At 34.0% G+C, this 72,089-nt stretch overlaps 2 protein-coding genes and 2 pseudogenes across 4 annotated transcripts; all 4 read left to right on the plus strand.

Moving 5' to 3' along the window:
* The first annotated feature begins 4,900 nt into the window (after positions 1-4,900).
* LOC150033707 (serine/threonine-protein phosphatase 7 long form homolog) lies at positions 4,901-8,770 on the plus strand (annotated as a pseudogene).
* Positions 8,484-10,953, plus strand: LOC120085072 (F-box/kelch-repeat protein SKIP30 pseudogene; annotated as a pseudogene). 2 transcript variants are annotated; one of them, XR_016532527.1, is made up of 2 exons: positions 8,484-8,661; positions 9,759-10,953. The product of XR_016532527.1 is annotated as an F-box/kelch-repeat protein SKIP30 pseudogene, transcript variant X1 (transcript). The 2 variants fall into 2 exon arrangements; XR_016532528.1 differs by having other exon boundaries at positions 8,501-8,661; positions 9,755-10,953.
* A 41,014-nt stretch (positions 10,954-51,967) lies between these two features.
* On the plus strand, positions 51,968-56,678 carry TRM82 (Transducin/WD40 repeat-like superfamily protein). Its single transcript, XM_039043654.2, has 10 exons — positions 51,968-52,217; positions 52,398-52,562; positions 52,824-53,007; positions 54,706-54,762; positions 54,845-54,915; positions 55,026-55,104; positions 55,184-55,243; positions 55,588-55,688; positions 55,776-55,836; positions 56,185-56,678. Exons 1-10 carry the CDS (start codon positions 52,084-52,086, stop codon positions 56,572-56,574), a joined length of 1,302 nt encoding a protein of 433 aa, XP_038899582.1. The 5' UTR covers positions 51,968-52,083; the 3' UTR covers positions 56,575-56,678.
* A 9,632-nt stretch (positions 56,679-66,310) lies between these two features.
* Positions 66,311-68,889, plus strand: LOC120084763 (FCS-Like Zinc finger 8-like). The gene is made up of 3 exons (XM_039040584.2): positions 66,311-66,906; positions 67,009-67,734; positions 68,591-68,889. The coding sequence occupies exons 2-3, from the start codon at positions 67,046-67,048 to the stop codon at positions 68,670-68,672; spliced, it is 771 nt and encodes a 256-aa protein (XP_038896512.1). The 5' UTR covers positions 66,311-66,906; positions 67,009-67,045; the 3' UTR covers positions 68,673-68,889.
* Positions 68,890-72,089: the final 3,200 nt, after the last annotated feature.

Here is a 72,089-nt window from a genome sequence, read left to right on the forward strand (position 1 = left end):
AATCATAATGAAAAAATATTTTTTGTTTTGAATTAGTAATGAGTTCGGGTTGGTTTGGTTAGTTGGTTTGGGTTATTTAAGGTGAACCCATGAACTAACCCAACCCGTACAGTTTTCATTTATTTGAACCCAACTAACCCAAACGAGTAATAATCCAACTGAAACCATATGGATTGTGATGGATTAATCGAGTTTTTCGAGTCATTAGGTTTTTTTGAGCACCCCTATTCTAAATATTGAACAAAATAATTAGTGGTAAGCAATATCGATAATCTGGAGATTGGGGTGGATTAATCAAGTTTTTCGGGTCATCAGGTTTTTTTAACATTCATATTCTGAATATTAAATAAAATAATTATTGGTAAGCAATATCGATATTCTGGGATTCAAGATCATGTCTGGTCTGATCAGTATATTAAACATTCAATATTTAAAAATTAAAAAAAAAAATTATTCATCTACTAAACAAAAAATTGCAAGTATAAATTTCATTATACATACATTTAATTTTATATCTATTAGAACTTTTTTTTAATAGTATATGTTAAGAAATATGAAATTGAAAATGAGAGGTCTATCAAACATTTTAAAAGTTCAATAATTTATAAGATATAAAATTGAAAGCCGGTGAATTATATTTGTAATTTATTTTTTACTCATTTATATATATATATATATATATATATATATATATATATATTTGCAAAGCTTCCATTTTCAACAAAAATGTGCTCGAAAATAGTACTCTAGTGTTATGGTAATATGAAAAAATTTTCATATTACCTTCGTTCATTGCTTACCATTAAAGTAACATTTAAGATTTATGCGTGGTTCACAAAATAAATAAAAAAATAATTTAATAAATCGTGTTTAACGAGAGCTTGGAGAATTTTATGATGGAGTTGGTTTTGCATGGTAACAATTTTATTTTTAAGGGTTATTTTCAAATATAATAAAATAAGTCAAATTATTTATAAATATAGTAAAATGTCACTGTCTATAATTCTCTATCGCTTATAGACATTGACATTTTGCTACCTTTAAAAATAAGTTTAACAGTTTTGTCATTTAGAATGTTTAAAAAAAATAATGTTATTTTAATATATATTAACAAAAATAGGGTAGAGTTGTAAATATTGACAAAAATAGGTTTTTTAATCGTGTACCCGGTACACAATTACGCCTGAATCGTGTACCCGGTAGGGGTGTTCAAATAACCCGGTAACTCAAACAACCCGGACTACCCAACCCAAAATATTGGAATTAAATAAAACTAAAATCAATATATGTATAAATAATTGTGTTATAAGTAATAAAAATATATATTTTAAAGTTAATAATAAATTCGGATTGGTTCGGGTTATATTAGGTGAACCCATGAACCAACCCAACCCAACCCAAACCGCACGGATTGGGTTGGGTTGATCAGTTTTTTGGGAATGCTTTAGAAGTGAAAATTGTCCTCATAAACCAACACATAGGATTGCTCCAAGCTAAGCACGCTTAACTTTAGAGTTCTTATAATTGAGCCACCGAAAAGGAAGGTGTACCTTGTTGGTATAGGTAGTAACTTTCAATTCTTTTAAGCCTTTCTTAGCCATACTTTCATGTCCTTATGATCCCTCTCATTCGGATGTGATATCGGTTCATTCATGTATCCCTCCTGAACTCGGGTTGTTACATATTTGGGTTATTTGGGTTGCCAACCCAACCAACCCGAATTTTCGGGTTGATCCTAAAAATACCCTCAACCCAACCCAACCCAACTCATGTACACCTCTAGTACCCAGTACACGATTAGCCCTAAATCGTGTACTCGGTACACGAGTGTCTGTTGATCTGGCATGCGCAGACTGCTAATATGGAAGTCATGCAGCATTGACTGGTACACGATTACCTCAAGTCGTATATTGGGTACACGACTTCCTTCTCCATTAAACCACCGCGACTCTTCTTCTTCCTCCGAAAACTTCGATCTTCCTCCATCCAAACATCGTCCGAAAACCTCCGTTTTGCCTTATTTTCTCTTGTTGCTGCCACCATGAGTCGATCTATCAAAGGATTTTCTTCATCCGAAGCATTTTCTTTGACCAAGGTAAAGTTTTTTCTTTAATTTTTCTCAATATATGTATTTGTTTATAGTTTATCTGAAGCATTTTTTTATAAAAATGAGGATCAAGTTCGAAAATGTATAATTTATGGATCTACCAAATTAAATGTATAATCTTCATATATATATATATATCATTTTGTTTTCATTTGGGCTGAACTTAATGTGTAGTTTATGGATCCATGATTTATTTTTGGATATATGTTGAACTTAGAAATTAGATTTTATTGAGCTATTTTTCTGATGATTATGTTGGCCTATTTGTTGGGTAATTTTTTTTATGAGTAATTTGTTGGATGATCATGTATTTGTTGGGTTGAATCTAGAAATATATGTATATATTTATAAAAATGAAGATTGCTTCATATATATATTATTTTGTTTACATTTTGGCTGAATTAAATGTATGATTCATGATATATTATTTTGTTTTTATTTGGGCCGATTTAAATGTATAGTTTATGGATCTTAGATTTGGGCTGATTTAAATGTATAGTTTATGGATCTTAGATTTAGGTTGATTTAAATGTATAATATTTAGATCTTATATGTTAAACTTAGAAATTGGATTTTGTTGGGTTATATATTAACATTTTTTTTTCCGACTATAACAGTTGAAAAAATCATAATAAATATGTCGATGCGTCCTGAAGATTTAGTTATTCTTAAACCTGAAAATGATGGAGACAGTGACATTGATGTTGAAGTTGATGAATTATTTGGAAACGATAGTAGTGGGGACATGTCAATAGATGTTCACCCAAATAGATGGAGAAATTACAAATTCAACATGTGAACTAGGGTCTAGTTTGGAGGAAAGGAGTATAGGTGTAGATAATTATAGTTTAATATAGAAAGGAATGTTGTTTAATACTAAAGAAGATTTACAGCTTGCTGTAAAAAAATATTGTGTGACAGAACACTACGAGATTATTGTAGCGGAATCAAATCAAGATATTTGGTATACATCTTAGAGGGATGGTTGCGATTGGAGGTTATGGGCATGTTGGTGTAAAACTCATGGGATGTTCGAAATCACCAAACTTCAAGGGAACACTCATGTTTGTTTTCAGAATTGACACAGGATCATTCACAGCTTGATTCAAATTTTATGAGTATCGAAATCCAAAATTTGCTTAGAGTTGATCCTGAGTACCTGTGACCCTACTTCAAGAAGCAATTAAAAACAATATGGCTATAATGTTAATTATAGACGGGTGTGGCAAGCCAAGAGAAAAGCGTTGATTGTTGTGTTTGGTGATTGGGAGAAATCATATTCAGAGCTTCCTTATTGGTTGAGTGCTCTTGTTCATTACAATCCATGAACACGAACAGATTGGTATTTCCTTAGTTTTCCAGGTACGACTATTTTTTGTCGGCCATTAATCCAGATCGATGAAACTCATCTCTACGGAAAGTATAAGGGGAAATTATTGATCGTCTTATCTATTGATGCAAACGGGCATATATTTTCCCTTGCTTTTGCTATTGTTGAATGTGAAAATTCGTCCAGTTGGTCATGGTTTTTGTGGGCATTGCATGAATATGTTACCCAAAGAGATGGTATTTGCATGATTTCTGATAGACATAAGGGCATTCTTGCTGCAATTAATAATGAGAAAATTGGTTGGAGTGAACCTAGAGCGTACCATCGATATTGTCTTTGCCATGTTACCAGTAATTTCAATACGAAATATAAATCAAAGCAATTAAAAGATTTGGTGTTTAAGATAGGAAATCAATACCTAAGGCGCAAGCTCATTCGGTGCATGAAAAAATTGAAACAATTGAACCTTGGATGCCTTGAATATTTTTCAGATAATGACTTGAAAAATGGACCCAATTACATGACGGTGGGTACCGCTATGGGTGGATGACAAGCAATGTAGCTGAATGCATTAATGGTGTTTTCAAAGGTGCTAGAATGTTACCAATTACTTCTTTGGTTAGGTTAACATTTTATCGCACAATATTGTATTTTGAACATCGAATACAAGAAATCAGTAAAGCACTCGATCATGGGGACATGTATACAAAATATGCCTTGAGAAAACTTAAAAGGTGGGAAAAACGAGTATATGCGCATACGGTGACATCTATTGACAGGGAAAATCAAACTTTTGAAGTACAAACTGGCATAAGTATATTTCTCCCTATAAAGGACAACACACACAATTTTGAGCTTGAAAGAAGGAACATGTTCTTGTAATAAGTGGCAGTCATTCAAGATTCCATTCTCTCATGTAATTGCAGTTTGTAATTACATGCGTTTGACATACATACCACTTATTGATGAATGCTACAAAGTATCCAATTTCAAGCGATGTTATGAAGGTCGCTTCCATCCAATAGAATACCTAGATTATTGGCCAAAATTATCATTTACAGAAGTTCATCCAAATGTCGACTTACTAAGAGAACAGGGTCGGCCAAAAAGTACGTGCATTCATAATGAAATGAATTGGAGAGAGGGAAGTCAAAAAGTTCGATGTACAATTTGCAAGAGAGAATGACATAACAGACGTACTTGTCCACAATGTACATTGGTGCTTCATCTTTGGGTCATTAGGTGTATCTTTTATGTACTTATATTTTTTATGTAATTGTATATTTGATGTACTTGTATTTTTTATGTAATTGTAACTTTTATATACTTATATTTTGTATGTAATAGTTTCATTTTATGTAATTATACTTTTTATGTAATGAATTTATTTTTCATGTAATTGATCTTTTTAAGTACTTTTTATGTAAATTTTATTATGTAATGTAATTTGAACTTCTTAGGTAATGGAGCCTGGTCCTTGTAATCCTATACAACTATATCAATAAAATACGCATCGTTCACAATCAGTATGGGATAGTTCTTCTACAGTAGTTTTGAGTTGTCGGAGAAGGGAGGCATTTGCACAACATACTATCCCATTTGATCACTGCTTTATTCCCTACGTTGAACAAGCAGGTTTTCTTGAGATTGCACAAATCGTATTTATCCAGCTTGATTGGCACCTCATTACTGTTTTAGTTGAGCGTCGGAGACCAGAAACCTACACATTTCACCTGCCTTGTGGGGAATGTACAATCACGCTGCAGGATGTTGCCATATAGTTTGGGTTACAAATGGACAGGCAACAATTGACAGGTTCACTACAATATGATTGGAAGAATGTTTGTGAAGAGCTACTAGGCGTTTTACCATATGATCTGAAAGGCTCAAGATTGAGTATCCCCTGGTTGGCGTCCCAGTTTCCAGAATTACCTCTCGATGCTGACGACATCAGCATACGTAGGTATGCATGAGCATACATTATGCAACTTATTGGAGGATTTTTGTTCGTTGACAAGTCAAATACTCTAGTGCATCTCATGTTCCTCTCGCTACTGTCTGATTTCGAGCATGCTGGTACGTATTCGTGGGGTGGTGCATGTCTTGCATGGTTGTATAGAGAACTTTGTCGGGCTACCAATACACAAACGTTAGAAATAGCAGGGCCACTGATATTACTACAGGTATGGGCTTATGATAGATTTCCAATTATAGCACCACAAGTCCAGTTACAGGCCCCAGATCATCGTCCACTTAGTGCTAGGTATTATTTCATTTATATATTTATTTTGTTACCATTTTATGTAAGAATATAAATCAATTGTATTTTTTATAATTTTAAATGAAGTGGTGTATTAACTGCCTCCGAATAATCAGTAAATATATTGCTCGTGTACCGAAAAATATTTGACAAACTGATGCACAATCAGGTAACAAATGTATATATAAATGAATATTTAAAACATTTTGGATGTATACTTATCTTCTTTTTTTTTTGTCAGATTAATTGGACGCCATGCACACAACAGATTTGGTCATCACTACCTGATTACTGTCATGATGGTGAAGACATCTGGTTGACCGTTAGCCCTCTTATATGCTTCCATATAGTAGAGTGGCATCATCCAAATCATGTGTTGAGACCGTTCGGTCTGTGACAAACGATACCTTTTTTGTCCTATACACTCCCAACACTATACCAGATTGATTTGAGAGGTAAGCACAACCAAGACTGGCGTCGAATCCATGCGAAATATATATCCTACTGGCATGGACGACATGATTGTTGTGCACAAAGATAATTAACAAATGGGCCAACTGTATCAGATGACTACTTTTCTTGGTACGATTCAATCACGAGGCGATTTATCACACCTGATAGCGCTTACTATTACTGCATGGTAAAAGATTTAAAATCAGACATTTTCCATATATATAATATGAATATTGTTTAATATTTATTTTTTTCATTGTACAGAATGATTTTATTGAAAATGTACAACAATATTCAGTGCAGCACAACTTACCAGAGTTGGGTTCAATGGGTCAGCAAACATTGGTCAACATATAAGGTATTATTCAGCAAACAAGACAACTTAATGTTGCTGACACCGATCGAAAACGTATTCTTCGTAGACAACAACGACAGTGGGGTGAACCTAATTTAGAGGAATATGAAGACAACCCCCATGAGGGGTAAGGGCCGGGGGGTCGTCTTTAAATTTCATGTAAACTTTTATTTTCAAATTAAAGAACTAATTGTAAATCTTTTTTAATATCATGACATCTTTTTTTTTTTAATATGAGTGCAGAATACGTATGTTTTCATTGTAGATTAAATATATAATTAAGTTTAATAATAAAGAAATTTGTGGACCCGGTCCTAAAGTCTTAATATTGTTGTACATCTTCAATTAAAAAAAAAATTAGTCAAACTATTTTTTTTTTAAAAAAAAGAAAAACACATCGTGGACCGGGTCCACAATTCTCCATGCGACTGGTCGACCAAGTCAGCCGACGTGGTGCTGACTGGATTAAATGTTAATTGTGTACCCCGTACACGATTTTGCCACATGGTAATCGTATACCCCGTACACGATTTCACTACCCTACTTTTGTCAATACTTTCCACTCCCACATAGTTTTAAAAATACTTTCCCATATACCCAATTTTTGTCAATAGTTTGAAACAACACTATATTTTTAACTTCTTCTGGTCATTTAAAACAATTATCTTATTTTAAATTTATTTATGAAATAATTTAATTAAATATAATTAATTAGGTTTCACTATTTTTTCATCACTATTAAAATTCATTTTAAAATGTCATCATAATTATTTTAAATTAATTAATAAACATTAACGTAAAAAATTAAATCGAGTATTTAATGAAAAATCGATATTAAAAATATAAACTTTGGACTTATAAATCAAATTAAAACAAAACTTAAATCTCAAAAAAAAAAATATCACATTTTGAAATATGTAAAGTACATCAAAATCAAAATAAAATTTAAAAATAAAAAATATTTTTTTTCTCCATTTAAAAGCAAAAGACGAAAATATTGGGATAACTAACTCCTGCTAGTGGGTGGATACTGGTCAACGTGGCTTTCGGCTTCCATTTTAGCAGTTTCTTTTGGCAGGTTTTTTTTACAGGTAAGATTACAAATTTAATGTCTTAAATTGTAATTTGGGTTTAATTAGTCTATAAACTTATAAAATTATGTAATTAGTCCTGAAGTATGATTAAGGACATATTTGGATTAATTAGAAAAAATAATGTTGGTTAGAAAAGTCATTTTTATTTAAATTTTTTTGATAAAAATGGTTTTAAATGTATTTCAAAAACTATTTTTAAATTGTTGTCAAACATGTAATTTTTTTTTCTAAAATAACCTATTTTCAAAATTAAATATTTGAAAAGTTAAACCAAACCCGAGAATGAATAACAAAATTAAATTTAGTATTATTTAATACATTTATATTAATTATTATTTAATCACTTAAAGTATAAATAAATGATTTTTTATTAAACATTTAACTAAATTATCTAGTTTAATTGCTAAAAATAATGAATTAAATATTAAATTAATTAGAATATTAATAAATTTTATATTAAATAGTTAAAATATCATAAAATATTAATGATAAATGCATTTGTCGAAATTTATTATGTTTAAATAAGGAAAATTAGAAAAATTAGAAAAATAAGGAAACTATTTACAAATAGCAAAATTTAGTCATTTTAGACTTCTATCAATTTTTATCAAGGATATATATTGATAAACTTCTATCGGTCTCCATCAATTATAAACTTTTATAAGTATTTATTATTATTATTATTATTATTATTATTATTATTATTATTTTGTTAGTTTTGTAAATAGCTTGATAGTTTTTTTCTGTCGGTGAAAATCTTCTTTTAAATAACATATTTATATTTAATAGTTAATTAATTAATAATGTCATCAAATGAGTTTTAAAATGGTATGAATAATAATATTTTAAATTAAAAAAAACAAAAATGAAAATAAATATCTGTCAAAAATCTCACAAATTTGCCCTAAAAGAATGAAGTATTTATTACATGGTAATTTGTAAAATTTTCCTTAGCCTGATTGTGCAGGCCGATCATCGTCTTTCTGTGGATCACTGGACTTCAGAGAATTGTTTCTTCCTCAACAATCTGAATCATTTCCTCTTCCATGGTTTAGATTTCAGGTGAATTTAAAATCACTCTGTTTCTATATTTCTCCTTCATTTCTTTTCCGAATTGCAGCCCAATATTGATCTAATTTACAGCCCTCCCAACAAAACCATTCCTGTTTAAACTTATTTTTACCTTTAATCTTGTTACTCATTTTCTGCTTTGAATTTTGAATGCCCATGACTTTCCCCCATCAACTTGTACGTTTTTCTAGGTTTGCTTTTGTTTTATGACCTGAATGGATTGTGGGGTTTTAATTATATCATTTATTTACTTCTTTTTTTCTGTTGGTGTTTGTGTATTGAAATTCTGCATGTCCTGGATTGACATTGTTTTCTTATTTCGCTTGTCAAATTGTTAAACACATTGAGAAGTAGAAACCATTTTCTGTTTTAGTGTTAAAAGGAGTAAAAAGATTTGTGAGGAGGTTTTGGTAGAAATTCTGTCTACATTTTTTTTTCCCATTGCATTGGTTGGTTTCTCATAATAGACTTTTTCAAGACACCTGGAAAGTCCTTGCATGCAACACTCTATTCATTGAAAGTACTTATATTTTTCAAGACTTTTTGTAACTATTTTATATATTCTATTGTTGGGCTCTTGTTTTTGTGTGCTGCTTTTTTCTTTTTTTCATATTCCTGTGTATTCTTTCATTTTTTTCTCACATTTTTTTCTCAATAAAAGTTATGAAAAAAGAATGAAAAAATGAACTTATTAAATGGACAAAGGTTATCTATCAACACATGAATCTTTTCTCATATGCAAAATTAATGGCTTGTATGAATTTACTTTCTGAGTGCTTATAAACATTTTTTTCGCTAAAAACTACGTTTGTAACCACTTAGAAAATCAATCCAAACAAGCCCTAAGTTTTCATATTTGAAAGCTTTATAACTAGAGAGATGACCAATCACGTTACAGGGCTCCCAACAGTTCACTTATTTTCATTCTAAACATTCAGCAATGAAGATTCCCCTGGTTCTTTATGATATCTTATATAATCTTAGTTCCTCCATAGTTTATATATTCTTTTTGAGACCAGAAGAGGGTGCTGATTTACTTTTATTCATTTCATATTCTTGTATTTTTGTTGATGTTTTGGGCTAGCTAGTTATTGTGTGGAGAGTGGAGACTGATCGGTACGTACAGAAGATACTCTGGAATTGAAGAACATGTCTAGCCTGATTGAAGGTCTTCCTCACGACGTTGCCCTTAGATGCCTCGCTTTTGTTCCATTTTACCTCCACCCCACGTTGGAGCTCGTTTGCCGGTCTTGGAGAGATGTCATTTGTAGTGGCGAAATTTACAGAGTTCGATGGGAGTGTGGTACAGTTGAGGATTTGCTATTTGTATGCTGTCATGATGAAGAAAATAAATGGCAGTTTTATGACCCAATTGAAGACTTTTGGGTCACACTTCCTGAACTTCCAGGGGGAAGAAAGCATTATTTTGGTGTTGTCTCCACTTATCAAAAGCTGTTTATTCTTGGTGGTCTCTTGATAAATACTATTGATCCATCAATTGATGAAGATTTCTCATGCACCGAGGTATGGTCCTTCAACCCTATGACTCGAAAATGGAAGCAACAAGCACCAATGCACGAGTCACGTGCATTGTTTGCTTGTGGCGTTTTGGATGGAAAGATCATTGTGGCAGGTGGGATGAATAGAAAATTTGAATCAACTTCTAAGGCAGAAATGTATGACCCTGTGAAGGATGTTTGGATTGAATTACCTGATCTGCCTCAATCCTGTGATTCAGGCATTTGTATGGGAGTAGTAGTTGGAAGAAAATTGCATTTCATATACAAGGGATTGCCCATAGTTCAAACATTTGACAGTGTGGAGTGGAGGTGGACAGTTGAGGATTACAATTGGTTTTCCCACATCTGGTTGATGACTGCTGATCGAGATGTAATCTACATTATGAGCCAAGGATATATCTTCATGCAGGTTGGACAAAACAGCAAAGTTGTTATTTCAGCAGATCAGTTTAATCTCAATGATGGGATGGGGATGATTTGTTTTAGGGGCGAACTGTATGTGATTGGAGGAACACTTTACACCGACCGCGATTACGAATATCTTTCTGACGTGCATGTTCTTACACTGTGCAGCAACCTGAGGACATGTTGGGTTAATACTGCTCCAATGAGTCGAGGATATGGAACTGTTCTTGGTTGTGCAGCGTTGAGGGTTTAAGATTTGTATGTTTTTTTTGTTCTTTTCTTTTCTGTTCTATTGATTTTATGACTGAGTTGGATTCTGTGTTTTCTTGTCACTGGAATTATTATGAAAGGTTGCATAGATGGAGAATGACTTGAGGGGATGCTTGTTTGGGAGGATTTCTTTTGAAAAGTATTGCACTGAGAGAATTTTATATCTACTTTTTGAAGCAAATTCAAAATTTCAAATTAGGATTATTGTGTTATGCCATGGAGGGGTTTTTTCTTTCCTTTGAAAAGCTTTGAGTGTTTTCAAAAGGAGTAATCTTGGTCTAGACTCGAGAGGAGTGATTGAAGGATCTGTTTGAAAAACAGTCATTTTCATTTAAACATTTTTTTAGAATTTGTTTATATAAAAGCAATTTAAATAAAAACACTCATGTATTTCACTTTCTTTAAACTATTTTTATTTTGAAATTTGTTTGGTTTGCTTTGTTGTCTATTATAAATGTCAAATATTAAATACTATAAACTAATAGTCTCAAATTTGTATTTGAAAACACTTTTCTTGGTTGAGTTTTTTTTATTTTTTTATTTATTTTTGAGCATATGGTCGATCTTATTGGTCATTAGAGTTAGGTCACTAGAGCTGACAACCATTGTCAGAGTTGGTTGTTCAAGGGATTGTTGGAGTTGGCGGCCGGTGGTCTTCACCAGAGGTGGTTTTTGTTCAAGGTGGCCAACATTTATTATAAAAGTTGGGAACAAATTAACTATTAAATATTCAAAAATTATTTTTTTTAAAAAAAAGTTTGATTTCAAGTAGTTTTCTTAAACCAACTAATTTCATAAATTTAGTTTTCCAAACTTTATTTCGAGTGGTTGTCAAATGTACCAACTCTTTTCAAAGATAAAATCTTAGAAAAGTTACGGAAATTTATTCGAATTCTTTATTGAATAAATGTCCTAGTGGTATATTTTGAATAACAAAAGATCTTTTCAAAACCAAAGGAGGAATTAATAATCTTTCTAATCGAGTAATGAAAAAGACAAATAAAATTAAAGGAGGAACTATAAAAGCATAACTGCATAGTACTTGTACTATGGATTTCAAAGTCAAAGGTTAGATTTCCATACCTCACATTTTAATTACAATACCTTAAAAAAAAGATAAAAAAAAAAATTAAATATTTAATTACCATCTGGAACTTTTTGGAACTTTATGATTTCGAGGGTGATTTCAAATGAATTTCTTTTTTGTTAATGTAAAAAATAGAATTAGAATGATTTTGAAATTTAAAGTTATTTCAAATTATGTTCTAAACTTTTCGGACTAAAATGGTTGGATTTCGTAGAATTTCAAAATAAATTGTTAATTTACTAATTTTTAAGTAACACATCGTTAGTTAAAAATTTATATTAGTAAACTATTAACTTTTTTTTCTTTTTTGGTTCCCATCCAAATATAAAATTTTAAATACATTCATTCAAATCTTTTTTCAAATAAAATAAATCATTTCACGAATTTCAAATGGCAAGATTTAAAATCATTTCTTAAATATTATTGAATCTAATCGGAGGATAAATCTCCAAACCTTGTTTCATTTTATTTAAACTCTCTTAATCGAAATAGTTGGATAATGCCTAGAGATGTCCAAACAACTCATGGGGTTAGGGGTCCGTGGGGACTTGCCCTGAACGGGGTGGAGAATCCCCGAATACATGGAGAAGGGGGAAGGAGTGGGGATTTTTCTTCCTCATTTGCAATTCGGGGCCGGGGACGGGGAAGTTCACCAACCCTGCCTTGTGTCCCATTATTTAAGTTTAAGACTTTATTTCTTTAATTTTTTATATGTCATAATATTTAAGATATGATGTTCTTCGTTAAATTTTAATTTTTACCAATTATGAGAATTTAACATTTTAATTATATATTTTTAAATTGCATATGTATTATTGTTTTTATTAATAGATATGCTTGTTCACACAAGGTTTCCAGATAAACATGTTTCGTGGAGTTGAACTTGAGTTGGTGTTGATGTTGAGATGTGATGTGGTTCGATCTCTAATACTTGATCCTCTAATTCTCTCGGTTGGGTGAATGCAAGGGTCTTCTGTCTTCTAAGAGTGCAGCTTCAGGAGTCTTTGAGTTGATGAATTATCTCTAGACTCTGAATGTAGAAAATGCTGACCCCTCAAAATGAGAAGAGCCCACCTATATTGGTTGATTCATGGGTCTGGCCTTTGAGCACAATTAGTTGGACTTGGACTTGGTTGGTCCACGGGTCTGGTCTTTGGGTCCAATTAATCAGATTTAAGCCTGATTTGACATTTGGATCAAATTCAACCTATTTTTTTGGCTTGGTTGGACTTTGACGCAAATAATAATATCAAATTAAGTCAAATTAATCTTATCTGATTCAAATAAAACCACATGACGTCATCGAAATTTGTCTTCAACGTCAATTCAAAAAAATGTCAACCCCTAATTGAGCCCAAATTTAATGATTTGGAATTTCGTCATTAATTTAGTAAATGACGTGGCAACTTTAATTGGTTCAAAATTTCTTATTCAACAAATGCTCCTTTCGAGATTTATGCACATATATGGGTGGATAAATATCGAAAAATATAAAGTTGGAATTAAAATCCAAATATATTTGTTCTTGAATTTGACTGCAATTGATGTGTCAATCAAACTATGAATTTAGTACATAAGTTTAACTTGAATTTGAGATAAAATTTGAAAAATGCCCAAATTTTAATTTGAGATTTTATCCTTAATAATTTGGCTTGAGGATAAAAGTATTGTGATTTGGTGATTTAGATTTGGGATAAAATTTGGAATATATCCAAATTTTAATTTGAGATTTTATCCTTATAATTTGGCTTGAGGATAAATGTCTTGTGATTTGGTGATTTGGGATAAAAATTGGAATATGCCCAAATTTTAATTTGAGATTTTATTTACAATTTAATCTTAATGTTGAACAATTTGATTTTGAATAAAATTTGGAATATTGCCAAATTTTAATTTGTGATTTTATCTATAATTTAAATTTAATTTTGAATAAAATTTGGAATATGTCTAAATTTTAGTTGAAGATAAATTTAGGGACAAAATTTAATAAAATCAAATTATTTGTTTAATTTGTTTTTTTTTTAAAATTTTCATTTGAAATTAGGATAGAATCAAATTAGAAAATCTAATATTTTGAATCAAATTTGGAATTCCTAATTTGTTATGGAACCTAAGAAGCTCTATAAATAGGATCCCAAACCCCTCCATTATCCTCATCCCTTATCTTCTTCTCTAATATTTCCTTTCTCTCCTTTTTCTCTTCTTCTTTCAAAGTTTTCTTCCTTTTGTTTTGTTTTTTGTCTTTCTTTTTCCTTCCCCTTTTTTTAGCAAAGTTTTTTTAGCTTTCTTTTTCTTTTCTGTTTGTTTTTTTTTCTATTTCTTCTTTTTTTTAAAAAAAAGAAGATTTTTTTGTTTTCTTTTTCTTTTTTATTATTTTTTTTACTAACTCGCCCCCTTACTATTTTTTTTTGTAAGAGTTACAGCGCAACCAAAAGAGTACAACAAAACAATTTTTTTAATCTCACTAACCCGTCTTTGGTGCACATAAGGACGAACTTGGCATGGTCTATCTACTATATCCCTGTTCGTGCTCGTGCTCGTGCTTTCTAATCGTCATGGGGGGCTTGCAAAGGTTTACAACCCCCTCATTTGATCACCGTCTACCTTGTAGCTCCGTTTGTGCATCCTGAGCGTCATGGGAGGGACCCCGCCAAGACTTACAACTCTTTCATGCGATCGCCCTAGGGAGGATCCTGGAAAGTTCTGTCTTGTAGCGTCGTTCGTGCATCCTGATCGTCATGGGAGAAGCCCCGCAAAGGCTTACAGCTCTCCCATTCGATCACCCTAGGATGGATCCCAAAAAGGTCTACCTTGTAGCACCGTTTGTACATCTTGATCGTCGTGGGAGGGGCCCCGTAAAGGCTTACAACTCTCCCATTCGATCACCCTAGGGAAGATCCTGAAAATATATGTCTTGTAGCATCGTTTGTACATCCTAATCCTCATGGGAGGGACCCTGCAAAGGCTTACAACTCTCCCATTCGATCACCCTAGGGAGGATCTTGGGAAGGTTAGTCTTATAGCGTCGTTCATGTATCCTGATCGTCATGGGAGGGGCCCTGCAAAGGCTTACAACTCTCTTATTCGATCACCCTAAGGTGGATCCTGGAAAGGTCTACCTTGTAGCACCATTCGTACATCCTGATCGTCGTGGGAGGGGCCCTGCAAAGACTTATAACTCTCCCATTCGATCACCCTAAGGAGGATCCTGGAAAGGTCTGCCTTGTCTCGCTTGCTCTTGCATCCTGATTGTCATGGGAGGGGCCTGCAAAGGCTTATAACTTTCCCATTCGATCACCTTAGGGAGGATCCTGGAAAAGTCTACCTTGTAGCACCATTTGTACATCCTGATCGTCATGGGAGGGGCCCTGCAAAGGCTTACAACTCTCCCATTCGATCACCCTAGGGAGGTTCCCAGAAAGGTCTATCTTGTAGCGTCGTTTGTGCTTCCTGATCGTCATGGGAGAGGTCTCGCCAAGCTTACAACTCTCTCATTCGATCACCCTAAGGTGGATCCCGAAAAGGTCTACCTTGTAGTACCATTCGTACATCCTGATCGTCGTGGGAGGGGCCCCGCAAAGGCTTATAACTCTCCCATTCGATCACCCTAGAGAGGATCCCGGAAAGGTCTGTCTTGTCTCGCCTGCTCTTGCATCCTGATCATCATGGGAGGGGCCCCGCAAAGGCTTATAACTCTCACATTCAATCACCCTAGGGAGGATCCCGGAAAGGTCTGCCTTGTTATGTTACTCCTTGATCAAAATTTAAAGATAAGGGAAATATGCCATCGAGTATTGAAGATGAGGCGGATATGCCATCAAACTTTGAAGATAGGAAGAATATGCCATCAAGCTTTTGAGAAGAGTTAGGTTGGCCGAAGTCGATCTGCATATAAGGTGGAGCCGGATGGACCAGAGTTGTCCTCGTATATGAGGTAGAGCTAGGCAAACCAAACTTGATCTCGCATATGAGGTGGAACCACACCCACATTTTTGGAGAGAAAGCGAAGCTACACCAATATTTTGGAGAAAGGGTGAAGTTGTACCAACATTTTTGAGAGGAAACGAAACCGCATGACGACTTTGGAGATGGAGTGAAGTCGTGTCATCAGTTTGGAGATGAAGTGAAATCGTGCCATCAGTTTGGAGATGAAACGAAGCCATGCCACGACTTTGGAGAGGAATCGAAGTCGCGCCAACATTTTGGAGAGGAAACAAAACTACACCACGACTTTGGAGATGAAGCGAAGCCATGCCACAACTTTGGAGATGAAGCGAACCATACCATGCTTTGGAGATAAAGAAAAACTGCATCAACATTATAGAGATGAAGCGAAGCCACACCACGACTTTGAAGATGAAGTGAAGCCACGTCATTAATTTGGAGATGAAGTGAACCACGCCAAATTTCACCAGATGAAGCATCGATGAAGCCTCTAAACTTAAAGATGGAGGAGCATCGATGAAGCCTTTGAACTTGAAGATTGAAGAGCATCGACGAAGCCTTTGAACTTGAAGATGGAAGAGCATCTAAGTTTGATTTTAAAGAGGAAGTGAAGCGTATTCCATGTGTGTGCCTTTTATTTACTGTGCTAGCTCCTTACGAGGGATGAACAACTTCAATCCATTGTGTTGCCCCCAATAGGGATGAACATCTTCAATCTGGAGTGTCATTCTTTAACGGGGATGATCAACATCAATCTTGTAGTATCATAATTAGGTGGTTGTGGTACCTTTTCTAATGGACTAAACTTAAATTTCTTTATGTTTCCTTCGTACCTTTAAACAAAGGGATCAAATCATGACATAGTTCAAGTTTTTTTTTTAAACTGGACTGAACTTGAAGTTTCTTTCAAGCTGCCTACATACCCTTCATAATGATAGGGATCAAGTCATAATGTAGTTCGAAAATAATGTTTTCTTTTTTATGTGCGACTGAACTTAAATTTCTTTAAGTTGCCTACGTACCCTTTATAATGACAGGAATCAAGTAGTAACATAGTTCGTACAAAGGTATTATATATATATATATATATATATATATACACATTTGTTAAGCGTAAAATTTCTTGAGAAACTTGCCGTTGATTGGGCCAATTCTTAGCCCATCTTGATCAACTATCTTGTATGCTCTGTTTGTGTAGACTTCTTTGATGATGTTGGGCCCATCCCATTTAGGTGTAAACTTATTCCCTGTAAGTCTTGTCGTGATCATTGGTCTCCTTACGACAAGCACTAGATCACCAACTTGAAAGAACCGAGGCTTTACATGTTTATCGAAGGCTTTAGACATTCGCGCCTGGTAACATTCCAACGCTTGTTGAGCTTCTAATCATTTTTCATCCAGTGCTTCCAAATCTTGGAGCCGCAGTTTGACGTTGTCCTCTGTAGTCAGCCCTTCTTGCCTTACCATTCTTAGCGATGAAATTTCTCTTTCCAAAGGACAACTTCTACCCCATAAACGAGAGAGTACGAGGTGACTCCTGTAGGGGTATGGTGGGTGGTGCGATAAGCCCACAACGCTTCACCGATCTTCTTCTACCAATCTCTTTTCGACTTGGAAACAATTTTCTTCAGTAGGTTGCACAATGTCTTGTTAAATGCCTCTGCCAACCCGTTTGCAGCGGCGTTATACATGGATGACTTATACTGCTTGAATTTGAATTTTTCACACAATCTGTCTATTAAACTGTTAGAGAATTGTCTCTTGTTATCCATCACAATCTGATGGGAAATACCGTACCGATAAATGATATGAGTGCGGATAAAATCCACCACGTTTTCTTTCTTAGCTTCCCTTAGAGTGACAGCCTCAGCCCATCTTGAAAAGTAGTCAGTGGCTGCGAGAATATAAAAGTGCCCTGCTGACAACTTAGGTGTTATAGGGTCGACCAGATCAAGCCCCCATGCTTCGAAAGGTCACGAGGCTATGGTCGGATGCAGAGGCTCGGACAGTTGATGAATGAAATTCACGTGATATTGACAGGCTTCGCACTTCTTTGCATAATGCATCGAGCCCTAGATCATCCCCGGCCAATAGTACCCATTCTTTTCAGCTGGAATTGTAGCTTTGATCCAGCTTGATGCGCGCCGCATACGCTTGAGTGTAGTTCCTCCAAAGCCTTTGTTGACTCTTCTTTACTGAGGCATCGAAGGAAAAGTCCTTCAAAGGATCGACGGTATAGAACCCTTTTGTAGTAAATGAAATGAGCGGCCCTCCTTCGAACCTCGGTTTTACGGCAGGGGTCATCCAGGAGCCTTCTATGCTTAAGGTAATCTATAATGAGTTGCCGTCAGTCTTCCTCATCGGTTAAGTAGATTGATATCGTGTTCGTTTCTCCACATGCAGTCCCGACTGGAGGTACAACCCATCTCTGCCAGAGCGATATATTAAGGGGCACATTATCCAAGACCGTTAAGGCAGTGGCTACATTTGCCAAGGCATTCGCTTTCTTGTTCTCCGTCCTCGGGACATGCTCCAACGTCACGCTTTCAAACTTTTCCATCAACTGGCAAGGTAAGTGAAGTAGGGTTTCAAGTCGTCATGCTTCACCTCGTACTGGCATAAAAGTTGATTGATTATCAACTTTGAATCACTGAAGATCTCTATACAAGCTACTCCAATCTCTAAGGCCATTTGGAGACAAATTATCAAGGCTTGGTATTCAGTGTCGTTGTTTGAGCATAACTCGGTAAGTGCGAAGTTATAAGGTAGCATGTGCTTTTCTGGTGAAATAAGGACAACACTTGCCCCCGCACCACTTTTCCGTGTCGCACCGTCAAAGAACATGACCCACAGTTTTGAGGTTTCTATGAAGAGAACTTCATCATCAGGTAAGTCTTCACTTAATTCCCAATCCGATGGAATTGGGTGATCTGCCAGGAAGTCGGCCAATGTCTGCCCTTTAACTGCCCTTTGCAGTACATAAACAATGTCGTACTATTGAAGCATGATTACCCACTTGGCTAAATGTCCCGAGATGATCGGCCTGAACAGGACATACTTGATGGGACCGACTTTCGCAATTAAGTGGACTGTGAAGGCTTACATGTAGTGCCTCAACTTATCTATGGCGAAGAATAGCGCAAGGCACGTCTTCTCGATAGGGGAATAATTGATCTCTACTCCGTTTAGGGTACTACTTAGGTAATAGAGAGCACGTTCTTTTCCCTTTTCTCCTTCTTGTGCCAACAATGCCCCCAGTGATCTTTCTTGTGTTGTGATGTATAGTATCAACGATTCCTCGCTATTGAGGCTCCTAAGACAGGAGGCTGATCAGGTACCTCTTTATGCTATCAAAAGTATTCTGGCAGGCCTCATCCCATTCGAACTTCTCTCCCTTTCTCATCAGTCTTTGAAAGGGTTGACACTGCCCTGCTAGGTTAGAAAGAAACCTCCGGATGTAGGCCAGACGTCCTTTCAAACTTCTCAATTCATGTAGATTCCTTGGTCTTGGCATCTTCTGGATGGCATCGATCTTGGATTGGTCTATCTCTATCCCTCGATGTCTCACAACGAAGCCCAGAAACTTTCCTGAAGTTACGCCGAATGCGCATTTGAGGGGATTCATCTTTAACTGGTACTTTCGCAGGCGATCGAACATGGCTCTTAGATCTTTCAAATGGTCCTGTTGTCGTCTGGTCTTGACCAAAAGGTCATCCACATAGAACTCCACGTGTTTGTGTAACATATCATCAAACACCTTCTGCATGGCACGTTGATAAGTAGCGCCAACATTCTTCAACCCGATGGGCATTACCTTGTAGTAATATATCCCTTTTAGGGTTCGAAATGCCATCATTTCCTCGTCTGCTAGGGCCATTCGTATCTGGTTATACCTGTAAGATCCGTCCATGAAGGATAAGGTTTCATGTCCCATTGTCGCATCGGCCATGATCTCTGTGATGGGCAATGGAAATCGTCTTTCGAGCATGCGCTGTTTAGGTCGCGAAAGTCTACGCGAACACGAAGCTATCCATTCTTTTTTCTAACTGAGATAATGTTGGCTATCCATGTTGGATATTTAACTTTGCGAATGAACTCGGCTTCAATCAGCTTATTGACCTCAACCTCAATATGGGGAATAAGTTCTGACTGAAAGTGTCGTTGAGCCTGCTTAACGGGTCGACACCCCTGTTTGATCGCGAGATAGTGGACTGCTACTTTTGGATCTAGTCCCGACATCTCTTTGTATGACCAGTCAAAAACAACCCTGTATTTGGTGAGCAAACTCATGTATTCGTCCTCTTCCCCTTTCAAGAGGGACGCACTGATGAAAGTCGGATGCGGTTCTTCTACTGTGCCCAGATTCACCTCTTTTAGCTCGTCCACCGTGGATTGACCACTGTCCTCTAGACCTTGCGGAGTGTCCTCCACTTCCTCTTCGGTCATACCTTCTTTGGATTCTTCTGTGATGGTGATGTGGTGGCACAAAGTTTTGCCTTATTCTTGCTCTAAATTTCCATTATGAGGATTGATAAAACGACGTCGCGCCTCTTTACTTTGAGGGAGCCCTCACTTGTATTTAGAGTAACGAAGGTCTTTCTCTTCATGCGTGAGGGGACGGTACTACAAATTTCTCCATCACTTCTTGCCTCTTTTGATGGCTTCTGGTTCGATGACCCTTCAACGCTTTTAAGGTCGATTCGTCGTCAAATGGACGCTTGAGGCATCGATTCCCTCTTTCTTATAGTCATTTCAAGGGTGTCAGCGCAGGCTTTTCCCTTCCTTTTTGTTTTACTAGGGACATATTGGTTGAGGGGATCTTCAACCCTTTCGTGCTTCAGGCGATCAAAAATGGGAGCGCGGGGTTTTCCTTCGCTCTCATTTGGAACTGCACCCAGTCTCTCAAAGGTTGGCGGTTGCACCACCACTGACGATTGACAGATGATTTCCTCATTTCCTTCATTTGACAGAGTCAACCTTTGAAAGACTGAGCGTCGAGTAGCTCTGGGAATAGTATGTGGGCTTCCCCCTTCTGCTTCTGTCATGCTTAACCTCTCAAAGGCCAAGGCGCGTGTGGCAGACGGTCTAATACGGTTAAAGGCTGAGGCTCTTTTATCTTTTCCCTCATATTCTCCTGTATCATCAACTTCTTCTACAGTGATATGATTGTTGTTGGTCACTTTCCCCTTCGCCTTTCTAATTATACAGACTGGCTCTGACGGCTCATATCCGAGTCCTGCCCTCGACTGGGTATAGCGTGTCCCTCTTGCAAAAGCTTCTTTTGGGTTAGCGAGAGTCGGGGTTGCTCATAAATCTTCAAAATCTTGAACTCAGTGTGAGTTGTGAAGTCATAGCCCACCTTCGCCAACAGCTTGTAAGCCTTGGGATCGAATCCATCTTCAGTTTGCCTCTCGGGTAGCTTTAACCCCGTCACTTCCGCCTTCGGCTTGTGGACTTCCTGCTTCGTTATCGGCGTGAGGGGTGTGACGAAACTCTCCTTTAGGATTTCTATGTCCCTGCCCTGCAAAACTTTTGAGCATTCCGTAAAAGGTGACTCACCCTTTTTTCGTCTCGACAAAAGGACATAGCACAGAATCAAAGGTTTTGAGGCTTTTTCGCCCTTCACCACGAGTGTTTCTCCAACGCCGAGGGATGTCCTACTCTTTTTTGGGCTAGAGGCTTGTACCTTGTTACCCACCCTTTCTCTGTGTCTATTGGCGACCTCGACCGGGATCCACCTACTTTCTTTGCCAGCAAGTTCTCTGTCGGCATAGTCTCACCAGAATTCTCGCTCTTTAGGTAAAACTTTGCATCTGCGAAGTGAGACTCGACCTCGAAAAACGGATTAGAATCTGCTTCAACCTTCTTCATCCCATCTTGGTAAAACTTGAAACACTGATGTAGTGTCGATGTAATCACACCATTCCCATGAATCCAAGGGCATCCCAATAATAGCTTGTAGGTGGTCTTTGAGTTTATCACATGAAACAGCGCATCAGCCTTCAGATCGCCAATGAGGAGCTCCAAGCGTATCATGCCTATCACCCTTTGACTACCTTGATTGAAACCCTGAATTACTAATTTGTTGTTTGATAGCTCTTCCATGAGTATGCCCAACTGTTTCATAGTCGTCTAAGGCATTATATTGACGGTGGATCCGTTGTCGATGAGGATTCGACCCACTCTCTGTTTTCGAATGTATCAGAGACGTACAAAGGCCTATTATGCAATTTGGATCCCAGTAGTAGATCTTCGTCTGAGAAGCCTATGGATGTGAAACACGAGGCATAAGCACGTGTTGCGGAGGTCGATGCATCAGATGCGTTGGATTCTAACAGTGCCTCAATGAGAGTCATCTTAGCTTCTCGCGGGAGCGAGAGTAGGTCATCTATGTTGAATGGTGACGAATCCTTTGGTTGTCCTGTCGATTTTAATGGGCATGGAATGGTATCTTCTTTTTCCATGGTACTGACAACATGACATGTAGTAGCCTCTGGCATCTCCTCTGAACCCCGATTGCAGAAGTTCTTCAGGAGGAAATCTGCTAATGTCACTTGTCGTTTGGGATGAGGAACATCCTCGTCTCTCTTGTCAATAGCCTTGGGCCTCCAGGCCTTCTTTCTACCCTTCCTTTTTTGTGTCTTGCTCCCTCTCCTGTAGCTTCTATGAGAGTGTAACTCTTTTTGGGTAGAGTTTAGTCTTTCCTTCTTACAGCGCGCCACAAAGATCCAGCTTTCGTTATTGTCATCGTCAGCGCGTTCTCCTCTGTTTTGAGGATCTGTGGCTTGGACCTCTTACTGAAACCGCACTACCACAGGTTCAAAGGTCCTAAACTAGACCGAGCTCTCCCTTTCTTTATAATATATAATTGGTGCGGACATGCTTGGAGTTACCATCACCGCAACATGATTCGTTTGGACCACCTCGTCTAGATCCAGCTCTATTTTCCTCTCACGAGCCAATTTGAGGATCAATTCCTTCAGTACAAAACATTTTTCGACTGGGTGGCTAACGACCCTGTGATACTTGCAGTAGTTGGAATCGTCCACTTTGTTGGCTTGTTCCGGTCGTTTACATTCTGGTAGCTGGATAAGGTGGTTCTCTAGTAGTTGCTCAACCATATCTACAACGTCAGAGTCAGAGAACGGGTAGACTTTTTCTTGTCGCTTCTTCAGGATTAGGCGACATCTTTCACCTCCTTTGTCTTTCTTTTCTATCTTCTTCTCTTTCCCTTTCGAGGAGAACTTCAACGGGATCGTATTAACGACCATTGATTCTTTTGTAGCACCTTTCAAAATTTTCTCAGCGCCCTTCACCTTCTTCTTGTCTTTCTTCGGTCTGTGGCTCAAGAAGTCCCTTGTTCCCCTGTTGGCGATACTTAGCTCCATGTCGTGGGCGCGAGTCGCCAATTCTTCAAAGGTACGGGGCTTTATTCCCTGTTGGATATAGAGGAGTTCCCAGTACATACCCTGCGTGCACATTTCTACAACGAATAATTCAGTGAGTTGATCTTTGCAGTCCACACTCAGAGCTCTCCATCAGTTGATATAGTCGATGACCGGCTCCCCTTTCTATTGTTTGGCGTTCATCAGCTCCATCATGCTGACGGTGCGTCTAGTGATGTAGAAGCGATTCAAGAATTCTCTTTCAAGCTGCTCTGAATTGTCAATCACCTCAGACTCTAAGTTCGTGTACCAGTCAAAAGCGTTTCCTTTTAGGGTTCTGACGAACTGCTTGACTAGCAGATCTACCCTTGTTTCCGCATTCTCGCATGTTTCCACGAAGTGGGCGATGTGTTGCTTTGGGTTGCCCTTTCTGTTGAATTGCTGGAACTTTGGGGGTTGATACCCTACAGGCATTCTCAGATTGTTGATCCTCTAGTGTACGGCTTGGAATACATGAAGGAAGTTTGAGCCGACCCTATATATTGAGCTCTTATGGAGGTCATGATCATGTCTTACAGTTGGTCGACCGTCAGAGAGGCCACTGAGGCTTACTGTTGCAGTTAGTTTTCTTGCAGCATGGTCTTCCTCTTGTCAGTTGCTTTGACCGTGGGTGCTTGGCTTGATTCACCAGCCTCTCGAGACTGCATTAGTTCTCTCAGGGTAGCGATGTCATGGTCTCGCTCCTCGACAGCTTTCATAAGAAAGTTAATCTTCCTTTCCATTTCTGTCATGGCCGCTTCCACCGTCACGTTTGCCATCATGACAGAAATCACATCTTGCTGGAGGCGGAAGTAGAGTTGTCAAACATGGGGTTTTTCTTAATGAAAACCTCGCCTTGTGGGGATTCCATCATTTGCCTCAAGATGTTGTGGGCGATGAGGGAGCTCTGCTCTTGCTCTTACATGACTTCTCTTGAGCGGTTGCGGATGACAGTCCCATGTACGAGCCGTTTGTGGAGGAAGCTTTGGATGTTATCTTCTTAGGTGTCATTGCCTTGTTTGGATGCTGGGAGAGATATGAGAGGTAGAGGTATCCCACTGGGCGTGCCAATTTATTCACACGAGGTTTCCGAAGAAACGTGTTTCGTGGAGTTGAACTTGAGTTGGTGTTGATGTTGAGATGCGATGTGGTTCGATCTCTAATACTTGATCCTTTGATTCTCTCTTGGTTGGGTGAATGCGCTTGACTTGAAGAAGGAAAGCACCAAATTTGTGTCTTCAAGGGTCTTTTGTCTTCTAGGAGTGCAACTTCAGGAGTCTTGGGAGTCTTCTGCTTATTGATGAATTCTCTCTAGACTCTCTGAATGTAGAAAATGCTGACCCCTCATTAGATTTTCTCTATTTATAGAGTTCACAGGTGGGCTTGGGCTTGGTTGATCCATGAGTCTGGCCTTTGGGTCCAATTAGTTGGACTTGGGCTTGGTTAGTCCATGGGTATGGCCTTTGGGTCCAATTAATCGGATTTAGGCCTGATTTGACATTTGGGCAAATTCAACCTATTTTTGGGCTTAGTTGGACTTTGATCCAAATAATAATATCAAATTGGGCCAAATTGTCATAATAAAACCACGTGGCGTCATCGGAATTTATCTTCAACTTCAATTTAGGACAAATGTCAACTCCTAATTGTGCCTAAATTTAATGATTTGGAATTTCGTCATTAATTCAGTGAATGATGTGACAACTTGTGATTGGTTCAAAATTTCTCATTCAACAATGTTTAAGGAATTGTTAAAAATATATATATTTAATTGAAATAAAAAAATTGTTAGAAAAAATAACGGCGAAACTTTTTCTCTGTGGGGATAAAACTCCACAGAGAAATTCGCGAGGACGAGGAATAGAATAGGGACGTCCCCGCCCTGTGGACATCTCTAATAATGTCAATGCTTAAGTTTAGATAACTTGAGCTCGTTTGGGATTGCGTTTGCAATCCTACAAAGTGATTGTTGAAAAGTCTTAACCACCTATCTTTTGTTGAGTAAGTCAAATAATTAATTAATCTAACAAAATAACTTTTAAATTTTAACTAGTGTGTAAAAGCTCATAGATAACAACTTTTAGATTACTTTGCTAATATTTTGAATAAATATAATATCCTTTCGTATTGATATATTTTTTTCATATCTATTTTAAAATTCTGGTTGATTCAAATTTTTATAATAATTATTTTTTAAAAAATTTATCGAATAATCCAGATTAAACAAAATTAGTTAAAATTTAAATAATATAAAATTATTAAAAAAAATATTATAATAAACTTGTAACGTCCTAAAGTTTTTTTAATTAAAAAGGAAAAAAAGAGGAAAAAAAAAAAGCAAATCGTTGGTTATTTTGGGAAGAAGGAATTAGGGTTTTAAGGGAGCTATGCGTGAAAAAGAAAAAAAGGAGAAAGAATTTTTTTTTCTTTTTCTTCTTCTTCCTCCTCCAGCGGCCCCTCCTTTTTTATTTTCTACAGTCGCCGATCTCCACCGCCAGTCTCTGCGCGAGTTCGCCTTCCGCCTTCCGTCGCCGATCGTGCTTCTTCTCTGCACCGCCGCTCGACCCGACGCAGACGAAGCCTTTCAAGCCGGAGTTCGCGAGGGCCTTGTCTTCACTGTCAACCGAGTCCGAAGCTGCCGAGTGTGAAGTCGCGAGCCTCTCCGTCGTTCCAATCGCGCAGAGCTTCCGTTCCACCTCTGTTCATCCACCGCACGTCAGTGTTCCGTCGTTAGCCGAAGCCCAATGCGCGTCAGATCGCTCACCTCGTTCGATTGCACACCAGAGCAGTTGGGTTATCGCCGATTCGTGGGTTGTTCCGCCTAATTCTTCTATTCGGGGTAAGTGTTGGTTCCTGCAGCCCATTGTCTTTTGAGATTTTTGGGCCTAATTTGTGATTGGTTACAGGAACGGCAGGGAAGTTCTCAGAGTAAGATTTAACAATTATTTTAAAAGTTACAGCAATATTAAAGTTAACTAACTTTAATGTTATTATAAAAATTTGGTTTATAATTTAAATGAGTGTAAACGAAGGTAAATCTTAAATTACCGATTCATCAATCCTTAAAAGTACAATCTTATATCATCTAACTGTTAAAAAAAACTTAAAATTGTTGAAAAACAAGTATAAAAACTTTTAAAATGAAAAATTAATGGCGGATTTGTTTATAGGTTTTTTTTTTTTTTTGAAAAATCCACCCTCATATATGATGGTACTTTCAATTTTAAATATTGAACTTTCTATATTATATAAATGTTAAAATTGAGTCAAATTAAACCTTCGAACTTATGAATAATAACATTTGTATAAATATAAGAGTTTAATTTTTATTATTTTGGATCTAATTTCTACAATTATTATAAGTTCGAGGGTCCAATTTTGATACTTATAAAAGTTTAGGACCTAATTTTTACAAATAAAAATTTGAGAGTGCAATTACCAATTAGGAAAATTCTTATAAATAGAAAAATTCAAAAAATATTCACAAAAAAAAAAAATGCTAATTTTTGAACTTTTTGCTAAATATTTTTAAATATATATTTTTTTTATATTTAAAAAGACCCCTTGCAGTTAGTATCCTATTTCGGGATTGTTTTTTTTACAATTTATCCTTATCTTTTGCTCTGTAAAAAATAAATTAATAAAGGAGAAATCGAATTCATCACCCATTTTTTTGATCTTATAAGAAACTACCCAAACCACCCACTCGCATGGGTTAGTTTTGAAATTACCATTTTTTCTTTATTTTTTTTATAAAAGAACTACTTCAATGGATTATGAATATTGTAATAATAAATAAATGTCCATTGCTTAATGTCTCAAAAGTCATGTGTCATTCTTCATGTTGTAGATGTATCTTGTAATTATTCATGCTTGGTGTCTATGTAAGTCTACATCCTATATGTCACTTTGCCTATAAATAATGACATTTGGTGGATCTTAAAAATCATACATACATTGGTGAGAATTCTACTTCAAAATTCCACTAATTTTCATATTATCCAATTTTATAATTTTAGTTATTTTATGTTTTTAGTTATATTATTTTATTTAATATTTAATATTTAATATTTAATATTTAATATTACTATATAAATATATTATTATATTATATTTTCTCTATATCCGTGTTCCCATTGTGAATTGTGATCCTCAAATTCACAACACGTTATCAGCACGAGCTCCTATGATTTTTCTCGCAAAAGGTATGTCCTAAAGATATGTTGGTTTTGTTTTTCCCTCTTCGTCATAATTAATAAATTTGATGTTATTTTGCATATTCAATATCTATTAAATTTCTAACGTATAATGTTTTATGATAAGTGTTGTCATGACAAATCTCACAAAATTAGAATTTTTCGCCCTTGATATTAACGACAATAATTATTTGTCATGAGTACTTGATGTCGAAATCCACCTGGATGCTATGAATCTTTGGGAGACTATTAAAGAAGGAAATACGACATCTAATCAGGACAAAGCAAAAACTATTATTCTCCTTCGTCATCATCTCCACGAGGGATTGAATCTTATAATAAAAGATCCCTGTATCTTGTAGAAAAATTTTAAAAAGATGTATGATCATAAAAAAACGGTTATAATTACTAAAGCTCATTATGAATTAATTTCAAATCAGTAAGTGATTGCAACTCCGCATTATTTAAAATCAGTTTGAAATTGTTATTATGTGAAGAGAAAATTACTGATGTCGATATGTTAGAGAAGACATTTTCTACATTTCATGTCTCGAATATACTCCTGCAGCAGCAATATCGAGAGAATGGTTTTAAACAGTATTCTGAATTAATTTTATGTCTTCTCGTGACCAAACAAAATAACGAGTTATGATGAAAAATCATGAATCTCGACCAACCGGAACGACATCATTCCCTAAAGTGAATGTTGTGAATTTTAATAATAATCGTGGTTGAGGTCGTGGTCGAGGTCGAAGTCGTGATCATGGCAGAGGAAGAAATAATTATTATTTTCGTGGTGATCGTTTTAATCATTCAAATTTCAAAAGAACCACACAAGGAAAAGCTCCACAAGATAAGAGTTCAAAAAGTGTTGAAAATAAATGCTTTCGATGCAGAATGACTGGGCATTAGTCACGTACCTGTCGTACGTCAAAACACTTAGTTGATCTTTATCAAGTCTCCCTAAAGGAAAAATAGAAAAATGTTGAAGCAAATTTTGCATACCATGATAATGACATATTTGACCCATCCCATATGACAAATTTGGATGTGGCAAACTTCTTTCAATCTGCTGAAGAGAAAATTGGTGCAGTTGATGGAACATCAAGTGTTTCTTTTGATTTTGAGAATATCTAAACTTAATGTTATTGTTTTCTTTTATCTTCATGTTTTTAGTAGCTTTTGTATATTATAAGTGTTGTTTTTGTAATTGTAATTATTTTCTTTTAATGAAGAAACATGGATCATTTTCATATGTTGGATGTTTAATAAATGAGCAAAGAAGATCTATGTCTGGCAGACAGTGCAACTACACACATAATACTTACAAATAAAAAATACTTTTCCAAATTGACAATGCTGAAAGCAAAAGTAAATATAATATCAGGTTCTGCAAACTTGATCGAAGGTTTTGGAAAAATAAATATTATTTTGCCTAGAGGAACAAAATTTACAATTGACAATGCATTATTCTCTAGTCAATCAAAGAGAAATCTTCTAAGTTTTAAATGTTGGTTTTAGTGTCCTAAATCTCGTTGTAATTTTGTAGTTTGTAAACTTTGTATAAACATATTATTATTAATAAAATAAGTGTTATTATATAAGCATATACTCAATCCAATAAACTAAGATCCTAGGTTATTTTATGTAATTTAAACAAGTATGTAGAGACATACAAGTAGATCTTGTTTAAATGATAACCTAAACGGTTTGTAGTAAATGGATAAGGTTGGGTACCTTATCCTGGTGACACCACGGATATGGCTCGCTTTGTAGGTGTTACAAGTGTTGTAAAGTGCTACAAATGATCTGATCCTGATCATTCATGTAGAGACATGTGAGCGGGGATATCCTATAAAAAGAGTTTGTATAAGATCGAACCACGAAATGATTATTCTCTTTATATAACGCTGTTAATAATAGAGACTTACATTTCACTATGATGATCATAGGTGACATGGCCTGAATCCTGAGTGAGTTGTGAACTTCTGCTCATGTAGGCGGTTATTTGATTTGTATGAGTGAAAGTGACCAAATTGCCAACTCAATAAGCCTACCATTTTGGGAATTTGTCTGACTAGGAAGTTGGGAATCAACTACAAAGACATAATTCACTCATTCCCCGATGTCAGGGCAAGTAGATTAATTGCTCCCTTAAGGCTGATTCTTGGGCTTGAACATACTGGCCACACCCTCTCCTGGCCCAAGAGGGACTTGGTCATAATTGGACTATGACTCGTTGTTCATTATAGGAATCAGTGGTACTTAAGGAGTTAGATGTAACTACAGGGGCAAAATGGTAATTTGGCCCAATTGTACTTACGAGCAATTTGTGAAGAGTCATCACACTATTGATTGGTTATAACCAATGAACACAAAAATATATCTGTAATGCGAAGAGTGCAGCTCTCGGTCTTTAGTGGAATGACCGACAGTTAATGGAAGTTCAGTAATTTAATTAGAGAGTTTAATTAATTATTCAAGTACCATTGGAGTTTCAACCTACTGGACCATAAGGTCCCCTCAATAGCTCAACAGGGATTTAGTTTAGAATTAATTTTAGATTAATTTGAAGCGTTCAAATTAATTGAGAGAATTAATTATATATGATAAAATTAATTAAATTAATTATATGTGATATAATTAATATAATGTATTGGATAAATTGTAGTATAAAGTATTTGAGAGGAATTTGAATATGATTCAAATACTAATTATGTGAATGAGATTCATATAATTAAATTTAATATAAATATGATTTATATTAAATACCTTAAAGTAGTTGAGAGGAATTAAATATTTGAATATGATTCAAATATTAATTATATGGATGAGATTCATATAGTTGTATTTAATATAAATGTGATTTATATTAAATGCCATGTATTATTCAGAGAAAAATAAAACTATAGGTTATGTTGTATTTGATACAATATAAAACTATAGACTATTTGTTATAATTTGATATAACATATAGTGTATATATATAATAAAGTAGTTTTTATGAATTTAAGTAAAATTAAATCAATTTTAATTAACTCCCCCTTTGATCTCTCATCTAATACGTGAAGTGGGTAAGATGAATGACTATCATTCATTTTCCTCCTTAGATTGCTGAGAGAACAGTTCTTTATGGAAAAATCACATAGAAGAGAAAAGTTCTTTGAAAAACCCCTTTCCTCCTTAGATTACTGAGAGAACAGTTCTTTATGGAAAAATCACATAGAAGAGAAAAGTTCTTTGAAAAACCCCTTTCCTCCTCTCCATCTTCTTCCCTTTTTCAAACCTAGGGCAGAGCCCACAACTCATGTCTATTCTCAACTCTAGAGAATACAGAGGGTTCGACTTTGGGTGGTGTCCCTGTTGGAAAAGAGATCGTGATCTGTTCGAGGGATTTCGTGAAGAAATAGATTCTTTTAAGGTAAATTTGTTTCCTCCCTTTTTAATTAGAAAAGCATGTTGTAATCTTATTTTTGAATGCATAATCTTTTTTCTTAATTATGTAATTCTTGGAAATTCTGTAAAAAAAAAAAAAAAAAGAAAAGAAAATTGGGAACGATCCCCGCATTCCGTTGGGGTAACCTTCAATGGTTTTCCCTTCAACTGGTATCAAAGCGCAGTTTTGGATCCCAATTTTTTGTTAAATTTTGGAATTTTAATTACAGAAATGGTGGGTGCATTTTGTATTATTTTTCATACGATGAATGTTTTTATAGAAGGGGTTTTGCATATTGGATTTTTTTTAAATTGGCTAGAATTTACTACTTAAAGTTGTTTAAAGTTTTAATTGCCTGGTGTGTTGGGCGTTTAATTTCATGTAATTGAGCCTGTAATTGTTTGTATCATTCGTGATGGAGCTTCGGCTTCGAATCGTTGATTTTACAAGAATGGAGCAAATCAGATGAACGGGCGAAGCAGAGCAGGCTTTTTGTCGCGCAGCATCACGACGCCCCTGTCCCAGCATTGCAACGCTACGGCAACAGAAAAGCCAACGTCACAACACTAGCATCAAAGCGTTGCAATGCTTCGAATGGTCAATGCATGTGCCTTGATTCCACTAGATTGTGGAGTTGAGTATTTCTAGTGGATTTTTGCAGTTTTTTCTTTTTCTTTTATTATTTATTTGTAATAATTAATTATTTATTGTATTTTTCATTAATTAAACTAATATCATTGTTATATTAATTTAATTAATGTTTAGGATGCCAATTTCGGTCAAATATTACTTTTTTATTTAATTATACATATGATGTATGATTTTAACTATTTATATGTCATATTGTCTGCATATAGAATTAAAACCCACCATAGGTTATGCATTTAATTTCATGCATAATTTATATTATAAGTGTCATAATATACGTATATGCATGATTTAATTTTATAGTATGCTCATGCATCATATAATATAAGTGTTATACTATATGCTTGCATGCATAAATAACATAACCATGCATCATTTATACTATAATCGTTATAATATATAATTTGAATGTATGCATGTAATGTATGTTATTCAATTTTATTACTTTGTTATATATAAGTGTTATATATATGTAGTAATGAAATGAACATTACATGATGCATGACATTACTTTAGGTAATCTTATCGACGTTATAATTTTATAAATTATGTCAATCAATACAATGTAGGTTTTAATTTGTTTCATTTACGTTATAAGAGTTATAAATAAATGAATTAGAAATTAAAATAAATAACTAAGAGTTGCATGAAAACTTAAGTAAAATCATTTTTTTAAATAGTTTTAAAATATGGTTCGCATAGACCTAAGTTCACAAATTTCTAATGAGATTAGAAATTAGATTAATCTTTTCTTAATCGGTTTAATAGGATTAAATTGATTTCAATAAAAGATTAACTTTGTAGCAAACATATCTATAAGGGACCTTTTGTCTAAGGCGGGTTCTATCTAGACTGAGGTACTTAAGATGACGGAAACGTTGCACCCCTCCTGGGTACCTACTTGGAAAGGTGAATTAGATAGATTTGTTGCAAGCATGCAATTGTTGATGAACATTTGTTAAAGTGTTTAACGAGAATTAATCAAAATTGTTTAACTTTCAACAGTAAATGTTACTTTTGGGCAAACTTAAATAATCACTTAGTAAAAATAATTAGTCATATTTTTCCTAAATAAATTAAACCTTAGATTGTTAAAATACTCAGTGGGAGGAAAATATGTATATGATACGTAAATTTTTCCACTTACGTTTCTCCCTTAATATTCACACCATGAGACTCATGCTTGCCTTGATGCGCTCTGGGAGCGTCTCCTCCGGATGGTGTTTGCATGAGTCAAAATCAAGGTGAATGGAGAGAATATTTATAGTAAGTGGGAGAGAGATGTGTATCAACATGTCCTACGGTCTCTTTCATTGATTTGCACCGTGAGACCTTCTTGCACGGCCTCGAGGTGCCTTGGGGGTGTTCCCCTTATGGTTTGTGCAGTAGGTCAATATCAAGGTGAACTCCAAATATGGATAGGGTCGCTTTATTTTTTGTCCCAATCGATTTTTTCCTTCGGTTTGCTCATTGGGACAGAGCTCTAGGGTCTAAAATGAAGGGTCACACTTACGGAAAATTATTTAGCAAGTTAATGATTTCTTGACCAAATAAGTGATGACTAATTGTTATAGGAATAAAAATTATTCTGGTGTAATGATTGATTGAGAGTATCTCAATTCACTACCAACCAGTAGACATCATCTGGCTGGGTCTTGCCAGTGAAGGGACAACTGGCTACCCTTCTGTGGCTTTTGTACTAAATCACTGAAGCGTCATTGCAAAATTAGATGTTAAATAGGGTTCATTTAGATTTTATTGGATTTTTAAGAGTTATGCTAAAATTTAATGTAGATAAATGTGTTTATTTTTCAGCAAATATGTCAAATAGCATTTTTTTCATTAGTTGCCTTTTCTAGTTTTGCCGATTTTAATTACACGACGTGGAAAGAATCCATTAAAACGTTTTTTATGGTAGACAACCTCGAAATTGTCATGACGGAGGATTGTCCTCAAGTCCCAACCCCTGATGTACCACGAAACGTTCGTGATGTATATAAAGTTTGGATGAAGGCTTATTCTAATGCTCGGTTCACATTTTGGCAAGCATACCTGATGTGTTGGCCAAAAAGTTTGAGAACATGGTCATTGCACATGGGATCATGCAATCAATGTGAGAATTGTTTGAATGAAAGTTCTTATGATTTAAGAAAAACGGGATTGATGACAATGAAACCAATAGTGTCAGTTCCCAAGATAATCTCCAGACCATATTGAATGTCAAGGGACTGACAGAGAAAGTAATCATTGCCAACTCTGATGAAGTTCATCGACGAGGATTGTCCTCTGAGATGAAACTTGGAGTTTATGACTTTGGTAGTGGAACTGATCCCTCTACTCTCTAGAAAATGAAGAACTCCAAAGAAAATAAATCTGATTTATTTGTCTTGGAGACGTGCTCAATAGAGAATGATGATTCTGCCTGGATAGTTGATTCAGGAGCTATTAACCACGTGTGTTCTTCCCATCAAGAATTTAATTCCTGGAAACAGTTGGAAGCTAGAGAGATGACTCTTAAAGTCGATACTAGTGAGGCCATTTCAACTGTTGTTGTATGCAAGCTTAAGTTATATTTGGATAAGAAACTATATATGTTATTAGATGACGAATATATAGTTCCTCACATCAAGAAGAACCTAATTTTTATTTCCTGTCTAATTAAACAAAAATATTCCATATCCTTCTCTGGGAATAAAGTTTTTATTTTTAAGAATGGAATGGAGTTAGGTTTTGGTTCAATGGAAAATAACTTATATGTACTAAGGTAGTTAGTCATAAAAGTCGTGCTCAATACTGCAATGTTCAAAATAGCAACAATTGTAAAAAAATCGAGAATTTCTCCTAAAGAAAATGCCCATCTTTGACATCTAAGATTAGGTCACATCAATCTCAATAGGATTGAGAGGGTGGTGAAAAGTGGACTTCTAAATGGTTTAGAAGAAAACTCTTTACCAATATGTGAGTCATGCCTTGAAGGCAAGATGACCAAACGACCTTTTACTGGAAAAGGTTATAGAGCCAAAGAAACCTTAAAGCTTATACATGCAGACCTCTGTGGTCCGATGAATGTAAGAGCACGAGGTCGGTATGAACATTTAATCTTTTTCATAGATGGTTATTCTAGATTTAGGTGTCTATACCTAATGCAACATAAGTTTGAAGCTCTTAAAAAGTTTAAGAAGTACAAGACTGAAGTTGAAAACTTGTTAGGTAAAAAGATAAAAAACACTACGATCTGATCGTGATGGACAGTATATGGACTTAAGATTCCAAAACTATATGATAGAACATGGAATCACGTCCCAACTCTCAGCCCCAAGTACATCTCAATAGAATGGTGTATCGGAAAGGAGAAACAGAACCCTGTTGGACATGGTTCGGTATGTGATGAGCTATGCTTATCTTTCTAACTCGTTTTGAGGATATGCAGTAGAGACTACCGTTTATATTTTGAACAACGTGAAGAAATTCTATAAGGAGAGAACCTTGAGTGGAGGCAAGATCATCTCAAATCTATTTTTCATTGAATGTAAGTTTTACAGTAAAAAAAAAAACACAAGATATGCATTTACATAAATTATAGCATGCAATAATAAAGGAAAACTTAGGGTTTTAAAAACCCTTACTTTTGAAGACTATTCTTCAAGAATCCCTCGAACAAGTCATGAATGGATCTCCTTCTCCAAAAGGGACACCACCAAACTTCTCTTTAGGAATTGAGAATGGCAGGAGGTGTGGGCTCTGCCTTAGGATTTTGGAAGAGGGAAGGAGATGGAGAGGAGGAGATTTCTTCCCTTTTCATTTTTTTCTAGAGAGAATTATTCTCTCAGTGTTTCATAGAGGAAGTGAAGAAACTCTTATACAAGAGTACCTCTGAGCGGAAGCAAGATCGTTCCAAACTCATTGTGACAAAATTAATGCATTCACAATCAAATAGAACAGTTATGCAATAAACAACAAATTACTAGCATGCTTTAAAACTTAAATGATAAAGAGAACAAGAAATGTACCAGTTGAAGAACCCTTCTTCATAGAAAACTCGTTCTCTCCAAACGAACTACTCCTCTCGCTCTTGCTGAGAACGTCAAAGCCAGTCGTTCACCAAATCATGGTCTTCTACCCAAGAACGAACTTCTAACAAACACAACAACATGGAGGACACCACCATTTAGAACCCTCGGTATTCTCGGTGTGAGAATCCAGGAGGTGTGGGCTTTGTTGGATTTGGCAGAGGGAAGGAGGAAGAGAAAATCGTATACCACGACCAAACAAGTGGGAGAAGGCCGATGTCTATCATATAGATGATGTTTGATCGTTTAGGAAAAGGTACACGATCATTTAGTAAATAGGCCGCGATCGTATAGACGACCGTTTAGTAAATGCTCAGACGCGTGATCGTTTAGGAAAAAGTTAGACGATCGTTTAGCAAATCCTATGCGATCGTTTAGTAAGCTGCGTGTGTGTATACGATCGTGTAGAAATGTTGAGCTATCGTATAGGCTCTCAGTTTGCTATGCGATAGGCTGTATACACCAAACATGAGCGAATGACCGATCCAATGCAAAATGAAAATGGTTTTCATTTTACTCTTCAGTTACGAAAACTGAAAGCAACCTCCCACTATCACACAGTTACGGAGAAATGTCGGCACAATTATCCCATAATTCTCCAATTAAAAAAATAATAAATATAATTATATTATATTCATTAATCTATGGTTTAATATCACATCATATGCAATTCATTAACCATAGTCTTTTATTTTCCACTAGATATAAATCATATTTATATCAATTTCCTCCAATTAATGTATCTGCAAACGGTGAGAGTAGACCAACTGTCTCTACTAGATGTATCTCATACATCATACTGATTATATTATATATAATCAAATTACCTATTGTCAATTTGAACATTTCAAATCAACACCAAGAACTGATCCTCAACTGAATCCATTGAGCTACTAAGGGGACCTCATGTACCTGTAGATCGAAGCTCCAACGGTACGTGAATAACTGACTAAACTCTTTAATCACGGGATCCACCATCTGTTAACTGCCAGGCATTCCACTAAAGACCAACAGCTGAACTCTCCTTACTACAGATATATTATGTGTCCATCTTAACCAATCAGCAGTGCAACAACCCTTCACAGGTCGCTCGTAAGTACAGCTGGGCCAATAACCGTTATGCCCCTGTAGTTACATCTATCTCCTTAAGTACCACTGATCCCTCTAATGAACATAAGTCATAGTCCTACTATGACTGAGTCTTCTCTTCCAAAGAGAAGTTGTGGCCACTATGTTCAAGCCCCGTCCCTCTAATGAACATAAGTCATAGTCCTACTATGACTGAGTCTTCTCTTCCAAAGAGAAGTTGTGGCCACTATGTTCAAGCCCCGGAATCAACCCTTAAGGGAGCAATCTCTCTACTTATCCCTGCTTCGGAAATGAGTGAATTTCATCTTGTGGATTGAGTTCCCAGCTCCCAGATCAGACAAGTCCCCAAAAAGGTAGGTATGTTGAGTTGGCAATCTAGCCACTCTCACCCAAATTAATGAAAAGACCGCCCTCAAAGGCAGGAGTTCCCAAAACACTCAAGATTGAGGTTCTGTCACCTATGGTCGTTTAGGTGAGATGTAAGTCTTTACGGCGTTATATATAGAGTCTAATCTTTTCATGGTTCAGGTCTTATACAAACTCTTTGTATAGGACACCCCCGCTCCACGTCTCCACATGAATGGTCAGCATCTACCATCTGTAGTAGTTTACAATACTTGCAAACCTCTACAAAGCGGACCATATTCGTAGTATCACTAGGATCAGGTATCCCACTTTAGTCTTTATACTACAGACCTATTTAGGTCATCACTTAAGGCCGATCCACTTTTATATCACATATACATGCTTAAGTTCACATAAGATAACCAATGAGCTTTGTTTATTGGATATGAGTAAATGCCAGAATTAAATAACACTTATATCTTTACAAAACAACAAAACTCCAGGAGAATTAGGACATCAATCCCAACAATCTCCCACTTGTCCTAATGACTCGAGAGACTAATGTACAATACAATATAAAAATGTACAATATACAATAAACTAAGGCATACCCCAGTACCATCTCCCACTTGCCTTAGAAAAGATGCTGCATGTCCCGCAGACCCAGACTTTCCAGGTGACCCTCGAACACTTTAGTCGTGAGAGCCTTTGTACGTTGTGCTCCGATGCGATCTTCGTGACTATCACATCACCGCAATGCACAATCTCCCTGATCAGGTGATATTTTCGTTCTATATGCTTACCCCGACGATGACTTCGAAGCTCCTTCGAATTTGCTACAGCCCCACTATTATCACAATATAGTGTGATCAGTAAATCCATATTTGGAATAACTTCCAAATCTGAAAGGAACTTCCTCAGCCAAACAGTCTCTTTAGCTGCTTCATAAGCCGGTACGTATTCGGATTCCATAGTGAAGTCCGCAATACATCCTTGCTTGATGCTTTGCCAGACTACAGGCCCTCCATTCAAAGTAAACACTGACCTCGATGTCGATTTACGAGAATCTCGATCGGTCTGAAAGTTAGAGTCAGTGTATCTTGTAAGGATCAGATCCTTATTTCCATACACAAGCATGTAGTCCCTCGTTCTCCAAAAATACTTGAGGATCGTTTTGACCGCCGTCTAGTGATCAAATCCTGGATTGGACTGATACCGACTGACAATCCTTACTCCATAGCAAATGTCGGGTCTAGTACATAACATTGCATACATTAAGCTTCCTACAGTAGAAGCATAGGGAATCTGTCTCATCTCCTCAACCTCTTGAGGTGTCTTAGGACATTGATCCTTAGATAGAATGATTCCATGTCTGAAGGGTAATAAACCCCTATTGGAATCCTGTATCCTGTACCTGATCAACATTTGATCAATGTACGATGCCTGAGATAGAGCTAAGCATTTGTTCTTATGATCCCGAAAGATCTGGATCCCGAGAACATATTATGCCTCACCCAAATATTTCATTTGGAACTGGGCAGCTAGCCAACTCTTAATATCAGTCAGATACCCTACATCATTCCCAATGAGTAGGATATCATCCACATACAGTACCAGGAAATCTACTGAGTTGTTGATGATCTTCTTATAAACACAAGGCTCATCAACGTTCTAGTCAAAGCCAAATGACTTGATAGTAGTGTCAAATCTGATGTTCCAAGATCTAGATGCTTGTTTTAGCCCATAAATGGACCTATTAAGCTTGCAAACTCTTTGCTCTTGATTTAGAACTATGAACCCCTCTGGTTGAGTCATATAGATGGTCTCCTCAAGATTACCATTCAAAAAGACAGTCTTGACGTCCATTTGTCATATTTCATAATCATAAAATGTGGTTATGGACAGAAGAATCCTGATAGACTTTAGCATGACAATAGGTGAGAAATTTTCCTTATAGTTAACTCCCTTAAGCTGGGTATAACCTTTTGCCACGAGTCTAGCCTTAAAGGTTTGCACCATTCCATCTACACCTCTCTTTCGCTTATAGATCCACTTACACCCAATAGGTCTTACACCATTAGGTGGATCAACAAGCTCCCAGATGTTATTGAAGTACATAGACTCCATTTCCTGGTTCATGGCTTTAACCCATTCATATTTGTCAACATCCTCCATTGCTTTCTTAAAAGACAACGAATCCTCGACTCCATCATTCGTAATGACGTTTTGGCCTTCAGTCAAACCCATGTAGCGATCCGGTGGGTTCATAAACCACTCACTACGTCGAGGCAGTCTCAACTCTTGAGTCGGTTGACTAGACATCTCGACCTCAACAACTCTTGTTGATCTGTCGGCCTGTTCAACAACTCTTGTTGAACCCTCAGCAGTCTCAGTCTCACTAGATCTCACGTAAAACGAGCTTACTTCATGACTTATGATCCCTCATGTGATCTTCTTCCAAGAAGATGACATTAGTGGAAACAAACACTTTGTTCTCACTCGGATCATAGAAGTACCCTTCTCTCGTTTCCTTGAGGTAGCCTAGAAAGAGGCAAACCTTTAAACACAGTTCCAACTTCTTTGGATTAGTCGCTAGCACATGTGTCGGACAGCCCCAAATCCTGAAGTGGCATAAACTACCTTTACGACCTCTCCATAACTCAAAAGGTGTTTCAGAAACACTTTTCGAGGGAACATTGTTCAGGATATAACATGTAGTCTGCACTGCATAACCCCAAAATGAGTCTGGAAGATGAGCATAACTCATCATAGATCGAACCATGTCCAACAAGATTCTGTTTCTTCTTTAAGATACACCATTTTGCTGAGCTGTACCAGGGGCCGAGAGTTGGGACGCAATCCCATGTTCTATCATATAGTTATAAAATTGGAGGTCTATATATTCTCCACCACAATCAGATCGTAGTGTTTTTATCTTCTTACCTGACAAGTTTTCAACTTCAGCCTTATACTCTTTGAACTTGTCAAGGGCTTCAGACTTACGTTGCATTAGGAAGAGATACCCAAACCTTAAATAATCATCTATAAAAGAGATGAAATATTCATACCCACCTCGAGCTCTAACATTCATCGGACCATAGAGGTCTGAATGTATAAGCTCCAAGGCTTCCTTGGCTCTGTAACCTTTTCCAGTAAAAGGTTGTTTGATCATCTTGCCTTCGAGACATGATTCACATATTGGCAAGGAGTTTTCTTCTAAACTCTTTAGAAGTCCACTTTTCACCACCAGCTTCTCAATCCTATTGAGGTTGATGTGACCTAACATTAGATGCCAAAGATGGGTATTTTCTTTTGGAGAAACCTTTGGTCTTTTAGTTGTTGTTGCCATACTGAACATTTCAGTGTTAAACAAGGCTTTTATGACTAACGATCTTAGTACATATAAGTTATTTTCCATTGAACCATAACCAATCTCCATCCCATTCTTGAAAATAAACACTTTATTCTCAGAAAAAGAGACGGTATAGCCTTGTTCAATGAGACAAGAAACCAAGATTAAGTTCCTCTTAAGATGAGGAACTACAAAAACATTATCCAATAACAAATAACGTTTCTTGTCAACAAATAACTTCAGCCTGCCTATAGCAACAGCTGAAACAACCTCACCAGAATGACTCGAAGAGTCATCTCTCCCTATGTGACAACGTTTGCCAGGAACTGAATCCTTGGTAAGAGGAATTGACATGATTGGTAGCACTTGAATCAAGGATCTAGGAAGAATCATCATTCTCTACCAGACAAGTCTCCAAGATCAATAAATCATATTTACTGTCTTGCTCTTCTTTTGGAGAGTAGTGGAATGGAGGTCGTTTGCCACGAAATTCGTTTCACATGATTCTTTCCACTATAAGTAATCGGTCATTTTTAAAAGCTTTAAACAGAAATATTAACAAGTTGCTGAAAAGAAAAAACACATTGACCTATGTTAGGTTTTAAACAAATACCCGTTGTAAAACAAAACAACATCCAATAAGGTTTTAGCAAAACTAACAAGAACCTCGTATGACATATAGTTCGCAATGATGCTTCAAAGATTTAGGACAAAAGCCACCGAAGGGAGGCCAGTTATCCCTCCTTTGAATCGAGAAGTTCTCAACCAGTCATTAATACCAGAACAACTCTTGTTCCTATAACGACAAGCCATCATTGATTTGGCCAAGAGATTATCAACTTACTTAACAATCTCCCGTAAGTGTGACCCGCCATTTTAAGCCCTAGAGGTCCGTCCCAAAAGGCCAATCCGAAGGGAAAAAAATCTGATTGGGGCAAAATCTAAAGCGACCCTATCCATTTCTGGAGTTCACCTTGATATTGACCAACTGCACAAAACCCATCCGAAGAGGGACGCTCCGTAGGTGATACGAGGGCATACAGAATGATCTCACGGTGTGAACCAATGACAGAGACCATAAGACGTGTTGACACACACCCTTCACCCACTCACTATAAATATTCTCCCTGTCCACCTTAATATTGACTCATGCAAACACCATCCGAAGGGAGATGCATCCTGGGCATCTCGAGGACAAACATGAATCTCACGATGTGAACATATAGGGAGAAACGTGAGTGGAATCGTAGACATATTTGATACGCCTCTTCCTTCCACTGAGTATTTTATAACCTAGGGTTTAGCTTACTTAAAAAAACACGGCTAAGGATTTTAACGAAGTGACTTTTAGGTTTTCCCAAGATTAACTTTTACCTTGGATAGTGAAACAATTTTTTATCATCATCCGTTAAACTCTTTAACGGAGTCTTTGACCAAAACGTCGCATGCTTTTTGAAAATCTATCTAATTCACCTTCCTAGGTAGGGGTGTTACGTTTCCGTCACTTAAAAACCCAGCCTAGCCAGAACCCGCTTTAGACAAAAGATCCCTTGTAGATAGGTTTACAACAAATTTAATCTTTTATTCCAACCAATTTAATCCTATTAAACCGATTTTAAAAGATTAATCTAGGTTACTAAACTCTTTAGAACCACTTGAACTTAGGTCTATCTCAATCCAATTTTAAAATCCTTTTTTTAAAAAAAAAACTTGAGTTCACCCTAAGTTCGCATGTAACTCTGAATTATTGATTTTAGGTCTAATTTCCTTTATAACACTTATAAACAGAAACAACCACAATGCTAAGCTAACACATGCAAGGCATTCATAACGATTATAAACAGCCTAAGTGTCATGCTCAATGCATTGTCCATTCATTGCTACTTCTTCTATATAACACATATACAAAACGGCAATAAAACAAGCAAAATATGCTTCCATTCACCCTTAGACTATAACATTTATAATAAAAGGATGATGCATGAGCATGTTCACTGCATGCAAAATATAACTCTTATATTCATGATGCATGCGCCTGTTTTCAAGTAATTTCTTCATGCAATATTATAACATTTATAATATATGATGCATGAATAATTGCACAACCTAAGGTGGGTTTTTAACCATATGACAAATAATTTGACATATAAGCACCATACATCACATGTATAAGCAATAAAAATTGATGAACCGGGTAAAATTGCCTTAAAATACAAAAAGGAAAGCTAACTATTACAAAGACAAGGAGTTTTCAGTTCAAACAGGCGAACCGGGTCTTGAACCGCTCAGCAAAGCATCGCTTCTCCAACCATCGTGTAATAAGCACCCCGTGGTCGTCTACACGATAAAACAAACACTTCGTTCTATCGCTTACCAGTGCTCTAGAGTTAAACTATCGTTTAGCATTGACTATACGATCGTCTAGAAAAATCCAAACGATCATTTAATTATTACTACACGATCGTGTACCTTTACTAAGCGATGAAGCTTGAAGTACATGATCGCTTAGCGCGCTCCGCAAAACGCCCGCCTTCTGCGATCGTTTAAGCGACTACGATGCCACGAAGCACCATCACCTAAGCGATTGCTTAGCTAGTGTCTCCGTATCACATACGCACGATCGCATAGGTAGTAACTAAGCAATGAAGCTTGCTAACTACATGATCGTCTAGCACGCGACTTCTATTGAGCATCGCATGCTCCCACTACGATCGCCTACCTCTAGTGCCTACGTGATCACGTAACTAATGTTATGCGATATGGTAAACGATTTACCCCATCGCTTAGCATTAGCTAAACGATTGATTAGAAAATATTACACATTTGTCTAGAAAAAATATCTAAAAGATCGCTTAGTTAAATCCCAATGATCGTTTACTTGAGGCTACACGATCCGACCAGCGCTTGGTCTTCTTCTTCGTTGAGAACTGCATTGCCATGCACCGAAGCTTCATCACGAACGACTCTGCGAACTCAAACCTTTTGAATTACAGACTCGATTGCGATGTTAATTTTGCCCAAAAATACAGTGGCCCTTACAATTAACACTTTGTAATAATTAAAGCTTTAACAAAAAGGCAATTTAAACTCGAAGCATTCATCAATTCATCCACAAATGCAGAAAACGGTTAACCACAAATGCAGAAACCCACTGTGATTGAAAAATGCGTTCAATTCAGATCTGTAATTTGGAATATCATAGAACCTGGCTCTGATACCAATTGAAGAAAATCGGAAGCTGAGATTTCCATGAGTAGCGGAACAAGACTATTCCAAATTACAACCATGAATGAACATATATTTGCAGTTGACTCAAAAAAAAAAACGGTTATACAATTCATACAGAGAAATTACAGCGTGAATAAACTCGAATGCATAAAGATAAAACTCTACGCACAATGGCAGAAGTGTCTCCACGCTCTGTTGTGCATGAACGCTTGAACAACATTAGCCTTGAACGTCCGATCTACACGATTGCAACACCGCATGAACACAACACAAACACTTCACGCTCATCCTTAACGATCTCCTCGGTCATAAACTCCTCCACAATAGCGAATAACCTCCACAGCACCATGAACGGCCTCCAGAAAACCTCGACGGTGTTGAGTTGAGTCTAACACCACCAACAAGGCTACCTTGGTATTCTCGGTGTGAAAATTTAGAGGGTGGGCTCTGTTCGTACTTGGTATGAGGTAGACAAAGGAGGAAACACCGATCGCATACACGACTAGGCAAGTGGGGGATGGCTGAGACCTATCGTATAGGTCGATGCCCAATCGTTTAGATAAAGCTAAGAGATCGTCTAGTAAAAGCTATGCGATCGTTTAGCTCATCGTTTAGCTCGGTCTGTCATCTACAGACTCTACACGATCGTTTACCTTGGGCCAGCGATCGTCTAGCAAAACTATGTGATCGTTTAGTAAATACTGCACGATCGTTTAGCTCTACTCTGCATGATCGTTTAGCTCGCCCAGTCGTCGTTTAGTAAATCCGAATTTACTTAACGACTTCATGAGTTTCTTTTTGCGCGGAGAGAAAACTCAATACTTTTTCAATCTTTTGTAAAAACTTCTTTTTAAAATAGGAAACCATTTTCCTTTTAAACTCATGGTTACTATGATCTAATAACCACCCACTACTTTGGTTATTTAAAAGAAAAATAATTAATTATCCAATAAATAATATTATTATAAACATAAATGATATCCAACTTATCATACTATATTTATAACCTATAGTTTTAATATTTCATCTCATGAAATATATAAACCATAGTTTTTTTTCTATTCCATGGTACTTAATGTAAATCTCATTTACATCAATCCTTCACTAGATGTATCTCATACATCATACCGATTAGATCATATATAATCAAAATATCTATTGTTAATTTGAACATTTCAAATCAACACCAAGAACTGATCCTCAACTGAATCCATTGAGCTACTAAGGGGACCTCATGTACCTGTAGATCGAAGCTCCAACGGTACGTGAATAACTGACTAAACTCTTTAATCACGGGATCCACCATCTGTTAACTGCCAGGCATTCCACTAAAGACCAACAACTGAACTCTCCTTACCACAGATATATTATGTGTCCATCTTAACCAATCAGCAGTGCAACAACCCTTCACAGGTCGCTCGTAAGTACAGCTGGGCCAATAACCGTTATGCCCCTGTAGTTACATCTATCTCCTTAAGTACCACTGATCCCTCTAATGAACATAAGTCATAGTCCTACTATGACTGAGTCTTCTCTTCCAAAGAGAAGTTGTGGCCACTATGTTCAAGACCCGAAATCAGCCCTTAAGGGAGATATGTCTCTACTTATCCCTACTTCGGGAAAGGAGTGAATTCTATCTTGTGGATTGAGTTCCCAGCTCCCAGATTAGACAAGTCCCCAAAAAGGTAGACATGTTGAGTTGGCAATATGGCCACTCTCACCCAGGACCGCCCTTAAAGGCAGAAGTTTCCAAAACACTCAGGATTGAGGTCATGTCACCTATGGTCGTTTAGGTGAGATGTAAGTCTCTAGTATCAACGACGATATATACAGAGTCTAATCATCTCGTGGTCCAGGTATTATACAAATTCTTTGTATAGGACACCCCCACTTCACCTCTCCACATGAATTGTCAGGATTTACCATCTGTAGTAGTTTGCAACACTTGCAAACCTCTACAAAACGAGACGTATCCATAGTGTCACCAGGATCAGGTATCCCACCTTAATCCTTAAACTACAGACCTATTTAGGTTACCACTTAAGGCATGATCCACTTGTCTATCACATATACATGCTTAAGTTCACATAAGATAACCAAGGAGCTTTGTTTATTGGATATGAGTAAATGCCAGAATTAAATAACACTTATATCTTTACAAAACAACGAGACTTCGGGAGAATTAGGACATCAATCCCAACAAAAATAAGCTTGAATTAAGGGAATTTGGATATTAACTCACTACTACAACCCAAATGAAGAACAATCTTCTTCTACGATTTTTTCAGAGAAATTCTATCGGTAGCCATCTCTTCTAACACTCCAATCTCTTCAATATATTGCAGAAACTCATGCAAAGAGATTTTCTGCATGAGATGCAACTCATGCTTGGAGTTAATGAAGGTTGAAAAGGTGGGTTGTTAGTGAGCTACTACATGAAGACACAGGAAAATCCAATTTTTCCATTTTGTGTTTTTTCTTCTTTTCTTTTTCAATTTATCAAATTTTGATTTCATAAACCAATTTTATTTAATAAAATTGATAATATTATTAACTTCATAAATTAATTTTCTTAATAAAATTAATAAATAATTATTTAAATAATTTAAATAATTCTAATTAATTTAATATCAAATATTAAATTAATTTTTATACAATTCCATATTCAAATATTTAAATCATATTTAAATATTATTTCTCCAATTTCATTTAATTCTAATTTGAACACTTCAAATTAACTTATCACGCTATTTTAGAGCTGATCCATTTACGAGCTAGTAGGGGGACCTCGCGAACCTACAGATCATGGACATCGACGATCCGAGATTAATCGACTAAACTCATTAGACCAATCTAACCCCCATTCGTTAACTAATGGATGATTCCACTAGATACACGGATTCTGACTTTCAGACTGATAAGGAACATCCTCAAGTATCTTCGAATAACAAGGGACTACATGCTCGTGTATGGATCTAGGGATTTGATCCTTACTGGATACACAGATTCTAACTTTCAGACTGATAAGGACTCTTGCAAGTCCACATCAGGGTCAGTCTTTACTCTTAGCGGAGGAGCTGTAGTGTGGCGAAGCATTAAGCAGGGGTGCATCGCTGACTCCACTATGGAGGCGGAGTACGTAATGGCTTGCGAAGCTGCTAAGAAGGCCGTATGGCTTAGGAAGTTCTTGACAGAACTGGAAGTTGTTCCAAATATGTCTAGGCTCATTACCCTATTGTGATAATAGTGGGGCAGTGGCGAACTCCAAGGAGCCGAGGAGTTATAAGCATGGCAAACACATAGAGCGGAATCATCTGATTCGCAAGATAGTACATCGAGGGGACGCGATCGTCACAAAAATCTCTTTGGAGCACAATGTTGCTGACCCGTTTACGAAGGATCTCACGGCTACAGTGTTTGAGGGTCACCTTCAGAGCATGGGTCTATAGGATCGCCCACGGCTGAACTAGGGCAAGTGGAAGATTTTGTACTGCGCTTTTATGCCCTAGTTTATTGTTTTGTACTAGTTTTATGTACACCCCACTTTGCTTTAGGACAAGTGGGAGATTGTTGAGGTTGATGCCCTAAAGTCTCGTGTCCTGTAGTTTGTAAACTGTTTGTACGAACGCTTGTGTTGTATAATATACGATATTTACTTCACATCTTGTTTTTGCTCAGTTGTATGCTTTATTTGCTTTACCACAAACCAATAAACATAAAACCCCTGGTTATATGTATGTAACTTAAGCATGTATGTGGTGACATACAAATGGATCATGTCTTGAGTAATAACCAAAATGGTCTGTAGTATATGGATAAAGGAGGGAAACTTTATCCTAGTAACACTACAGATACGACCCGCTTTGTGGAATGGTCACAAGTATTGTGACTTGTCACAAATGGTCTGATCCTGATCATTCGTGTAGGGAACATGCGAGCGGGGGCGTCCTATACAAAGAATTTGTATAAGACCTGACCACGAAGTGTTAACGTCTTGTTATATAACATTGTTCATGATAGAGACTTCACTTCACTAGGATGACCATAGGTAACATGACTTCAATCCTGAGTGAGTTGGGAACTCCTGCCATTGAGGGCAGTCCTTTGATTTGTATGGGTGCGAGTGGCCAGGTCGCTGATTCAAACCTACCATTTTGAGGATTCGTCTGATTTGTGAGTCGGAAACTCAACTACACAAGATGGAATTCACTCCTTCCCCAAGGCAGGGGTAAGTAGATAGATAGCTCCCAAGGGCTGATTCCAGGGCTTGAACGATGTGGCGCCACATACCTTCTCTTGGCCCGAGAGATGTTCACATATAGTTGGACTATGTTGTATTGTTCATTATAGGAATCAGTGGTACTTAAGGAGTGAGATGTAACTACAGGGGCAAAACGGTAAATTGGTCCAGCTGTACTTACGAGTATCTGTGAAGGGTCATCGTACTCATGATTGATTATATTCGATGGACACAGAAATATATCTATGGTAAGAAAAGTTTAGCTGTTGGTCTTTAGTGGAATGTCTGGCAGTTAACGGCTGGTGGATCTCGTGACTAAGAAGTTTAGTCAGCTATTCACGTACCATTTGAGCTTCGAGCCACAGGTCTATTAGGTCCCCTAGGTAGATTGGATAAAGTTGTGAATCAGTATTTGGGTCAGTGTGAAATGTTGAGAGTTCCTTAAAGTTTCTACAAAACCTACCCAAAGGTTCATTTTCTCTCTTATTTACTACGACGACACAACAGGAACAAGATGTGAGGCTTTGCCGAATGTGATATTGTCAATTTGGAAAAATATTTTTTATTTGTAAGTATCGTGTGTGTAGTTGTACTGTCTACTAGACATGGATCTTCTTTGCTCATTTTTTAATCACCCAACATATGAAAATGATCCATGTTTCTTCATTAAAAGAAAATAATTACAATAAGAAAAACGACACTTAAAATATACAAAAGTTACTAAAAAAAATATGAAGATAGATAAAAGAAAACAAGAATATTAAGTCTAGATATTCTCAAAGTCAAAGAAGTTCGCCACATCCAAAATTTTCATATGGGATGGGTCAAATATGTCATTATCCTGGTATGCAAAATCTGCTTCTACATTTTTCTCTCTTTCCTTCAGGGAGGCTTGATAGAGGTCAACTAAGTATTTTAACGTACGACAGTTACGTGACCAATGTCCAGTCATTCCGCATTAAAAACATTTATTTTCAGCACTCTTTGAACTCGTATCTTGTGGAGCTTTTCCTTTATTAACATCATTTTATGTGGTTCTTTTGATATTTGAATGATTAGAACGATCACCACGAAAATAATAATTGTTTTTTCCTCTTCCACGGTCATGACCTCGACCACGATTATTAACATTCACAGCATTCACTTTAGGGAATGGTGTTGTTCCAGCTGGTCGAGATTCGTGGTTCTTCATCAATAACTCGTTATTTTGTTCGACCACGAGAAGACATAAAATTAGTTTAGAATATTGTTTAAAACCTTTCTTTCAATATTGCTGCTGTAGGAGCATATTCGAGACATAAAATGTAGAAAATTTCTTCTCTAACATATCAACATCAGTAATTTTCTCTCCACATAACAATAATTTTGAATTGATTTTAAAAAATGCGAAATTGTAATCACTTACTGATTTAAAATCTTATAATCTTAAATGCATCCACTCATAACGAGTCTTAGGAAGAATAATTATTATTTTTTTTATGATCATACCTTTCTTTCAAATTTTTCCACAAGATACGAAATCTTTTATTGTAAGATACTCCATTTTTAACCTCTCGTGGAAATGATGACGAAGGAAAATAATAATTTTTGCTTTATCTTGACTGGATGTCGTTTTTCCTTCTTTAATTGTTTATCGCAAGTTCATACCCTCCAGTGAATTTCGACATTGAGCACTCATGACAAATAATTATTGTCATTAATGTCAAGGGTTGTGAATTCTAATTTTGTAAGATTTGTCATAACAACACTATCGGAAAGTGTTGTATTTATATTAGAAGTTTAATATGTACTAAATATGCAAAATAACATTTAATTTATTAATTATAATAAAAAGAAAAAAGGGCCTACTTTTATGACCTACCTTCAATGATGGAAGTAATAGGAGCTCATGTTGATAACGTGTTGTGAAATTGAGGAGGGAGCACAACGAATATGGAGAAAATATATTATAATAGAATATAAATATAACAATAATAAATAAATAAATATAATAATAAAATAAAATAACTAAAATTATGAAAATTGAGTGGAAATTTGAAGTGGATTTCTTCACCAATGTGTGTATGAGTTTAAGATCCATCAAATGCCACTATTTATAGGCAAAGTGGCAAATATGAGTAACTACAAGGCACATGGACAATATAAAGATTGATACATGACTTTTAGGACCATCAATTTATTTTTATAATAGTTTTGATAAAATATGATGTAATGCGAGGGTATTTTAGTAATTTTGTTGTTTGAAATACGGAAAAAGTGGCATAGATGGCCCAAAATAAAAGGCACAAATAAAAAATGGGTACCATTTTGAAAACCAATGAAATTTGGCCTTCTACTTTTGTCATCACTGTATAAGGCTTGAACATTGTGGCCACAACTTCTCTTTGGAAGAGAAGACTCAGTTATAGTAGAACTATGACTTACGTTCATTAAAGGGATCAGTGGTGCTTAAGGAGTTAGATGTAACTATAGAGGCATAACAGTTATTGGCCAAGCTGTACTTACGAGTGATCTGTGAAGGGTTATCGCACTTCTGATTGGTTAAGATGGACACATAATATATCTGTGGTAAGGAGAGTTCAGTTGTCAGTCTTTAGTGGAGTGCCTGACAGTTAACGGATGGTGGATCCCGTGACTAAAGAGTTTAGTCAGTTATTCACGTACTGTTAGAGCTTCGAGCTACAGATCCATAAAGTCCTCTTGGTAGCTCAATGGATCCAGTTGAGGATCAAATCTTGGTGTTGATTTGAAATGTTCAAATTGACAATAGGTATTTTGATTATATATGATATAATCGGTATGATGTATGAGATACATCTAGTGGAGGATTGATGTAAATGAGATTTACATTAAGTACCATGGAATAGAAAAAGAATTATGGTTTATATGTTTCATGAGATGAACACTAAAACTATAGGTTATAAATATAGTATGATAAGTTGATTATCATTTATATTTATAATAATATTAATTATTGGATAATTAAAATTTTTTCTACCAATTGAGTGGGAAGTTATTGGTGGTTTATGGTAACCGTGAGATAAAAGAAAAACAGTTTTCCTAATTTTAGTAAGTTTTTGCTAAGGTTGAATTGGTGATTTTTCTCACGGAAACGAAAGTTGTCAAGTAAATACAGATTTACTAAACGACAGCTTGAAAAAAGGTAGATGATCATGTAGTATTTTGTAGGCGATAGACACCGAGCTAAACGATTGCTTAGCTTTTGTTGAACGATTAGGCATTGACCTATATGATAGGTTTCTGTCTTCTCCCACTTGCCCAATCGTGTACACGATTGTTCATTCCTCCTTCGTCTGCTTCATTCCAAGTCCACATAGAGCCTACCCTCTGGATTCTCACACCGAGAATACCAAGGTAACCTTTTTGGTGGTGTCATACTCAACTCGACACCGTTGAGGTTTGTGTAGGTTGTCGTGTTGCTGGGGTGTTCATGACCAAGGCGATCGCAGAGGACGAGTACACGGTGTTCGTGCTGCGGAGCGGTCGTGTTGTTCGAGCGTTCGTGAGCAAGGAGCGTAGAGACGAGTCTACAAATGTTCGTAGCTTTCGCCTTGTTCATTTGTAGTTATCATGCTGTAATTTTTGTAACAATTGCATAACTATTTGTTTTGTTTACGATTTTAATTTATAATGTTCATTCATGATTGTAATTTGGAATGATCTATTTTCCGCTGCTCATGGAAATCCTCGGATAACATAGAGCATAGAGTGTAATGCATGAAGCATGAAACATCAAGTATCGAGTATCGAGTAGCATGTAGCTAGTATATAGCATATATCATATAACATAAAGCATAAAGAGTAGAGTATCAATTATTGAGCATCAAGGATCGAAGATCGAGTATCGAATATCAAATATAAGTATCAAGTATCAAAGACACTTATAAATCACAGCGCGCGAATGGATTTTAGGGTTGAATGAGTAAAATTTACATGATGCTGATAAAAGTAAAATGCCATTTTTCATTCCATTTAAAAAAATACCAAATTTTCATTTGGACCCAAAAAAAAAAAATAGGCATCCATACCAAAGAAAAAAAACCTTGAAATACAGCAATTCCCCCCATTCTTTTAAAACAAAACCCTAAATTGCAGTTCCCAGAAACGCCCTAATTTTACTGTCAGTTCACTGGAATAATGGAAGAGACGACGGTAGAAGAAGGCGATACCAACAAAGATGTTGAGGTTGCTCCAGCCTTAATTGCAGTTCACCCAACTGAGAAATTTGTTGCCGTCGCCGTTGGCTCCGACCTGCGTGTATACGATCTCGTGTGAGTTTTTTTTTTCCGGCTCCATTAATTTTATCTTCTATAAACTTTGATTGATGGTACAATACGACTATATTCACTCTCTTTATACTAATTGGATTTAAAATTAAAATCGTATTTGCCTTTGTAGCCCTGTTGAATTCCTTTCTCGTATGTTGATGGGTTGTTTTGAGTTAACTGCAGAGGTAATTCTGCGGTTTCTTTGGTTGATGAATCTGGGGAACCGTATCATAAAGACTCCATTAGAACGATTTGTTATGGTTCGAAAGGGAACCTTTTTGTATCTGCTGGTGATGATAAGACGGTTAAGATTTGGGCTACCGAGTCTTGGCGCTGTATTTATAATGTGTAAGTTTTTTCCCTTTTCTGTGCTCTCTTTTTTCTGGGTGATTTACTTCGGGGATGTTCATTGGCTATGGATATGCGAGCTGATTGATGTGTTCATTGGTTGTGGCTTATATATTGCGCAAATTTCATTACTTTTTTTTTTTGTTATTATAATGCATATAGTAGTTTCTGGATTATTTGGAAAAATTGTAACACCAGCTGCATGCTTTCTCGATCGGTCTTCCTTGTGTAATACTGAAAATTTCATAATTCTGATGACAGGGTTTCTGAAAAACGAGTGAGTGCAGCTGCCATTAGCCCTAATGGTCTGCATGTTTGTTTTGCTGACAAGTTTGGGGTTATCTGGGTTGTGGATCTTGATGGAGGCGTTGATGGAAATCAGCCTCTGGTTAACAAGAAGGCAGTGTCCTTGCTTTCACATTATTGCAGTATAATCACGAGCTTGGTAAGCAGTCCTCTCTTAACCATCTTTTTCCCCTGTATTTAGCCATGTTTTTGCTATAGTGCATCGGTGGCTTTTCTTACTTCTGTTCTGCGACCCATTTCGTTGACTTGTACATAATGTTTGTTTTTCTAAATGTTAAATATTTTGACTTTTTGAAATTTAAACGTCATAGGTGAGGGTCTTCATACTTGTGTATGTGGAGAATGAACTTTTAATTTCTATTTTTTCATGATTTCTCTCATTTAGATGAAATATATTTTCCCTTTTAAGAGAGGCTCATTTTTCCTTTTTTTGAGAGTTGAATTGTTAGGGGTGCTGTAAAGTTGGGCAGGTCAATGTTGGTCATCCCACCATATGATTTGAGCTTTATCCAATGAATGGGATGCTACAAATAAATAGTAGACTTGGATGGAAAAAACAAATGTAGAGAGTGGACAAATGACTATTTCAAGGGAGACTTGATGGTTCTTTTTTGGAGGACAATTGGAAGCATTGTGATGGGTGTGACCAATTTCGTTTATCTGTAAGTAGTGAGGAAGAGCATGAGTTTATGAGAACAACATTTTCCGTCTCATGAGTCTTTTCGGATTGTATTCAAAAGCAAATTTATATGTTCTTATGCATGTGGTGGAATATTTCTGTTAGGATTCTACTTCCCGCAATCAGAAAATCCCAATAAGAACACAAATATTCAAGAAATTCACAAGGCAAACACCCTTGTGATTATATATTTACTCAAGGAAAATCCAGTCATACAATATCAAGATAATAACAAAAATAAGTAAAGATAGATGAACAAACTCCTCAGCACATTCTAGAGGACTGAGAATCCAATTCCAAGAGCCAAACACTCTTCTAATTCTTCACATCCCTAGCCGTACTCTCTCTCCCACTATCTATAGCCCAAAAACCCAACAAGCCTAATTTCTAACTACTAGAATGCGGAATGCCTCTTATTACTAATCATACTGATTATTTCAATATATTCCTGATTAGGAGCCTTACAATTTCCTTACACCAATTACCAATATGTAGAGATTGGAGGACATGGCTATCCAAATACCATTGTATATCCATCGCGAGAAAATTTTCAATGTAAAAGATCCAAACGAAAAATAATTGGGATGTCTTTCTATGGCTTTCTATGGCATATGAGGGAATTGATTTTTTTACAACATCTATAGGAGCATCCTTGTAGTTCGTTGGTAGTGGTGCATTTCTGCAAAGTGGCTTCAAAGGACCATCACCATCACCTTTTCTTGATACATGATCAGGTTGCATATATAAAGCTTCATGGCTAACAATGGGGTGAGAAATATTTCGAAGTTACTTTGAAATTTTACGATTGAACATTGAGGTAGTGATTTCTATGTGGAGAACCAGGGCTTTGGATGCTCTTCAATGCATATGGTTGAGCATAACTGGAGAATTTATAGAATAGATTTGTTAATGGGCGTAAGGATCAGAAGGTTTGCATATGCCTTTAGTTTGTTTGTTGTGACTGTATGTAATTTTGTACTTATATCCCTCATGAAATTTCCTTTTTCTATTGAAAGGATAAAAACAAAAACAAAAGTTGGATGAGGTAGATTCATATGATGCTTTCACATATTTATAATGGTGGGAAATGTTTCTGTTGTTTTGCTGTTTGTATAGTTTTCATGCAGTTACACATAATTAATATCTTTATTTTTGCAGGAATTCTCACTGGATGGGAAGTTCTTAGTTAGTGCGGACCGTGATTTTAAAATTCGGGTAATCATATTCTCTTCTCATTAATTATGAGAGTAACTCATTGAAATTCACGTTTTTTTAAATGGGGGTGTTTTTATTGAAGGTGACAACATTTCCCACAAAACCTGTGAATGAAGCTCATGAGATTCAAAGTTTTTGTCTAGGCCATACAGAGTGAGTTTTCATGATCTAAATCTAATATTAGTACAAGATAAAGGTGGATGGTCAGTAGTGACATTTCCTTTGATTTTGATTCATATGTTTATTCCATGTATCTTTTCAAGTTTCGTATCCTGCATAGCCTTCATTTCTAGCCTGGAGTGCTCACATGGGTTTCTCATCTCTGGAAGTGGCGATTTAACTGTAAGATAGCCTCATATGAACTCCCCATTTGCTTTTGGTGCAACATGTGAAATACAACCATATTTTTTGGCCTTTTCAGGTACGCTTATGGGATATTCTCTCTGGATCACTCCTTTACACTTGTGAAATTGGAGATAAGGTGTTTCCGTTGTCCTGAACTTATTTTGCACCTCGAACTCTCACTATAATAGTTTTTTAAAAATGGAATTTGATGAATTCTACATTGAATAATACTAGGTTTTCTCTCAGAATTATTACCTTGATTAATGAACACTATAGCTAGGACAAGATGGTCGTAACTTAGAGAACAGTATATTGTATCCCATATTAAGATTGGTATAAAATATGGACGAGTGTTTCCGGTTTCTCTCTTCTGTAACTAGAAGAGCTAACTAAAGTGTGCATTCTTCTCTTTTGTGCCTTTGTGGTATGGTTTTTGATCTCCTTGTTCACAACTTGATTTCTCGCACCAACTTACTGAAGGTAGAACTCTTAGAGTCTAAAGAAAGAGAGGGCTGCCATTCAGCTGTCACAAGTCTCTGCACGATAGCCAATGGTGCCCTTGTTGCGGTGGCGGTTCAAAGGCAATTTTCCCCCTCTATGCTCTTTTTTCTTCTTTGGTGGAGTCTACCGTTGAATTTGTGTCCTAACCTTATCATTTTTCTTTGTAGCTTGCATGGAATAATTCTACTGAACTGTGACCTGTCAAATCATACTCTATCTGTAGTCAAGGTAATGATCTCCAGATTTATATTTTACAAACTTCTGGATGATATACACTGATGAGATTGTTTGCCCTTTCTTCTCCCTAGAGACCTTTTGAGGATGGAAGTAATATTTGTGTTTGGTTCCGATGAGTTTGTAGGCCCATGAATAAAGAACATCAGTTTTATGCTTTATTAACTCATACTGTCGATCCCACGACTTCAATACTCTTCAGACTTCACAAGTTCCACTCTTGTCCCGAACACCCTTTTTGATGTTTGTGAGCCTCCGAGTCTAGTTACAGGCACATCATCTAATTTATTTAATCTCCTTGTTTCCTGATGAAATTGGTTTGTTATAATTTTGATATTTCAGGTGGTTTCTATAAGTGAGGAGACATTCATCCCGACGAGCTTATCGACCTGTTGGTCGACTGGGTACCTATGGATGGTAACCGGTGCCTCCAGTTTGCACAATTTGGGGCACTCCTCTCTGGCCCGTGTCAAGGTCATCAGTGGTTTCAACAAGGACAATCCCGATTCCACCACAAATGAGGTATCCATACTGGAAGATGATGCAATACCCGGGGGAATGAAGCTACTTGAAAAATTGCAGGGAGGTGTGACATTCGACGAGAAAGTGTTCTTGGCAGCTGCTGAAGCTGTAAAAACTGCAATGAGCAATCTGTTGACTAAGAAACAGTATTCCACAGAGAAGAGGGACTTCAGAAAGAGAACAAGAAATGATAGGAAGCTTAAACAATGATATGAGTATTCATTAGTTCACACATCAACAACAGTATCCTGTTTAATGTAAAATTAGTCATTTTTTCAACTTTTTTGGTTTAACGGAAGCTTTTAGTTAGATTATATTGTGATAATGTTTTAATTTAATTCTGCAAGAGAAACTTGACGTACTTTAGCCGTAGTTTTCTTGGTCAAAGCCATATCAGTAATAGGAAATTAGGAATGTACGTTGGCCCCCCAATTATTTTGAAGAAGCTTATGTGCAATGACCAAAATAGCCCTCAGCTTCTGTTGGCCTCTTTCTCATGGTTGAAAACTGGCCTTGGTTGGATTGAAGGTTATTATTTTATTTTTATGATGAAATATGAGTTAAAATTGGCTTATTATATGACCCGAGGAATTGCATGTAGGCCTTGTTTTTACTAATTTGTAATTAAAATTTGTGTAATCATATACTAATCTGTAATTAAAATTTGTATAATCTAATGGAATTTTATTGATGGCTCAATTATCTTTTATTATATTTACTCACATTTCATGTACGTGTTTTGTTTTTTAATCATTATAGTTACTGTTTGAGGTCAATCGTTAATGATATCTGTAATGACAACAAGAATTATGATAGATTCATTTGTGATTATGAAATGCAATTCATTTATTACCTACCATAAACATAGCCATACAAAATTGAATGGGGGCAGGTATGCAATAATTAGGTTAAATTTTTGTAATGATTTAGAGCAATTAATTTTGGAGTTTTGTTGGATTTGAAATCCATCTACATCAAATGTCAATAATTGAGGAAATATTAGAAAGCAGAAGAGTGGGTGAAATTGAATGAGAAAAGGACAAGCAAGCAATGTTCATCTTGTATTAGTTTATTTATCCATCACGTAATACTAAACTACTCTCAACATTTACGTGGCCTTCTTATATTCTGCCTCTCCCCCACTTTATTATTGTCGTCAGGTTAATTATAAAGCTCAATCCGAACTAGGGATAAAATACTATTTATTATTTTCAGTAATCGATAATTCGATTTTCTACTCGTATTTAAAAAAAAAAAAAAAAAAAAAAAAAAGGGTTCACTAAACCATGATGAACACTACTGAGAATTAAGATTAAAGCGCCACTTTAAACATTTGGTGATGGAGTACACAAGCACAGCCATTGAAACTTGATGAAAAATTTTAAAATATAATTTAAAATAAAAACTTTATGGATTAAATATAATTCGTTACCATAATTAACTAAAAAAGTAAGGGTTAATTATTTTGCAAACTTTAGGGGTTCATACGTAAACACTTGAGAATAATTATAACATATATATGAAAATATCATTTATGGATATTTCCCAATAATTTATATATATATTTTTTACTCTGAGAAACATTTATCTCTGCCATTTGATAATGATGAAAATTTCTTAAGGTTTGACCATTAAATTATTTGACCCTGCCTAATCTTGAAAATTTGTTGTTTTTTATAATGAAAAATGTTTTATCCAGGATAATCTGAATAAGATTATTTATATCGAGCTTACTGCTATATCTTCTTTCCGAATATTTGGATTCGTTTGATATGCAATTTAAATTATTTATATGTTATTATTATTTTAACGAATTCATTCAATGAATATTTCTTTATTGAATTTATTGTTATACAAAAATTTGATTATATGATCCAAATATTCAAAATATTGAAAACATAAAATCTATATTATCTACCAAGGATATAAGAGAGAAACATTTGATTTTTCTTTTACTATTTTAATGGAGGGTCATTAGGATATCTTATGTTATTTAAATTATTAAAAAAATCTCATTTTATCTATAAAAGGAAAAATAAATTTAAAAAATCACATTTTATCTTTAATAATCTCTACTTTTTTTAGATAAAGGTTTTTTTAAAAAAAAAAAAAAAATCATATTTTATCTCTATTATCTACTTCAAGTTAAATAAAGGTAAAAAAATAAAATAAAAATCATATTTATTCTCTAATATCTTATTCATGATTTTTTAAAAATTATATTTTATCACTAATAATCTATACTTCACATTAAATAGAGGAATTAAAAAAAATTATATGATTTGAGATTTAAAATTTTCTCTATAAATACCTAATTTTAACTTCTCATTTTCCATCAACTATCTTTTTTTTTTTTTTTTTTTTTTTTTTTTTTTTAATACCGGTTTTCTCTAACTTATTTGTTTTTTTGTTTTTTTTTATAGAAATTTTGTTGTAGATATTTGTTTTAAAAGAAATTTGTTAATAGAAACATTTTTCCCAATAGTATCTTTTCTATCTTATATCACTTCTCTCTATTTTTGTTTAACATATGTTATTTTTTCAATTTTTTTTTTTTTACCTTTCAATTTTGTAAAAACATATAGAGGGATTAATATGACTTTTTTTATATGATTTTGTAGTTTTTTTACAGACAACAAATTCATCAATTGATCTTCACATCTTAAAAAGAGGGTAGAAAAAATACCTTGCTTTTGAGATTTAAGATACTTCTCAAAGTTTAAACAATTTAAAGGACGATAAAGTGACAAAGAAGATAGTGTGTTTTAATGCTTTTGTAGTAATTTCTTTTCACGTTTTAATTTTAATTTTAGTAAATGTATACCAATGAGTTTAGAGATTCATAATACTTTATTACTTTTTTTTTTTTAATCTTTTATTCCTTTTTTATTTTTAAATTTGTTATAACTACACATTAATTCCTAAAATTTGAAATAAAAAAAAAAGATGGTTCCAAATCAAAATAGATTAAATTTTGAAATAAAATTTAAAATCAAGAAAAAGATTTTTTAATATATATTTTTCTTTAAAAAATGTTAGTTTAAATCAATATTTGAAATTAACAAGATAATCAAATCATCAAAATAAAAATAAAAACTAACTAAGAAATTATTATCATGAAATTAAAAAAAATTGGTTTAAATTGAAGTTTGAAATTATGAAGATAATCAAATCATCAAAATTAAAAATTAAAAAAATTAGCTAAGAGATAATTAAAAAAAAGTACAAAATTAAGAAGATAATAAAACAATCCAAATCTAGATATCAAATACATTTTTCTTAACAAAGTGACCACAATTTTAAAATAATAATAATAATAATATTTTTTTTTTTGTTCATATTGAAGTTTGAAATTAGGAAGATAATCAAATCTTCCCTGATTAAAATAAAACATATATATATATTTTTAATAAAATGATAATTATCATAATTTTTTTTAAAAAAAAATAGTACAAAATATTTTAGTTTATAATTGTTTTATAATACATTTTATACTCAATTAGATTAGCTATTATTTTCCTCACCCAACTTCCACAATTTTTATAAATATCTTTTCATCATTAAAATTTTATAATTAAATTCTCCACTTAAACTTTATGCAACATATGCAACGGAGTTAATATCAAATTAGTTATCTTAAAATAAATAAAAAAAATTAGGATTAATATACTATTTTGATAGTATAACTTATTTTACTTCATTAAATTTAAAACACATAAAAAATAATATACTATACATTAAAATTACATAATATCGTACAATAATTTAACAAAACATATAACATAAATTTGTCGATATTTTTTTTAACAATATGTGAAATTTAACTAACTGGTATTGTAATCAAAGCAAATATAGTTGGATTGATATGTAAAATGTGTTCTTATTGTACTTAGGAAAACAATTTGGTATTGTATATGAATATATTACACATTTTAAACTAGTTTTAAACATAGGTTTATTAGCCATACTGTTAAATTGAATCATATAGTAAATACCAGTCTCACGGAGAAAACGAAATTCTGTAGCTAATACCACCAACTTTATTATATGTTTATCAACAAAATTTATTTTGAAAGTCGTGAAATTGGTACAATAATTATTTGGATTCAACGTCTTATGAAGAGAGAAAATAAGAAGTCATTTGAGGTATTGAAACAAACATCATTAATTAAAGGCATATCACATGTGTCTCAAACCTTTTCTTTTTCTTTTTTATATTTAGGGAAAGTTCATTTAAAAGTAGTATGGGTGAATGATTTGTTTGATTCAAAAACCTTAACTAGAAGGAAAATCTACAAAATTGCAAAAGAATTTAGTTCTCCATATGTGACCATGCATAATAAAAAACAACCAAAAAAAAATGCCATAGATGGGAGGAACAAAGCACATGCATGGTACCGTTTCTTTTTTCCATCCAAAATAATTAATCATATTAAAAAATATGAACACTTCATTATAAAGGTGTTCAAATGACTAGACAATCTAAACGATTCGAACAATCAAACTCAAACTATAAGAGTTGAGTTTGATTAATTTTGTTTTTGAGTTGAATTGAGTTATTATTTTTTTTTTTTTTTGGATTGACGAGAAAAATAGCAAATTTTAAAGTTTCATTTGAAAAAATAGCAAAAAATTTTCAAAATTGTAAAAATAGCAAAACGATTTTTTTTTTTTTAAAAAAAAACTAATTAACAAATATCCAAATTATCCCTGCATATTAAACCCAATAAAATAATACAAAAACAAAAACGAATCCAAAAAAACTAATTCAATGCAAATACATACATTGTAATTGCATTACATTTAAATGAGATGTCCTCGAACACCCTTGTGTTAGACAGTCACCAAAATTACCATCAAACTCCTAAACGATACTTAATTTAATTGAAGCCAGTCATATCGTAGAAAAACCAAAACTTTAACAAAAACCTACAAAAAAAACCCCCTGATAATCACCTATATCACCTAAACACTCCTGGCCGATTCCTCTTACGATCACACAACGGCAATAGCGATGGCTTCTGGTAAATAGCTATGTAAAAGAGATAAATGAGATAGGAAGATCCACGACAATTATCGAAGTTAACTTCGGCGACGACGACGATTTCAACAAAAACAATGACGTGTGGTGGACTGCAGTCAAATGAAATAGTAAGGATGATGGTGTGAAGCAAAAATTGTTGCTCTTCACGCGAAGGAGGAGAATAAGGCGGAGGCTTGGGGGAGGGAATTTGTGCAGCTGGCTATTAGATAACTAGGTTTTTTTTTTTTTTACTTTCTTTTATTTTTTATATGTTATTTTAACTAAAAAAAACTTATTTAAATATGTTTATATAATAATAATAATAACAATAATAAAAGTTTCTTTTTTCCATCTTAAATTTTAAATATGTCGATATCTTCTCGTATCTTTCCTAAGATAACTTCTTAAATTTCAAATATATTGATATCTTCTCGTATCTTTCATAACATAATCTTTTCCAATAAACTCAAATTTTGATTCTAAAAATTTAAAATTAAAATAAATACATTAAACTTTCAAAATTATGGAGCTTACCTTCAAAATCTCTAATTCCAAATTTTGAAAACTAAAATATTTTAATTTAATGTATTGAAAATTTAATTTATTAGATATTGGACATCTACTCAAGTCAAATTAAGCTAAGTTTTGATTTTAGCGAACTCACATTTATTCAAAAAATAAATAAGAAAGGCAAAATCCATAATTAAATTTGAATTGTTTGAAAATAACTATTTTTGAAAGGTTGGATATTACATAAAACCTCATAACTTACATTATAATTGCATTATATGTGTAAAGGTAAATTAGTTAAATCTAATAACTTTGTTTAAATATTTAAGGAAAAAAAAACCGACAACCTTATCTAACCCAACCCAAATTTTAAGAGTTGGGTTGGAGACCATGTTCTAGTCTTTCGAGTAGCTAACTCGACTTTTCAGGTTGGTCCAAAAACCTCCTTTAACCCAACTCAATCCATGTACACGCCTACTCTATTATGGACTAACACATAGAATGATAAAGATATTAGTGAACAACTATCAACCATGATACACATGTACTCATTTTCTTAAAATAATTATGATGTGAAATTTTAAATTTAATCTTAAGAGGAATGAAAAATAGGAAAATTTAGTTAATTATAATTATTTTAAACTTTTTAAATTAATTAAGATGTTACACTAAATACATACAATTATCTAAGGATAAAAACGAGCCAAATTTAAATCTTTAAATTTGTAATATTTTAAAATATAGAGACTAGATTAAAAAAAATTAAAATTTTAAAAATAAATCAAAACAAAATTTAAAATTCAAGTATTAAGGCCACATTTATCAAACCGTAATGAAAATTCTAATGAAATTCCGTTGATGGAATAGTTATAATAAACTTAAATTGCAGATGAAATTGGATTGACGTTTATTTAAAATTATGAATTGTAACGATAGGTAAAATGTGCCAAAATTCAAAAAAAAAATCTCTGAATCAGTAACAATAATGGTAACCATAATAATGCAACATAGTTTTTCAGATACAATTGGATTGAGCGCATTCCGTCTATTAATCATTTTGCATTTTTTTATTACAAATTTCGAAATGGGTCCAAATATCAGTATAGATGTAAAACACAAGTAAACAACACTAAAATAATTAAATGAGACTCACTTTTCATATTATCATTGATTTATTACATTTTACTTATAGTGAGTTTGGTCTAAATGGATAAATTTCTTTTTCTAAAAAAATAAAAAAGGGAAAAAAAATGGCATTATCGAAACCTATATGTGCGTGCCTTTTACTCATTTCTACGTTTCAGTGTTTTGCACGAATCGTGTCAGAACTGAGAACTTCAGATCGGAGAAAGATTCCATCATTTTTCATTTTATTATTATTATTCTTTTTATTTTGTCCAGATTTTTTTTGTACATTTGAAAATGTCAAATAATTTTTGTTTATGGTATTGATATGAACTCGAAAATTTTTACTCTATAATCGTTATATATAACATCTTCTAAAAAATTCATCAATTAGATTTTAATAACGACAATTAATGTAACTTGTTTAATGTTGTAATTGTTGATTTACATTTTACATTTTTTTTTCTTTTCTTTTTTCTTTTTAAATGCCTGAATTTAAAATCCAATCTCTAACGGTAAGTTCGATAGTAAAACTTTGACCTAGGGTCATTTTGGCTATTTTACCTAATCGTTTGACCAATCATAAGATAACAACTATATCAACCTAAATATTGATTTATTATAGCTTAAATTGCAAAAAATTGTCCCATAAACTTTCCGATTTATGTATATTTGGTTCTTAAATTTTCAAAATGCTTAATAAGTCCTTAAATTTTTAATTTTGTGTCACTAGATCTTTTAACTTTAAAAAGTGTCTAATAGATTCTTAAATTTTCAATTTTATGTATATTAAGTTCCTAAATGCTTTAGAACACTAAAATTCAATTTAAATCCAATAAGTCAATTTTTTTTTTGGCAATTTGATATCTAATATGTCCTTGACTTATTCGAATTTTTTTTTTTCAACTTACGTATCTATCAAACATAAAATTGAAATGGAAAATCTCAGTATATATAAAATTCATATCTAATAGATCAATTATCAATTATTTTTCACAAAATTAAAACTATTAGAAGATAAAAGACCTATAATATACAAAATCGAAAATTTAAGGATATATTAAACAAAAAACAAAACCAACAACTATATTTTACCAAATGTCTTATAATTTTAAATTTATATCTAATAAAATTTATGATTTTTAATTTTTTATCTAACACGTCGTTGATATATATATATATATATATAAAGCAAAAAGTTAAAATCCTATAAAAATATTTTCAATTTATTATATTAGTTAATTTTTATTTGTATAAGATATCAAAATCTATCATACACAAAATAAAAAGATTAGAAACCACCTAGATATTTTTAAAGTTTAGATATCTATTAAACTGACCTATCAAAGAGTTTTTAATTAAAGTTCAAGAAAAAGAAACATGATATCCAAACATAAAAAAGGTAGACATATAATTTAACATATAAAAAACACTCATGAATTCACTCTTTGTTTCAAAAGTACCTTTATCATTAAAAATTTGTAACATTACTATTTCCCTTTCATACATGTTTCAAAACTATATTCAAATATAAATCTTTATGAGGTGTTAGAGACACTGAGTTGAGTTATGATACCTGAAGTTAATATGTTGGAGTTAGAAGAAAATCAATGTTTGAGGTGTAGAGTTTGTGAAGATGAAGTTCCTTCAATAAATGTGTAAAAGAGAGAAAAAGAGGAAGATGAAGTTTTTTCGGTAAATGTGTAAATTTCATATTAAACATTGACTTGTTAGTTGATAAGCCAAACACCCCTTAAAATTTTTGAATAATAATTAAAACTTATTATATTTGGACAATGACTTAAAATTAGGGATGATCATGATAGATCAAAAAATCAAACCGACTGACCGAATTAAAGTTGCACGGTTGGGAAGGGAAGGGGTTGGCCGGTGTCAGTTTGGAAAAATTAAAATAAAAAGAATAAAACCGACCAAAACCAATCGACCGACTTTTACTCTTTGATTGTCGAGGTTAGTTTGAACATTTATTAAACCGACCACAGTCGATTCAACGATTGAAAAATTGACTCTAATCGATCCTCCTTAAAATGATGTAGCAATCTAAATTTTAATCGCGGGTCATTGTTCATGAAATTAATATTTATAAAAAAGTTGAGAATAATGAAGATGATAATTTTTTAAAATATAGAGATGTTTTTTAAACCAATAGCAAAATTTAGGGTTACTTTTCTTTTCTCAAAATAATTTAACAAATATTTATACTACATGTCCCCACCTAAATACGGCCTAATCTAAAAAGTGAGAGTGAGGACAAGACTTCACGTGATATAAGCATGAGAATAAACTGTCACACTACACGACAAAACCCTACCATATTATAAGAGGAAAAATAATAATAAAGAGAGAAATTTATTTTTGTTTTACTATTAAATTTGAGAAAACATCCAAATTGAGGTGGTTTCTTTCATCACGTCCCTCACCTCCGTTCAATTATTCCACCATACTTTAATTAATCCATCATTTATGTTTTTTTTCTTAATTAACCATTTCCTAAATAAAAAATAGATTTATTACTGAACTAACTAATGGTTTTTATTGAACTATTAAAAAAAAAAATTATATAAACTTTCGTTAGCTTAATTATATAGTATCAATACATTTTATACACATATTTTGTGTTACATAATAGATCTATAGGTTAAATAATGGGTGGTACCTACATTCCAGAATTAATTTCTTTTTCAAAATTAATTTATCTTAGTGGTAATAAACATACACTAATTCTTTCGAGATTGGAGGTTCAATTTCATCCTATAATTGTTGTAATAATAAGAAAATCCTATTTTTTTTTTAATTTCCTTTTTGACAATATTTCTTTACTTCATTCTTACTAAACTTATACTTTTAATTTTAGGAAAAAAAAACCATTTTATCTCTAAATTTTGAATCTTGTTTTCCTACTATTTATAAGTTTCAAATAATGTTATATTTCTACTCATGAGTTTTGAGTTTAAGTTTTATTTAATCTCTTACTTTCAAAATGCCATATTTTTACCCTTAAATTTTAGATTCTAATTTTGTATTGATCTCTAGTCTTTAATATCTCACACTTTTACTCTCTAGTTTTCATCAACCCACTCTCATAAATTCTAAAATAGGCTAGTCTTAAAAGTTAGAGAATAAAATGAAATTTAAACTTCAATTGCAAAAAGATAAGATTGGTTGGTGACTTTTGCTTTTATTTTGCTTTTTTTTTTTGTTGGGTAATTAAGATATTATATAAATAGATTAATAACCAGATCAAAAAGTAATTTAAAAAGAAGTTAAGAGAGAGATGATAAAGAGGATAAAAAGAGATAAGGTTTGTTGTTTAATTTGAATTAGTCATAATAATTCCACTAATTATATCAAATTAAGGACAACTTTTAGAGTGAAAAAAGGAGCCATTTTTGGAGTTTTTGTGGGACTGTCTTCTTTATTTCACTCTAAATCCACTGATTTTTTTGGTGTCCCCATTTTCCCTTTTTCCCATTCTCCTCCCTTTTTCTTAAATTTCCATTTTCAAATTCTACATTTTTCAATATTCTTCTTCTTCTTCTTCTTCTTCTTCTTCAACCTCCAGCCAAAAATCTCAAAAAAAAAAAAAAAAAACCCTAATCCATGTCCATCATCTCATGTCTTCCACACCGTTGGATTGGTTTTGATCAACGGTGGTAAATAGTTTGTCTTGTTCTTTTCTTCCACCGTTTTAGCAGAAGCAGCCATGGAAGCCACTGAAGTTTAATTTAAGCATCAAATTTTTTTGCCCCCACCCAAAATAAAGCTTTTTTCCTTTTTCCTTTTTTTGAAAAAAAAAATCCCATTTCCTAATTCCAAACTCAGAAGTTTGTTTTTCTCAACAATTTTTGCTACTTATTTTTGAGGTATTTTTCTCATTAAATTAATTTCTGGGTTTGGTTTTGTTTAATTTATTAAATTCTTACATGAGTAGATCTGAATTTTTAATTTTTAATTTTTTTTTTCAGGTGGAAGATTTTTGAAAATAGGAGAGAAAATAAAAACATGTTGAGGAATAGATCTAGAGCTGTAACTGGAAAACAAGCATTAATGGCAGATCAAACCTCTCAATCTTCTTCTTCTTCTCCATCTTCTTATACAAAACCACTTAAAAATTCCTTCTTTGGATCTCCAAGATTCAAAGCTTTTTCATCAACAAATGATCACTCTGTTATTAGCCCAACTTCTGTTCTTGATTCCAAACCATTTTTCTCTTTACAAAATCCTTTCAAACCAAATCCCAATACTACCCCCAACAAAAAAGTTACAATTTTCCCAGAAAACAAAGGCCCAAAGAAGCCCATTGGGCTTGCTTTAATTGAGGATAAAAATGATTCCAAGCCCACTAAGAGTGTCATCTTTAGTGCTAAACTTCGTGTTCAAATCCCTCCGCCGGAATCCACCATGGACGGCGGCGGAGAGATGGGTAATGGGTTGTTGATGACGGTGGAGGAGATGGAAGTTTGTGAAGAGTATACTTGTGTGAAAAGACATGGGCCTAATGCTAAAATTACTCATATTTTTGATAATTTTGTGGTCAAAAGCTCTGTTGATGATTATGGTTCTCCTCACAATTTTTCAATGGCGGATGTGAGGAAGAAGAAGATCATGAAGAAGAACAACACTGACTTTCTTAGCTTTTGTTATACTTGCAAGAATGATCTTCAGCTCACCAATGACATCTATATTTACAGGTATCATCGACTTCTTTCTTGTTTCTTGTATTATCTTATTTGTTGTTAATTAAGTCCTAGAAAATGAAATTTTGTTCCTATAATTTACATTTTATTGAATAACTATTCGATAAATTAATCTTATAAATATTATTATTTTTCTATAATTAACAGTTTTAAAGTTTAGGTTTTGTTTTTAGAATTTGATTATAATTCAAATCTTTCTTTTAAGAAAGATGCTTATCAAACGATTTTATTTTATTTTTTTGGGTGAAAGATCAAATAATTGTGTTGAGGAGTAGTATTTTGTTTTATTTTACTTCTTTGAGAATGGGAAGAAATTATGTGTTTGGTAATTGTTATGGTTCTGTTCACTTAAGTTGGAAACAGTCCTTTTTACATAAAAAAAACAATTTAAAATAAAATATTCAAAGTTTTTAGGTTATAATTATTTATTTTTACATCTATTATGGAATTTAATTAGATAATAATGCAAGGAAAAAAAAGTTTCTTGATTTATACATAATTTTGAGAGTTTTTTTTTTTAAGATGAGAAAATAAAACAAGTAAAAAGTTGCTTTATATATTAAAAAAAATTAAGAAAAGAAAAAATTAATGAGAAATATGAACGTTGTCAACAAAGATAAAAACGTCACAACAAGTATTCACCTATATTTCCTGTTTCATCTCTAAAGATTTCTCGCAACGGTTTATATTTTTACCTTTTTCGATATTTTATTCTCGTTACTAAAAACGATATTTCTTTGGTTGTGTGAATAACTTTTAAAGATCTTAATTATAAGATGATACAATAGAATAAATATGATTAATTTGGAAGTTGAATAATAATTATCCGCCATATTATTGTTGTTTGCAGAGGTGAGAAAGCTTTTTGCAGCCAGGAATGTCGCAACCAAGAAATGCTTTTGGATGAAGAAGAGGAAGAATATTCATCTTAGATCATCATTTTCAACCTATGCTTTCTTCTTCCATTATATTTTCACTAAATTCATGGCAAAATTTTACTCTTTTTTTTTTGGGTTTTGTTTTGTTTTTTTTTTTCCTCTCATGCAAATAGAGATAAGAGAGAGGTGTTTGTAGAGAGAGAAATTATGGATAAAAATATGTTCAATATGTTGACTAATATGATTGCTTGTTTTGTCTTTTACTTAAAAACTTGGTTTTTTTTTTTGGAAAAAATAAAAATATTTGATAATGTGGAATTGAAAGCAAGCCTAACTTTTGTCTACTTTCACTTTAATGATTATGCATATAAATATATAGACCTTTTGGGACCAAGTTTATTTCATTACATTGGGGGAATAAGATTCTTACTTCATATCTAGAGGATTTATCTTTTCCTTTTCTCTTTTTTCTCTTTTTTGTTTAATTGGTTAGATTAATTACCAAGTAATTGTCCCTTATCAAAAATTACGTTGGGGATGCTTTTTTTATATTAAAAAATAAAAAAATTAATCGGGGATGGAGACAGGGTGGGGATACCCTCCCCGTCCCTGACCAAGGACTCGGTTATAATCCCTGGTTGGATCCCATCTCCGATCAAACCAAGGATTCTCCGTCCCGACCTCACCGAGATTTTTGTCAATCCTACCAAAACATATGAATAATTTGAAGGAATGTTTTCAAATATAGAAAAACGAACCAAAATATTTACAAATAATAGCAAAATATCATAGTCTATCTTTGAAAAATCGCGATAAATAACGATAGACTAGTATCAAACATAAACAGTAGTCTATCACTATCTATCGCGATCTATCACAGATAGACGGTGATATTTTGCTATTATTTATAAATATTTTTAACAGTTTTATCGTTTAAAATAATTTCTCTCATTTGAAATTCAGTGACCATTCTCCATAAAAACAAAAGAATCATGGTGAAAATTTGAAACCTTATGTGCTCTTCTTCACATTCTAATTAATGGCTTTTATAAGATATTTAAGGGAAAAAAATATCAATGCGTACTCCTAATTTTGGAGATTATATCAATTAATCATTCGAACTAATAATTATATCAATTTAAGCCTTACAATTTTGTAAGTGGTATCAATTTGCACTGCTCTTCAAATTTTGTTAAAAAAATGCTATGTGAAATTTATTGTTTGTAATAATTAAACTTTTAAATTTTTATAAGTGAATCAATTTAGACTATTCATTACGATTAAAATCGATGCATGAACAATTTTCAAAAGAAAATTCAAATCGATAGTCTAAATTAATTAACTTAAGAAAGTTAATGATTTATTGATACAATTATAAGTCAAAATTCAGGATTTATATAAATAGATACAGTTATTTGATTAAAATTTTAATCGACTCAATTCCAAAGTTTAGATGTATAAATTGATTTTTTCTCTAACATTTAGTCTTGTAAATTTTTTTTTTTTTTAAAAAAGAAAAGAGGTCAAAAGAGGTAAATTAAAGAGAGTATAAATAATTTTAAAGTAAGACAAATTGAGAGGATAATGATTCTTTTCTTTTCTTTTTTTCCTTAGTTTCATCCTTAAATTCAAGCCATCTTTTTCATTGGTCAAAATACTATACAACTCATTTAATTCCAAGGAAAAGAAAACTAGCTGACATTTAGGGTTTCTTTATGTTTTCTTTTTTGTTTTCTTCCTCAAATCATTAATTATATTTGTTGCCGTGCTAATTATATACAATAATTTTATTCCTCATATTTTTTATTTTCAAATTTCATACTTTGTATTCCTTTTCGAAAAATATTATACTTTTACAACATGATTTACTTAAAAAAATATTTAAATTATTAGTCAAAATTAAAAAATTAAACAAATAACTTTAAAATTATTTTTATTATTCAAAAATTAGGTAGCGGGATTCGAACCTTTGACCGCCCGCCACCCAACCCGGCCGGTAGAATTTGGCTATGACAGGGTTATTCAAAAGTGTCTAAGAAGTAAACTTATAATTTTGAATTTCGTAAATCTTTTAGTAGTAAATTTTGTGTCTAATAGGACCCTAAAATTTAAATTTTTTATATGATAGATCTTCTATCATCTAATCTATTCGCTTTTTCTAAAAAAAAATAATTGATAGTTGATCAATTAGATATAAAATTGAATTTTATGTTGGAACCTTAAAATTTCAATTTTTGATAGATAGGTAAGTTAGAAAAAAAATTGAATTAGTCAAGGACATATTAGATATAAAATTGAAAAAAATGGATCTACTGAACATAAATTGAAATTTAGTGTTCCTAAAAAATTTAGGAGCTTAATAGACATAAAAATTTAAAGACCCATTTAATATAAAATTGAAAGTTCAATGGTTTATTAAGCATTTTGAAAATTTTTGGACAAAATAAACATAAATATGAAAGCTATGGGACAAACTTTTGTAATTTAAGCTATAATAAATCAATATTTAGGTTGATATAGTTGTTATCTTATGATTGGTCAATCGATTAGGTGAAATAGCTAAAATATACTAGGTCAAAGTTTTACTATCGAACTCGATGTTAGAGGTTCGATTTTCCTAACTGCACATATTGTAATAAAAAACAATTTAATAAAATGTAAATCAGCAATTAACTTAAACAAATTACATTAATTACCGTTATTAAAGTCTGATTAATGAAATTTTGAGAAGATGTCATATATGAAACTATTTTTTTAAAATTGTAGTCGTAATTTTTTCAAGTAAATATAAAAACTACAATTATTTTAGAAAATGTAACCATTCATAAAATTTTCAAATTAAAATAATATTATTATCAAATCATAGCATCATGCATAGACCAAATAATTTGAAGTTTCTATACAAGGAAAATGAAACAATCAAATCAATATTAAGCAATATAATAAGTAACTTCAAATAGATTCAATGGCAACTACTTTAATTGTATCACTTGTTAATTGTTTTTTATTTTTTATTTTTTATTTTTGTGTGTGTGTTTGGTGTAAGTGACTGTTATTAAATCTATTAAAATCTGTTTTAATACCGACGTTCATTTCACACCATTTTTCAGACCAATTTCTCTATTAATTTTTAGATAGGATAGAATCATAAATCACTTTTTTATTTTTTATTTTTTATTTTTAATTTTATCAATCAATATAAAGATTTATTTTATATATCTAGTACATTTCTCATATAACCAAAATCCAGTCTAATAATTTTTATAAGTTGAATGCTGCTATTTTCCTAAATAATTAACAACTAATTTAGAGCAAACAAAATATAATATTTTAAATCATTATTTATAAATTATAAATTATAAAAAATGTAAATTTTAATAATAGTCTATTTTAGTTATTATATCTAAGATACAATAATTTAGTATTACTTACAAAATATTGTAGCCAATTTATTTAGGTTGCTTCATATTT

This window comes from Benincasa hispida, chromosome 9 (assembly GCF_027475165.1).
Source record: "Benincasa hispida cultivar pf3 chromosome 9, pf3_genome.v1.1, whole genome shotgun sequence".
NCBI lineage: Eukaryota > Viridiplantae > Streptophyta > Magnoliopsida > Cucurbitales > Cucurbitaceae > Benincasa > Benincasa hispida.

What these genes read in the sequence shown, in the direction of transcription:
- TRM82 (XM_039043654.2), top strand. Translation starts at nt 52,084, where the DNA reads ATGGAAGAGACGACGGTAGAAGAAGGCGATACCAACAAAGATGTTGAG. An exon ending in ACCGTGATTTTAAAATTCGG is followed by an intron (nt 54,763 to 54,844) that starts GTAATCATATTC and finishes TTTTTATTGAAG; the next exon opens with GTGACAACATTTCCCACAAA. An exon ending in GTTGCGGTGGCGGTTCAAAG is followed by an intron (nt 55,689 to 55,775) that starts GCAATTTTCCCC and finishes TTTTCTTTGTAG; the next exon opens with CTTGCATGGAATAATTCTAC.
- LOC120084763 (XM_039040584.2), top strand. Translation starts at nt 67,046, where the DNA reads ATGTTGAGGAATAGATCTAGAGCTGTAACTGGAAAACAAGCATTAATG. An exon ending in AATGACATCTATATTTACAG is followed by an intron (nt 67,735 to 68,590) that starts GTATCATCGACT and finishes TGTTGTTTGCAG; the next exon opens with AGGTGAGAAAGCTTTTTGCA.